This window comes from Triticum urartu, chromosome 3A (genome assembly GCF_056163025.1).
Source record: "Triticum urartu cultivar PI428250 chromosome 3A, HENAU_Tu73, whole genome shotgun sequence".
NCBI classification, from domain to species: Eukaryota; Viridiplantae; Streptophyta; class Magnoliopsida; order Poales; family Poaceae; genus Triticum; species Triticum urartu.
Window position 1 is genome coordinate 64,021,514 of NC_141875.1, and position 71,589 is coordinate 64,093,102.

The 71,589-nt window shown below is 46.5% G+C and overlaps 5 protein-coding genes and 1 pseudogene across 5 annotated transcripts; 5 read left to right on the top strand and 1 right to left on the bottom strand.

Annotated features, from left to right (window-relative positions):
- The first annotated feature begins 25,265 nt into the window (after positions 1 to 25,265).
- On the top strand, positions 25,266 to 25,796 carry LOC147978579 (uncharacterized). Its single transcript, XM_087514804.1, has one exon. It carries the CDS (start codon positions 25,266 to 25,268, stop codon positions 25,794 to 25,796), a length of 531 nt encoding a protein of 176 aa, XP_087370930.1.
- An 11,238-nt stretch (positions 25,797 to 37,034) lies between these two features.
- Positions 37,035 to 41,278, top strand: LOC125542877 (pyruvate decarboxylase 1). The gene is made up of 6 exons (XM_048706100.2): positions 37,035 to 37,672; positions 38,991 to 39,154; positions 39,246 to 39,896; positions 40,280 to 40,397; positions 40,502 to 40,690; positions 40,852 to 41,278. The coding sequence occupies exons 1-6, from the start codon at positions 37,184 to 37,186 to the stop codon at positions 41,020 to 41,022; spliced, it is 1,782 nt and encodes a 593-aa protein (XP_048562057.2). The 5' UTR covers positions 37,035 to 37,183; the 3' UTR covers positions 41,023 to 41,278.
- Positions 41,279 to 42,124: 846 nt separating this feature from the next.
- Positions 42,125 to 44,811, bottom strand: LOC125542878 (GABA transporter 1-like). Its single transcript, XM_048706101.2, has 6 exons — positions 44,419 to 44,811; positions 44,175 to 44,297; positions 43,651 to 43,938; positions 43,425 to 43,555; positions 43,125 to 43,340; positions 42,125 to 43,036 (listed from the first exon to the last, which is right to left on the bottom strand). Exons 1-6 carry the CDS (start codon positions 44,609 to 44,611, stop codon positions 42,653 to 42,655), a joined length of 1,335 nt encoding a protein of 444 aa, XP_048562058.2. The 5' UTR covers positions 44,612 to 44,811; the 3' UTR covers positions 42,125 to 42,652.
- Positions 44,812 to 60,998: 16,187 nt separating this feature from the next.
- LOC125547970 (histone H2A.1-like) lies at positions 60,999 to 61,818 on the top strand. The gene is made up of 2 exons (XM_048711692.2): positions 60,999 to 61,275; positions 61,364 to 61,818. The coding sequence occupies exons 1-2, from the start codon at positions 61,099 to 61,101 to the stop codon at positions 61,628 to 61,630; spliced, it is 444 nt and encodes a 147-aa protein (XP_048567649.1). The 5' UTR covers positions 60,999 to 61,098; the 3' UTR covers positions 61,631 to 61,818.
- Positions 61,819 to 65,086: 3,268 nt separating this feature from the next.
- On the top strand, positions 65,087 to 65,727 carry LOC125547971 (histone H2B.2-like). The gene has a single exon (XM_048711693.2). The coding sequence runs from the start codon at positions 65,158 to 65,160 to the stop codon at positions 65,590 to 65,592; it is 435 nt and encodes a 144-aa protein (XP_048567650.2). The 5' UTR covers positions 65,087 to 65,157; the 3' UTR covers positions 65,593 to 65,727.
- Positions 65,728 to 66,539: 812 nt separating this feature from the next.
- On the top strand, positions 66,540 to 68,677 carry LOC147978580 (uncharacterized; annotated as a pseudogene).
- Positions 68,678 to 71,589: the final 2,912 nt, after the last annotated feature.

A 71,589-nucleotide genomic window follows, 5' to 3' on the forward strand; every position in this document is an offset into this window, starting at 1 on the left:
GTTCTGAGACAGGAGGTATACCCAACTGTTTTGGGTGTCCTATGAAGATGCATTTATCCGCTCTGGGTTCGAGCTTATCAGCCTGAAACTTTTTTACATAAGCGTCGCAGCCCCAAACTTTTAAGAAATGACAGCTTAGGTTTCCCTAAACCATAGTTCATACGGTGTCATCTCATCAAAATTACGTGGTGCCCTTTTAAAGTGAATGTGGTTGTCTCTAATGCCTAACCCATAAACTATTGTGGTAATTCGATAAGAGACATCATGGTGTGCATCATATCCAATAGGGTGCAGTTATGATGTTCGGACACACCATCACACTATGGTGTTCCAGGCTGTATTAGTTGTGAAACAATTACCACAATGTCTTAATTCTGTGCCAAACTCGTACTTCAGATATTCATCTCTATGTGTTGGAGAACGTTGCAGAAAACAAAAAATTTCCTACTCGTTTCACCAAGATCATCTAGGAGTTCATCTAGCAACGAGTCATCGGATGCATCTACATACCTTTGTAGATGGCGCACGGAAGCGTTCAAAAGAACGGTGATGATGTAGTCGTACTCGACGTGATCCAAATCACCGATGACCAGCGCCGAACGGACGGCACCTCCGCGTTCAACACACATACGGGACGGGAGACGTCTCCTCCTTCTTGATCCAGCAAGGGAGAAGGAGAGGTTGATGAAGATCCAGCAGCATGACGGCGTGGTGGTGGATGCAGGGCGTCACAGAAGCAGGGCTTCGCCAAGACTACGAGGGAGAGACGTAACGGGGAGAGAGGGAGGCGCCAGGGGCTGGTGTGAAATCCCTCCTCTTCCCCCCACTATATATAGGGGTGCAAAGGGGGGGCGCCGGCCCTAGTAGATGAGATCTACTAGGGGGGCGGCGGCCAAGGGGAGGTTTCCCTCCCCCCCAAGGCACCTAGGGGTGCCTTCCACCACATGGACTCTTCCATGGTGGAAACCCTAGGCGCATGGGCCTATAGGGGCTGGCGCCCCAGCCCACTATGGGCTGGGTTCCTTCCTATTTCAGCCCATGGGGCCTTCCGGGATAGGTGGCCCCACCCGGTGGGCCCCCGGGACCCCTCCGGTGGTCCCGGTACAATACCGATAACCCCGAAACTTGTCCCGATGGCCGAAACAGCACTTCCTATATATAATTCTTTACCTCCGGACCATTCCGGAACTCCTCGTGACATCCGGGATCTCATCTGGGACCCCGAACAACATTCGGGTTACTGCATATACATATCTTCACAACCCTAGCGTCATCAAACCTTAAGTGTGTAGACCCTACGGGTTCGGGAGACAAGCAGACATGACCGAGACGACTCTCAGGTCAATAACCAACAGCGGGATCTGGATACCCATGTTGGCTCCCACATGCTCCACGACGATCTCATCGGATGAACCACGATGTCGAGGATTCAATCAACCCCGTATGCAATTCCCTTTGTCAATCGATATGTTACTTGCCCGATATTCGATCGTCGGTATCCCAATACCTCGTTCAATCTCGTTACCGGCAAGTCACTTTACTCGTACCGTAATGCATGATCCCGTGACCAGACACTTGGTCACTTTGAGCTCATTATGATGATGCATTACCGAGTGGGCCCAGTGATACCTCTCCGTCATACGGAGTGACAAATCCCAGTCTTGATCCATGTCAACCCAACAGACACTTTCGGAGATACCCGTAGTCTACCTTTATAGTCACCCAGTTACGTTGTGACGTTTGGTATACCCAAAGCACTCCTACGGTATCCGGGAGTTACACGATCTCATGGTCTAAGGAAAAGATACTTTGACATTGGAAAACTCTAGCAAACGAACTATACGATCTTGTGCTATGTTTAGGTTTGGGTCTTGTCCATCACATCATTCTCCTAATGATGTGATCTCGTTATCAATGACATCCAATGTCCATAGTCAGGAAATCATGACTATCTGTTGATCAACGAGCTAGTCAACTAGAGGCTTACTAGGGACATGTTGGTGTCTGTTATTCACACATGTATTACGATTTCCGGATAACACAATTATAGCATGAATAAAGACAATTATCATGAACAAGGAAATATAATAATAATGCTTTTATTATTGCCTCTAGGGCATATTTCCAACAGTCTCCCACTTGCACTAGAGTCAATAATCTAGTTACATCGTGATGAATCGAACACCCATGGAATTCTGGTGTTGATCATGTTTTGCCCTAGGGAGAGGTTTAGTCATCGGATCTGCCACATTCAGGTCCGTGTGCACTTTACAAATCTCTATGTCTCCATCTTGAACATTTTCACGAATGGAGTTGAAGCGACGCTTGATGTGCCTTGTCTTCTTGTGAAACCTGGGCTCCTTGGCAAGTGCAATAGCTCCAGTGTTGTCACAAAAGAGTTTGATTGGCCCCGATGCATTGGGTATGACTCCTAGGTCGGTGATGAACTCCTTCACCCATATTGCTTCATGTGCTGCCTCCGAGGCTGCCATGTACTCCGCTTCACATGTAGATCCCGCCATGACGCTCTGCTTGCAACTGCACCAGCTTACTGCCCCACCATTCGAAATATACACGTATCCGGTCTGTGACTTAGAGTCATCCAGATCTGTGTCGAAGCTAGCGTCGACGTAACCCTTTACGACGAGCTCTTCGTCACCTCCATAAACGAGAAACATTTCCTTAGTCCTTTTCAGGTACTTCAGGATGTTCTTAACCGCTATCCAGTGTTCCTTGCCGGGATTACTTTGGTACCTTCCTACCAAACTTACGGCAAAGTTTACATCAGGTCTGGTACACAGCATGGCATACATAATAGAACCTATGGCTGAGGCATAGGGGATGACACTCATCTCTTCTATTTCTTCTGCCGCGGTCGGACATTGAGCTGAGCTCAATTTCATACCTTGTAACACAGGCAAGAACCCCTTCTTAGATTGATCCATATTGAACTTCTTCAATATCTTATCAAGGTATGTGCTTTGTGAAAGACCTATGAGGCGTCTCGATCTATCTCTATAGATTTTGATGCCTAATATATAAGCAGCTTCTCCAAGGTCCTTCATTGAAAAACTCTTATTCAAGTAGGCCTTGATGCTGTCCAAGAGTTCTATATCATTTCCCATCAAAAGTATGTCATCCACATATAATATGAGAAATGCTACAGAGCTCCCACTCACTTTCTTGTAAACGCAGGCTTCTCCATAAGTCTGCGTGAACCCAAACGCTTTGATCATCTCATCAAAGCGAATGTTCCAACTCCGAGATGCTTGCACCAGCCCATAAATCGAGCGTTGGAGCTTGCACACCTTGTCAGCATTCTTAGGATCGACAAAACCTTCCGGCTGCATCATATACAATTCTTCCTTAAGGAAACCATTAAGGAATGCCGTTTTGACGTCCATCTGCCATATTTCATAATCATAGAATGCGGCAATCGCTAACATGATTCGGACGGACTTCAGCTTCGCTACCGGTGAGAAAGTCTCATCGTAGTCAACCCCTTGAACTTGTCGATAACCCTTAGCGACAAGTCGAGCTTTATAGATGGTCACATTACCATCCGTGTCTGTCTTTTTCTTAAAGATCCATTTATTCTCTATGGCTCGTCGTTCAACGGGCAAGTCAGTCAAAGTCCATACTTCGTTTTCATACATGGATCCTATCTCGGATTTCATGGCTTCTAGCCATTTGTCGGAATCCGGGCCCGCCATCGCTTCTTCATAGTTCGAAGGTTCACCGTTGTCTAACAACATGATTTCCAAGACAGGGTTGCCATACCACTCTGGTGCGGAACGTGTCCTTGTGGACCTTTGAATTTCAGTAGGAGCTTGATCAGAAGTATCTTGATCATTATCATTAACTTCCTCTCTAGTCGGTGCAGGCACCTCAGGAACATTTTCTTGAGTTGCGCCATTTACCGGTTCAAGAGGTAATACTTCATCAAGCTCTACTTTCCTCCCACTTACTTCTTTTGAGAGAAACTCTTTCTCTAGAAAGGACCCATTCTTGGCAACAAAGACCTTGCCTTCGGATCTGAGGTAGAAGGTATACCCAATAGTTTCTTTTGGGTATCCTATGAAGACGCATTTTTCCGACTTGGGTTCGAGCTTCTCAGGTTGAAGTTTCTTGACATAAGCATCTCATCCCCAAACTTTTAGAAACGACAGCTTAGGTTTCTTCCCAAACCATAATTCATACGGTGTCGTCTCAACGGATTTCGACGGAGCCCTATTTAAAGTGAATGCGGCAGTCTCTAAAGCATAGCCCCAAAAAGATAGCGGTAAATCGGTAAGAGACATCATAGATCGCACCATATCCAATAGAGTGCGATTACGACGTTCGGACACACCGTTATGCTGAGGTGTTCCAGGCGGCGTGAGTTGCGAAACTATTCCACATTTTCTTAAGTGTGTGCCAAACTCGTGACTCAAGTATTCTCCTCCACGATCTGATCGTAGAAACTTGATTTTCCTGTCACGTTGATTTTCAACCTCACTCTGAAATTCCTTGAACTTTTCAAAGGTTTCAAACTTGTGTTTCATTAAGTAGACATATCCATATCTACTCAAGTCATCAGTGAGGGTGAGAACATAACGATAGCCACCGCGAGCCTCAACACTCATCGGACCGCACACATCTGTATGTATGATTTCCAATAAGTTGGTTGCTCGCTCCATTGTTCCTGAGAACGGAGTCTTGGTCATTTTACCCATGAGGCATGGTTCGCACGTGTCAAATGATTCATAATCAAGAGACTCTAAAAGTCCATCTGCATGGAGCTTCTTCATGCGTTTGACACCTATGTGACCAAGGCGGCAGTGCCACAAGTATGTGGGACTATCATTATCAACCTTACATCTTTTGGTACTCACATTATGAACATGTGTAGCATCACGTTCGAGATTCATAAAGAATAAACCATTCACCATAGGAGCATGACCATAAAACATATCTCTCATAAAAATGGAACAACCATTATTCTCAGATTTAAAAGAGTAGCCATCTCGAATTAAACGAGATCCCGATACAATGTTCATGCTCAAAGCTGGCACTAAATAACAATTATTAAGGTTTAAAACTAATCCCGAAGGTAGATGCAGAGGCAGCGTGCCGACGGCGATCACATTGACCTTGGAACCATTCCCGACGCGCATCGTCACCTCGTCCTTTGCCAGTTTCCGCTTATTCCGCAGCCCCTGCTTTGAGTTACAAATGTGAGCAACTGCACCGGTATCAAATACCCAGGAGCTACTACGGGCACTAGTAAGGTACACATCAATTATATGTATATCACATATACCTTTTGTTTTGCCGGCCTTCTTATCCGCTAAGTACTTAGGGCAGTTCCGTTTCCAGTGACCGCTTCCCTTGCAATAAAAGCACTCAGTCTCGGGCTTGGGTCCATTCTTTGGCTTCTTCCCGGCAGCTTGCTTGCCGGGCGCGGCAACCTCCTTGCCGTCCTTCTTGAAGTTCTTTTTACCCTTGCCTTTCTTAAACTTAGTGGTTTTATTGACCATCAACACTTGATGTTCCTTCTTGACTTCTACCTCCGCTGATTTCAGCATTGAGAACAACTCAGGAATGGTCTTTTGCATCCCCTGCATGTTGAAGTTCATCACGAAGCTCTTGTAGCTTGGTGGAAGCGACTGGAGGATTCTGTCAATGACCGCATCATCCGGGAGATTAACTCCCAGCTGAGACAAGCGGTTATGCAACCCAGACATAGTGAGTATGTGTTCACTGACAGAACTATTTTCCTCCATCTTACAGCTGAAGAACTTATCGGAGACTTCATATCTCTCGATCCGGGAATGAGCTTGAAAAACCATTTTCAGCTCTTCGAACATCTCATATGCTCCATGTCTCTCAAAACGCTTTTGGAGCCCCGGCTCTAAGCTGTAAAGCATGCCGCACTGAACAAGGGAGTAGTCGTCAACACGTGTCTGCCAAGCGTTCATAACGTCTTGGTTCTGTGGGACGGGAGGATCACCTAGCGGTGCTTGTAGGACATAATCTTTCTTGGCAGCTATGAGGATGATCCTCAGGTTCCGGACCTAGTCCGTATAGTTGCTGCCATCGTCTTTCAGCTTGGTTTTCTCTAGGAACGCGTTGAAGTTGAGGACTACGTTGGCCATTTGATCTACAAGACATACTGCAAAGATTTTAGACTAAGTTCATGATAATTAAGTTCATCTAATCAAATTATTAATGAACTCCCACTTAGATTAGACATCCCTCTAGTCATCTAAGTATTACATGATCCGAGTTAACTAGACCGTGTCTGATCATCACGTGAGACGGACTAGTAAACGTCGGTGAACATCTTCATGTTTGGTCGTATCTTCTATACGACTCATGCTCGACCTTTCGGTCTCCTGTGTTCCGAGGCCATGTCTGTACATGCTAGGCTCGTCAAGTCAACCTAAGTGTTTGCATGTGTAAATCTGTCTTACACCCGTTGTATGTGAACGTCTGAATAAAACACCCGATCATCACGTGGTGTTTTGAAACAGCGAACTATCGCAACGGTGCACAGTTAGGGGGAACACTTCTTGAAATTATTATGAGGGATCATCTTATTTACTACCGTCGTTCTAAGTAAACAAGATGCAAAACATGATAAACATCTCATGCAATCAAATAATAAACGTGACATGATATGGCCAATATCACATAGCTCCTTTGATCTCCATCTTGGGGCTCCATGATCATCTTGTCACCGGCTTGACACCATGATCTCCATCATCATGATCTCCATCATCGTGTCTCCATGAAGTTGCTCGCCAACTATTACTTCTACTACTATGGCTAACGCGTTTAGCAATAAAGTAAAGTAATTTACATGGCGATTTTCGATGACACGCAGGTCATATAAAAGAATAAAGACAACTCCTATGGCTCCTGCCGGTTGTCATACTCATCGACATGCAAGTCGTGATTCCTATTACAATGGCATGAACATCTCATACATCACATATAGATCATTCATCACAACTTTGGCCATATCATATCACAACCCACTTGCTGCAAAAACAAGTTAGACGTTCTCTAATTGTTGTTGCAAGTTTTACGTGGCTGAATTAGGGTTCTAGCAAGAACGTCTTCTTACCTACGTTAAAGCCACAACGTGATTTGTCAACTTCTATTTACCCTTCATAAGGACCCTGTTCATCGAATCCGCTCCAACTAAAGTGGGAGAGACAGACACCCGCCAGCCACCTTTATGCAACTAGTGCATGTCAGTCGGTGGAACCGGTCTCACGTAAGCGTACGTGTAAGGTTGGTCCGGGCCGCTTCATCCCACAATACCGCTGAAGCAAGAAAAGACTAGTAACGGCAAGAAAGTTGACAAATCTACGCCCACAACTCATTGTGTTCTACTCGCACAAGAAGAACTACGCATAGACCTAGCTCATGATGCCACTGTTGGAGAACGTTGCAGAAAACAAAAAATTTCCTACTCGTTTCACCAAGATCATCTAGGAGTTCATCTAGCAACGAGTCATCGGATGCATCTACATACCTTTGTAGATGGCGCACGGAAGCGTTCAAAAGAACGGTGATGATGTAGTCGTACTCGACGTGATCCAAATCACCGATGACCAGCGCCGAACGGACGGCACCTCCGCGTTCAACACACGTACGGGACGGGAGACGTCTCCTCCTTCTTGATCCAGCAAGGGAGAAGGAGAGGTTGATGAAGATCCAGCAGCACGACGGCGTGGTGGTGGATGCAGGGCGTCACAGAAGCAGGGCTTCGCCAAGACTATGAGGGAGAGACGTAACGGGGAGAGAGGGAGGCGCCAGGGGCTGGTGTGAAATCCCTCCTCTTCCCCCCACTATATATAGGGGTGCCAAGGGGGGGCGCCGGCCCTAGTAGATGAGATCTACTAGGGGGGGGCGGCGGCCAAGGGGAGGTTTCCCTCCCCCCCAAGGCACCTAGGGGTGCCTTCCACCACATGGACTCTTCCATGGTGGAAACCCTAGGCGCATGGGCCTATAGGGGCTGGCGCCCCAGCCCACTATGGGCTGGGTTACTTCCTATTTCAGCCCATGGGGCCCTCCGGGATAGGTGGCCCCACCCGGTGGGCCCCCGGGACCCCTCCGGTGGTCCCGGTACAATACCGATAACCCCGAAACTTGTCCCGATGGCCGAAACAGCACTTCCTATATATAATTCTTTACCTCCGGACCATTTCGGAACTCCTCATGACGTCTGGGATCTCATCCGGGACCCCGAAAAACATTCGGGTTACTGCATATACATATCTTCACAACCCTAGCGTCACCGAACCTTAAGTGTGTAGACCCTACGGGTTCGGGAGACAAGTAGACATGACCGAGACGACTCTCAGGTCAATAACCAACAGCGGGATCTGGATACCCATGTTGGCTCCCACATGCTCCACGACAATCTCATCGGATGAACCACGATGTCGAGGATTCAATCAACCCCGTATGCAATTCCCTTTGTCAATCGATATGTTACTTGCCCGATATTCGATCGTCGGTATCCCAATACCTCGTTCAATCTCGTTACCGGCAAGTCACTTTACTCGTACCGTAATGCATGATCCCGTGACCAGACACTTGGTCACTTTGAGCTCATTATGATGATGCATTACCGAGTGGGCCCAGTGATACCTCTCCGTCATACGGAGTGACAAATCCCAGTCTTGATCCATGTCAACCCAACAGACACTTTCGGAGATACCCGTAGTCTACCTTTATAGTCACCCAGTTACGTTGTGACGTTTGGTATACCCAAAGCACTCCTACGGTATCCGGGAGTTACACGATCTCATGGTCTAAGGAAAAGATACTTTGACATTGGAAAACTCTAGCAAACGAACTATACGATCTTGTGCTATGTTTAGGTTTGGGTCTTGTCCATCACATCATTCTCCTAATGATGTGATCTGTTATCAATGACATCCAATGTCCATAGTCAGGAAATCATGACTATCTGTTGATCAACGAGCTAGTCAACTAGAGGCTTACTAGGGACATGTTGGTGTCTGTTATTCACACATGTATTACGATTTCCGGATAACACAATTATAGCATGAATAAAGACAATTATCATGAATAAGGAAATATAATAATAATGCTTTTATTACTGCCTCTAGGGCATATTTCCAACACTATGATCATATCATAGATATTTTATCCTCCTGTCATGACGATATTTCAACTTCACCCTGAAATTACTTGAACCTTTCAATAATTCAGACTCGTGATTCATCAAGTAAATATACTCAACATCTACTCAAATCATCTGTGAAGTAAGAACATAATGATATCCACTACATGCCTCAGCACTTATTGGACTGCACACATCAAAATGTATTACTTCCAACAAGTTGCTTTCTAGTTCCATTTCACTGAAAACGAGGCTTTCAGTCATCTTGCCCATGTGGTATGATTTGCATGTCTCAAGTGATTCAAAATCAAGTGATTCCAAACGGTCCATTTGCATGGAGTTTCTTCATGCATATACACCAATAGACATGGTTCGCATGTCTCAAACTTTTCAAAAACGAGTGAGCCCAAAGATCCATCAACATGGAGCTTCTTCATGCGTTTTATACCGATATGACTTACGTGGCAGTGCCACAAGTAGGTGGTACTATCATTACTATCTTTTGGCATGAACATGTGTATCACTATGATCGAGATTCAATAAACCATTCATTTTAGGTGTAAGACCATTGAAGGTATTATTCAAATAAACAGAGTAACCATTATTCTCCTTAAATGAATAATCGTATTGCGATAGACATAATCCAATCATGTCTATGCTCAACGCAAACACCAATCTCGATGGTAGAGGGAGCGTATGATATTTGATCAACCTTGGAAATACTTCCAACACATATCGTCATCTCACCTTTAGCTAGTCTCCGTTTATTCCGTAGCTTTTATTTCGAGTTACTAACACTTAGCAACCGAACCGGTATCTAATACCCTGGTGCTACTAGGAGTACTAGTAAAGTACACATTAACATAATGTATATCCAATATACTTCTATCGACCTTGCCAGCCTTCTTATCTACCAAGTATCTAGGGTAATTCTGCTCCAGTGGCTGTTCCCTTTATTACAGAAGCACTTAGTCTCGGGTTTGGGTTCAACCTTGGGTTTCTTCACTAGAGCAGCAGTTGATTTGCCGTTTCATGAAGCATCCCTTTTTGCCCTTGCCCTTCTTGAAACTAGTGGTTTCACCAACCATCAACAATTGATGCTCCTTCTTGATTTCTACTTTTGTGGTGTCAAACATCGCGAATATCTCAAGGATCATCATATATGTCCCCGATACATTATAGTTCATCACGAAGCTCTAGCAGCTTGGTGGTAATGACTTCGGAGAAACATCACTATCTCATCTGGAAGATCAACTCCCACTCGATTCAAATGATTGTTGTACTCAGACAATCTGAGCACAAGCTCAACAATTGAGCTTTTCTCCTTAGTTTGTAGGCTAAGAAAATCGTCGGAGGTCTTATACCTCTTGACGTGGGCACGAGCCTGAAATCTCAATTTCAGCCCTCGAAACATCTCATATGTTTCGTGACATTTCAAAACGTCTTCGGTGCCTCAACTCTAAACCGTTTTAACTGAACTATCACGTAGTTATCAAAATGTGTATGGCAGATGTTCGCAACATCCACAGACGACGTTCGAGGTTCAGCACACTGAGCGGTGCATTAAGGACATAAGCCTTTTATGAAGCAATGAGGACAATCCTCAGTTTACGGACCTAGTTCGCATAATTGCTACTATCAACTTTCAACTAAATTTTCTCTAGGAACATATCTAAACAATAGAACTGAAGCGCGAGCCATGACATAATTTGCGAAGACCTTTTGACTATGTTCAGGATAATTAAGTTCATCTTATGAACTCCCACTCAGATAGACATCCCTCTAGTCATCTAAGTGATTACATGATCCGAGTCAACTAGGCCGTGTCCGATCATCACGTGAGACGGACTAGTCAACATCGGTGAACATCTTGATGTTGATCGTATCTTCTATACGACTCATGTTCGACCTTTCGGTCTTCTGTGTTCCGAGGCCATGTCTATACATGCTAGGCTTGTCAAGTCAACCTAAGTGTTTGCATGTGTTCTGAGGCCATGTCTGTACATGCTAGGCTCGTCAACACCCGTTGTATTCGAACGCAAGAATCTATCACACCCGATCATCACGTGGTGCTTCGAAACGACGAACTTCCGCAACGGTGCACAGTTAGGGGGAACACTTTCTTGAAATTTTAATGAGGGATCATCTTATTTACTACCGTTGTTCTAAGCAAATAAGATGCAAAAACATGATAAACATCACATGCAATCAAATAGTGACATGATATGGCCAATATCATATTGCTCCTTTTGATCTCCATCTTCGGGGCTCCATGATCATCATCGTCACCGGCATGACACCATGATCTCCATCATTGTGTCTCCTTGAAGTTGTCTCGCCAACTTATTACTTCTACTACTATGGCTACCGGTTAGCAATAAAGTAAAGTAATTACATGACGTTTATGTTGACACGCAGGTCATAAATAAATAAAGACAACTCCTATGGCTCCTGCCGGTTGTCATACTCATCGACATGCAAGCCGTGATTCCTATTACAAGAACATGATCAATCTCATACATCACATATATCATTCATCACATCCTTTTGGCCATATCACATCATAAAGCATACCCTGCAAAAACAAGTTAGACATCCTCTAATTGTTGTTTGCATGTTTTACGTGGCTGCTATGGGTTTCTAGCAAGAACGTTTCTTACCTACGCAAAAACCACAACGTGATATGCCAATTGCTATTTACCCTTCATAAGGACCCTTTTCATCGAATCCGATCCGACTGAAGTGGGAGAGACAGACACCCGCTAGCCACCTTATGCAACTAGTGCATGTCAGTCGGTGGAACCAGTCTCACGTAAGAGTACGTGTAAGGTCGGTCCGGGCCGCTTCATCCCACAATGCCACCGAATCAAGATTGGACTAGTAACGGTAATCATATTGAACAGAATCAACGCCCACAACTACTTTGTGTTCTACTCGTGCATAGAATCTACGCAATAGACCTAGCTCATGAGGCCACTGTTGGGAACGTAGCAGAAATTCAAAATTTTCCTACATGTCACCAAGATCTATCTATGGAGAAACCATCAACGAGGGGAAGGAGAGTGCATCTACATACCCTTGTAGATCGCTAAGCGGAAGCGTTCAAGAGAACGGGGTTGATGGAGTCATACTCGTCGTGATCCAAATCACCGATGATCCTAGTGGCGAACGGACGGCACCTCCGTGTTCAACACACGTACAGCCCGGTGACGTCTCCCATGCCTTAATCCAGCAAGGAGAGAGGGAGAGGTTGAGGAAGACTCCGTCCAGCAGCAGCACGATGGCATGGTGGTGATGGAGGAGCGTGGCAATCCTGCAGGGCTTCGCCAAGCACCGCAATAGACGAGGAGGGAGAGGGGTAGGGCTGCGCCAAGAAGGAGAGGAACTCGTGTGTATTGGGCAGCCCAAACCTCAACTATATATAGGGGGAGGAGAGGGGCTGCGCCCCCACCTAGGGTTCCCTCCCTAGGGGTGGCGGCAGCCCCCTAGATCCCATCTAGGGGCGGCCAAGGGGAGGGGAGAGGGGGAGGCGCACCAGGGTGGGCCTTAGGGCCCATCTGCCCTAGGGTTTGCCCCCTTCCCCTCTTCCTTGCGCCTTGGGCCTTGGTGGGGGCGCACCAGCCCGCCTGGGGCTGGTCCCCTCCCACACTTGGCCCATGCAGCCCTCCGGGGCTTGTAGCCCCACTTGGTGGACCCCCGGGACCCTCCCGGTGGTCCCGGTACGTTACCGATAAAACCCGAAACTTTTCCGGTGACCAAAACAGGACTTCCCATATATAAATCTTTACCTCCGGACCATTCCGGAACTCCTCGTGATGTCCGGGATCTCATCCGGGACTCCGAACAACATTCGGTAACCACATACAAACTTCCTTTATAACCCTAGCGTCATCGAACCTTAAGTGTGTAGACCCTACGGGTTCGGGAACCATGCAGACATGACCGAGACGTTCTCCGGTCAATAACCAACAGCGGGATCTGGATACCCATGTTGGCTCCCACATGCTCCGCGATGATCTCATCGGATGAACCACGATGTCAAGGACTTAATCAATCCTGTATGCAATTCCCTTTGTCCATCGGTACGATACTTGCCCAAGATTCGATCGTCGGTATCCCGATACCTTGTTCAATCTCATTACCGGCAAGTCTCTTTACTCGTTCCGTAACACATCATCCCATGATCAACTCCTTGGTCACATTGTGCACATTATAATGATGTCCTACCGAGTGGGCCCGGAGATACCTCTCCGTTTACATAGAGTGACAAATCCCAGTCTCGGTTCGTGCCAACCCAACAGACACTTTCGGAGATACCCGTAGTGCACCTTTATAGTCACCCAGTTACGTTGTGACGTTTGGCACACCCAAAGTATTCCTATGGTATCCGGGAGTTGCACAATCTCATGGTCTAAGGAAATGATACTTGACATTAGAAAAGCTTTAGCATACGAACTACATGATCTTGTGCTAGGCTTAGGATTGGGTCTTGTCCATCGCATCATTCTCCTAATGATGTGATCCCGTTATCAACGACATCCAATGTCCATGGTCAGGAAACCGTAACCATCTATTGATCAACGAGCTAGTCAATTAGAGGCTTACTAGGGACATGGTGTTGTCTATGTATCCACACATGTATCTGAGTTTCCTATCAATACAATTCTAGCATGGATAATAAACGATTATCATGAACAAGGAAATATAATAATAACCAATTTATTATTGCCTCTAGGGCATATTTCCAACAGGCCGAACATTCGGTGCCAGTGAGCGACCAGCTGAAGCAAATGGTCAAGCTACATAAGGCGGCCGATCAGGCCATGAAGAGCTTTATAGTACGGCTGTGGCCTGGCGACGCCCTTCCAAACAGCTTCTTCGGCCTGGTGAGGCGGCTTGTGGATGCCTGCCCATGGCTGAAGGTCGTCAAGAGATCCGTCTGCATTGAAGGTGCACGCCGGGCTTTCGCCCGTGTGAAACTGCAGTAGGTCAAGCTAGACGCCATGAAGCTGATCAAGGAGGGGCCGCCGGAGGGCAAGGAGCACCGCCACCCCGAGATGTACTACGAAGGTGTTCTGCTGGGTGCCCGTCTTATCGCGGATGAGTGCTCAAAAGATGTAATATTTGAATGAGACTTGCTCGTTTTATCCTGTATGTATGAAAACATGTTTCATATGCGCTATGCAACGCTTGTTGGAATTTAAAATATTACCTTTTGTTTGGCTGTTTATCCAATCTGAGAGACGGCTAGTCCTCGGCTTCTGCCCCCATGCCACGAGTGCTGGGGTGTTCGGGATAAACCCGAGCACTCTTGTTCCCATATTTGGGTCCTTCGAGGGAGGTGCTCAGCACAACGAACAAGGCAACCGGACTAATAATGCTTTATCACTCTCACTTAGCCATAGAATTCTATAATTTTAAATTTCGGCGAAGCCCCTGGTATTCGGAAGACCGAATTCGGGGCGCGATACACGCCTGTAAGCCGGACAGGGCTGGCCCCTCGCCCTAAGCGGCATAAGTCTTTAGGGACTCGAAAAAACCTCACCGAACAGCGACCAGTCTCTCGCCTTATCATGACAGTCAGTTTTAGCTTTCTCTACTGAGGTGCTCAGCCCGGCAGAACCGGGGCACAATCGTAGTAGTTCTCCTAGCGCTACCTTAGCCGATAGAGCGGAACGTAAGGTACCAAAACATAGGAGCCGGGCAAACCCAACATTTGACCAAAGACATGATTCGGAGCTGGTGCATATAATGCTATAAGTTTGGGGTGCCGCACTTGTGAAAGTGTTCGGACTTTTCACACCGCATTGTGGGGTACGTAAGCCCCTGGTGTATTGGCCGTACCAGAGTGTACGGTTGCAAGGCGTCATTAATGAACACATATATATAACAAGAATGCAATAATAGTCGTAATGTCGTGCATTGTTTATTGAAAAATTGCGTTAAAGCAGAGTGATACAGATAGTGCGATAAGCAAAGAGTAGGACTATGTCCCTTCCAAGGGCAAGCTGAGGAATGATATGAAATCGAATATTTCGCTCGGTATTGTAATCAACCTGGGAATTCCGTCGTATAATGTAGCTGTCTGCCTCCTTGGTTGCTGCATCATGTGTTCGGCAATAGTGCTGCCGGACAGTATTTCCAGAGATTAAGGTCCTGAAAGAAAAAGAAAAATAACCAAACGGGAAGCCCCTAGTGCGGTTTAGGCCGCGTTTTGGGGCGTGCCGCAGTTGTGTCCCCCTCCCCACCTGTGCCCATGGTATTTTTAATGCGTAATTATGTACGCGCGGCACGAATATCGCTGTTGGGCTGGGATTGGGGTGGCCGCCGTATTGCTACGCGAGCTCAGATCATGCCAGGCGGTCTATTTGCTGATTGCTCCGAGCGCGCTTGAAGGTGTCCGGGCTTTGAAGCGCCGAACTGGTTGATTGCCTTGAGAGGCTGCTTTGCGCTTTTGCTGCGAGGGCCGCAGTGTGCTCCTCTGTTCGGAGAGAGCGCTCTGTGTTTCCATTGACTATAATAACTCCGCAAGGTCCTGGCATCTTGAGCTTGAGGTATGCATAATGCGGTACCGCATTAAATCTAGCGAATGCGGTTCGCCCGAGCAGCGCGTGATAACCACTGCGGAACGGGACTATATCGAAGATTAACTCTTTGCTTCGGAAGTTATTCGGGGATCCGAAGACCACTTCCAGTGTAATTGAGCCTGTGCAATGGGCCTCTATGCCTGGAATGACGCCCTTAAAGGTCGTTTTTGTGGGTTTGATCCTTGAGGGGTCTATACCCATTTTGCGCATTGTGTCCTGATAAAGCAAGTTCAGGCTGCTGTCGTCGTCCATAAGGACTCGAGTGAGGTGAAATCCGTCGATGATTGGGTCTAGGACCAGTGCGGCGAATCCGCCATGACGGATACTAGTGGGGTGGTCCCTGCGATCGAAGGTGATCGGACAGGAGGACCAAGGGTTGAACTTTGGGGCGACTGGCTCCAACGCATATACGTCCCTGAGCGCATGCTTCCGCTCCCTCTTGGGGATGTGGGTTGCGTATATCATGTTCACCGTCCGCACTTGCCGGGGAAACATCTTCTGTCCTCCAGTGTGCGGCTGTCGGGGCTCCTCCTCGTCATCGCTATGCGGCCCCTTTGTCCTTGTTTTCGGCAATTAACTTGCCGGCCTGCTTGAACACCCAACAATCCCTATTGGTGTGATTGGCTGGCTTGTCTGGGGTGCCGTGTATTTGACACGAGCGATCGAGTATACGGTCCAAGCTAGACGGACCCGGCGTACTTTGTTTGACTGGCTTTTTTCGCTGACCGGGTTTAGAGCCTTTGAATCCGGCATTGACTGCCGTATCCTCAGTATTTTCGCTGTTAATGCGGCGCTTATGCTTGTTGCGACGTGACCTGCTATTGCCGTCCTTGGTATCTGAGGTACCATGGTTCTTTGATATGTTATTACTGCGAGCCAGCCAGCTGTCTTCTCCCGCACAAAAGCGGGTCATGAGCATCATGAGGGCTGCCATAGATTTCGGCTTTTCCTGACCAAGGTGTCGGGCTAGCCACTCGTCTCGGATGTTGTGATTGAAAGCTGCTAAGGCCTCCGCATCCGGACAGACGACGATTTGATTTTTCTTTGTAAGGAACTGAGTCCAGAATTGCCTGGCCGACTCTTATGGCTGCTGAATTATGTGGCTCAAGACATCGGCGTCTGGTGGTCGCACATAAGTGCCCTGAAAGTTGTCGAGGAATGCGGCTTCCAGATCTTCCGAACAGCTAATGGAGTCTGCTGGCAAGCTGTTAAGCCAATGCCGCGCTGGTCCTTTGAGCTTTAGTGGGAGGTATTTGATGGCGTATAAGTCATCGCCGCGGGCCATGTGGATGTGGAGGAGGAAATCCTCAATCCATACTACGGGATCTGTTGTGCCGTCGTATGATTCAATATTTACAGGTTTGAAACCTTCTGGGAATTGATGTTCCATTACTTCGTCTGTGAAGCATAAGGGGTGTGCGGTGCCTCTGTATTGGGCTATATCGCGACGCAGCTCGAATGGGTCTTGCCAGCTATGTTCGGCCCGGCCGGATTTGCTTTTACTGTATCCGACGTGACGTTTGTCGTCTCGCAGAGTGGCGCACCCTCGTGATCCATAGATCGATCTTGAATGCTTTGCCTTGTCCTCCAATATGTCTCGCAGGTCTGGCGTATCTCCCCATGCCTTTTTATTTGAATGGCGTTGGGGTGGAGGCTGAGCTTTTGGCTGGAATGCCTCTCTATCGCGGCCACGAGGTGGCCGATCAGCCGTATCATACTCTTCTTCCTCCAGTCGGGGTAGTAACCTGCGCCTTGGGTAACTCTTGGAGGGACGCTCGAGTTTATATTCCTCGGCCACGAGGACTTTAGTCCATTTGTCAGCTAGCAGATCTTCATCAACTTGAAGCTGCTGTTGCTTTTTCTTCAGGCTATTTGCCGTGGCCATAAGCCAGCGCTTGAAGCGCTCTTGTTCGACGGGATCCTCTGGGACGGCAAAGTCATTGTCGCCGAGGCTTGCCTCGTCTTCGGAGGGGGGATGTAATTGTCATCCTCCTCCTCTCCGCCTGCCGCTCTCTCAGGAGAGCTGGCTCCTTCATCCTCCTGCTCTAAATCTTGCTGGAGGGGATTGTTGTTGTCTTCGGCGCTATCCGGAGTGTTATTATCTCCTGTGCCAGTATCACCACTTTTGCTTTGGCTGGACTTAGAGCGGCGCCGCTGACGTCGGCGCTTGGGTTGCTTCTTGGAGGGGTCATCCTCCGCTATCTCGTCGCCATTGCCTTCGTTGGGTGTATCCACCATGTATATGTCATATGACGAGGTGGCTTTCCAATGCCCTATAGGCGCTGGTTCATGTTTGTCTCCTACATCGTCGTCCATACCGTTGATGTCTTCGGAGTCGAAGTCGAGCATGTCGGTTAAATCATCGATAGTGGCTACGAAGTGGGTGGTGGGTGGGCCTCGAATTTCCTCGTCTTCCGCATCCCAATCCTGTTGGCCATAGTCCGGCCAGGGCTCTCCTGACAAAGAGAGAGACTTTAGTGAATTCAGAATGTCGCCGAAGGGCGAGTGCTGAAAGATATCCGCGGCGGTGAATTCCATGATCGGCGCCCAATCGGATTCGATTGGTAGGGGCACGGATGGTTCGCAGTCCGGAAAAGAGTCCGACACCTTGGAGTCACAGGCCGCGCAGAGGATTATGCTGGTGTTTGGCTCGATCGCCGTTGAGACTGCAGCCCCTGAGGCGGTGTCTAACCACCCGACCTCGACTGGCACAGTTGGCTCCGAGCTACGGGTCGGAGCTGATGCAGGCGCAGCCTCTGGGGTACTGTTCGGCGGCAGAGCTAGGTCATACACATCGTGACAGGACGGCGCGCCCGGCTGTGGCTCAAACACGTCGAAGATCAAGTCTTCGTGGATGTCAGTCGTGTAGTTCAAACTTCCAAATCTGACCTGATGGCCAGGGGCGTAGATTTCAATCTGCTCCAGATGGCCAAGTGAATTAGCCCGTAGTGCAAAGCCGCCGAATACGAAGATCTGTCCGGGGAGAAAAGTCTCGCCCTGGACCGCATCGCTATCGATGATAGTAGGAGCCATCAAGCCTAACAGCGACGACACAGAGGAACTCTCAATGAAAGCACCAATGTCGGTGTCAAAACCGGCGGATCTCGGGTAGGGGGTCCCGAACTGTGCGTCTAGATCAGATGGTAACAGGAGGCAAGGGACACGATGTTTTACCCAGGTTCGGGCCCTCTTGATGGAGGTAAAACCCTACGTCCTTCTTGATTAATATTGATGATGTGGGTAGTACAAGAGTAGATCTACCACGAGATCGGAGAGGCTAAACCCTAGAAGCTAGCCTATGGTATGATTGTATGTTGTGGTTGTTGTCCTATGGACTAAAACCCTTCGGTTTATATAGACACCGGAGAGGGTTAGGGTTACACAAGGTCGGTTACAAAGGAGGAGATATCCATATCCGTACTGCCTAGCTTGCCTTCCACGCCAAGTAGAGTCTCATCCGGACACGAGACGAAGTCTTCAATCTTGTATCTTCATAGTCTAACAGTCCGGCCAACGGAGATAGTCTGGCTGTCCGGAGACCCCCTAATCCAGGACTCCCTCAATTTGGCTTACACCTGTTGTATGCGAACATTAGAACCTATCACACCCGATCATCATGTGATGCTTCGGAACAACGGACCTTAGCAACGGTGCACAGTTAGAGGGAACACAATTCTTGATATTCTAATGAGGGATCATCTTATTTATGCTACCGTCGTTCTAAGCAAATAAGATGTAAAAACATGATAAACATCACATGCAATCAAATAGTGACATGATATGGCCAATATCATTTTGCTCCTTTTGATCTCCATCTTCGGGGCGCCATGATCATCATCGTCACCGGCATGACACCATGCTCCATCATCGTGTCTTCATGAAGTTGTCTCGCCAACTATTACTTCTACTACTATAGCTAACGGTTAGCAATAAAGTAAAGTAATTACATGGCATTTTCATTGACACGCAGGTCATACAATAAATTAAGACAACTCCTATGGCTCCTGCCGGTTGTCATACTCATCGACATGCAAGTCGTGATTCTTATTACAAGAACATGATCAATCTCATACATCACATCCTTTTGGCCATATCACATCACACGGCATATGCTGCAAGAACAAGTTAGACGTCCTCTAATTGTTGTTGCAAATTTTTACGTGACTGCTATAGGTTTCTAGCAAGAACGTTTCTTACCTACGCCAAAACCACAACGTGATATGCCAATTTCTATTTACCCTTCAAAAGGACCCTTTTCATCGAATCCGATACGACTAAAGTGGGAGAGACAGACACTCGCTAGCCACCTTATGCAACTAGTGCATGTCAGTCGGTGGAACCTGTCTCGCGTAAGTGTACGTGTAAGGTCGGTCCGGGCCGCTTCATCCCACGATGCCGCCGAATCAAGATAAGACTAGTAACGGCAAGTAAATTGACAAAATCGATGCCCACAACAACTTGTGTTCTACTCGTGCATAGAAACTACGCATACACCTAGCTCATGATGCCACTGTTGGGGATCGTAGCAGAAATTTAAAATTTTCTACACATCACCAAGATCAATCTATGGAGTCATCTAGCAACGAGAGAGAGAGGAGTGATCTACATACCCTTGTATATCGCGAGCGGAAGCGTTCAAGAGAACGGGATTGATGGAGTCATTCTCGTCGTGATCCAAATCACCGATGATCCTAGCACCGAACGGATGGCACCTCCGCGTTCAACACACGTACGGAGCGGAGACGTATCCTCCTTCTTGATCTAGCAAGGGGGGAGGAGAAGTTGATGGAGATCCAGCAGCAGGACGGCGTGGTGGTGGAAGCAGCGGGATTCCAGCAGGGCTTCGTCAAGCGCTACTGGAGGAGGAAGAGGTGTCACGGGAGGGAGAGGGAGGCGCCAGGGCTTAGGGTGCGACTGCCCTCCCTCCCCTCCACTATATATAGGGGCTAGGGGGGCGCATGCCCCCTTGGAGATCCCATCTAGAGGGGGGCGGCGGCCCCTCGGGGGGCAATGACCCCCTTAGGGTTTCCAACCAGGGGGCGCATGCCCCCTCGGGGGGGCAACGGACCCTTAGGGTTTCCAACCCTAGGCGCCTTGGGCCCTTGGGTGGGGTGCACCAGCCCACCAGGGGCTGGTTCCCACGCCACTTCAGCCCATGGGGCCCTCCGGGATAGGTGACCCCACCCGGTGGACCCCGCGGACCCTTCCGGTGGCCCCGGTACAATACCGGTGACCCCCGAAACTCTCCCGGTGACCGAAACTAGACTTCCTATATATAAATCTTTACCTCCGGACCATTCTGGAACTCCTTGTGATGCCCGGGTTCTCATTCGGGACTCCGAACAACTTTCGGTTAACCGCATACTAATATCTCTACAACTCTAGCGTCACCGAACCTTAAGTGTGTAGACCCTACGGGTTCGGGAGACACATAGACATGATCGAGACAACTCTCCGGTCAATAACCAACAGCGGGATCGGGATACCCATGTTGGCTCCCACATGCTCCACGATAATCTCATCGGATGAACCACGATGTCGAGGATTCAATCAATCCCGTATACAATTCCCTTTGTCTATCGGTACGATACTTGCCCGGGATTCGATCGTCGGTATACCGATACCTTGTTCAATCTCGTTACGGCAAGTCTCTTTACTCGTTCCCGTAACACATCATCCCGTGAACAACTGCTTGATCACATTGAGCTCATTATGATGATGTACTACCGAGTGGGCCCAGAGATACCTCTCCGTCATACGGAGTGACAAATCCCAGTATCGATTCGTGCCAACCAAACAAATACTTTCGGGGATACCCGTAGTGTACCTTTATAGCCACCCAGTTACGTTGTGACGTTTGGCACACCCAAAGTACCCTTACGGTATCCGGGAGTTGCACAATCTCATGGTCTAAGGAAAGAATACTCAACATTAGAAAAGCTTTAGCAGACGAACTACACGATCTTGTGCTATGCTTAGGATTGGATCTTGTCCATCACATCATTATCCTAAAGATGTGATCCCGTTATCAATGACATCCTATGTCCAGGGTTAGGAAACCGTAACCATCTATTGATCAACGAGCTAGTCAACTAGAGGCTCACTAGGGACATGTTGTGGTCTATGTATTCACACATGTATTACGATTTCCGGATAACACAATTATAGCATGAACAATAGACAATTATCATGAACAAGGAAATATAATAATAACCATTTTATTATTGCCTCTAGGGCATATTTCCAACATAGCTTTGGGTTCGATCTTGCGGTGTCCTTTCCCAGCAATAGTAGGGGCAGCAAGCCACGTATTGTATTGTTGCCATCGAGGATAAGAAGATGGGGTTTTCATCATATTGCATGAGTTTATCCCTCTACATCATGTCATCTTGCTTAAAGCGTTACTCTGTTCTCTTGAACTTAATACTCTAGATGCATGCTGGATAGCGGTCGATGTGTGGAGTAATAGTAGTAGATGCAGGCAGGAGTCGGTCTACTTGTCTCGGACGTGATGCCTATATACATGATCATACCTAGATATTCTCATAACTATGCTCAGTTCTGTCAATTGCTCAACAGTAATTTGTTTACCCACCGTGAATACTTATGCTCTCAAGAGAAGCCACTAGTGAAACCTATGGCCCCCGGGTCTATCTTCTATCATATTAATCTTCCAATACTTATTTATTTACTTTGCCTTTTATTTTACTTTGCATCTTTATCATAAAAATACCAAAAAAATTATCTTATCATATCTATCAGATCTCACTCTCGTATGTGGCCGTGTAGGGATTGACAACCCCTTATCGCATTGGTTGCGAGGATTTATTTGTTTGCATAGGTGCGAGGGACTCGTGCGTGACCTCCTACTAGATTGATACCTTGGTTCTCAAAAACTGAGGGAAATACTTACGGTACTTTGCTGCACCACCCTTTCCTCTTCAAGGGAAAACCAATGCAAGTGCTCAAGAGGTAGCAGTGAGTCTCCCTCAAAAGGTGTGTACAGCAAGGATGATTGTGGTAAACTAAAAAGCAAAGACTCAAATCATACAAGACACTCCAATCAATACACATATCATGTGGTGAATAAAAATATAGCTCCAAGTAAAGTTACCGATAGACGAAGACGAAAGAGGGGATGCCTTCCGGGGCATCCCCAAGCTTAGGCTTTTCGGTGTCCTTGAATTTTACCTTGGGGTGCCATGGGCATCCCCAATCTTAGGCTCTTGCCACTCCTTGTTCCATAATCCATCAAAACTTAACCCAAAACTTGAAAACTTCACAACACAAAACTCAAAATAGAAAATCTCATGAGCTCCGTTAGCGAAAGAAAACAAAGCACCACTTCAAGGTACTGTAATGAAATCATTATTTATTTATATTGGTGTTAAACCTACTGTATTCCAACTTCTCTATGGTTTATAAACTATTTTACTAGCCATAGATTCATCAAAATAAGCAAACAACACACGAAAAACAGAATCTGTCAAAAACAGAACAGTCTGTAGTAATCTGTAGCTAACGCAAAATCTGGAACCCAAAAAATTCTAAAATAAATTGCTGGACGTGAGGAATTTATCTATTAATCATCTGCAAAAATAATTAACTAAATATCACTTTAAAAATAAAAATGGCAGCAGTTCTCGTGAGCGCTAAAGTTTCTGTTTTTTACAGCAAGATTAACAAGACTTTCCCCAAGTCTTCCCAACGGTTCTACTTGGCACAAACACTAATTAAACACAAAAAACACAACCAAAACAGAGGCTAGATAAATTATTTATTACTAAACAGGATCAAAAAGCAAGGAATAAAAATAAAATTGGGTTGCCTCCCAACAAGCGCTATCGTTTAACGCCCCTAGCTAGGCATAAAAAACAAGGATAGATCTAGGTATTGCCATCTTTGGTAGGTAGTTCTTTAATGAGACATCTATCACCTTTAGGAGTTTCTTCCCTTTTATCAATAATCAATATGATGGAAAATAGACCCGGGGGCCATAGATTTCACTAGTGGCTTCTCTCGAGAGCATAAGTATTACGGTGGGTAAACAAATTACTGTTGAGCAATTGACAGAATTGAGCATAATTATGAGAATATCTAGGTATGATCATGTATATAGGCATCATGTCCGAGAAAAGTAGACCGACTCCTGCCTGCATCTACTACTATTACTCCACATATCGCCCGCTATCCAACATGCATCTAGAGTATTAAGTTCAAAAGAATAGAGTAACGCTTTAAGTAAGATGACATGATGTAGAGGGATAAACTCATGCAATATGATATAAACCCCATCTTGTTATCCTCGATGGCAACAATACAATACGTGCCTTGCTGCCCCTACTGTCACTAGGAAATGACACCGCAAGATTGAACCCAAAGCTAACCACTTCTCTCATTGCAAGAAAGATCAATCTAGTAGGCCAAACCAAACTGATAATTCGAAGAGACTTGCAAAGATAAACAATCATACATAAAAGAATTCAGAGAAGATTCAAATATTGTTCATAGATAAATTTGATCATAAACCCACAATTCATCGGTCTCAACAAACACACCACAAAAGAAGATTACATCGAATAGATCTCCACAATAGAGGGGAAGAACATTGTATTGAGACCCGAAAAGAGAGAAGAAGCCATCTAGCTAATAACTATGGACCCGAAGGTCTGAGGTAAACTACTCACACATCATCGGAGAGGCTATGGTGTTGATGTAGAAGCCCTCCGTGATCGATGCCCCCTCCGGTGGAGCTCCGGAAAAGGCCCCAAGATGCCTTCTCACGGGTACAGAAAGTTGTGGCGGTGGAATTAGGGTTTTGGCTCCGTATCTGGTAGTTTGGGGGTACGTAGGTATATATAGGAGGAAGAAGTACGTTGGTGGAGCAACATGGGCCCCACAATGGTGGAGGGCGCGCCTGTGTGGGTAGGCGCGCCCCCCTACCTCGTGCCTTCCTGATTGCTTTCTTGACGTAGGGTCCAAGTCCTCTGGATCACGTTCGTTCCAAAAATCATGTTCCCGAAGGTTTCATTCCGTTTGGACTCCGTTTGATATTCTTTTTCTGCCAAACTCTGAAATACGCAAGAACATCAATTCTGGGCTGGGCCTCCGGTTAATAGGTTAGTCCAAAAAATAATATAAAAGTGTATAATAAAGCCCAATAATGTCCAAAACAGAATATAATATAGCATGGAACAATCAAAAATTAATGTGTTGGAGACGTATCAGTCTTCCTGTGTGAAACTAGGCAAGCGACTGTGAAAATAGATAAGTTGTGATGGAGACTCGGTCTGAAAGGTTTTCATGGAGTGAGTAGTGACGGGAGGAGTGGGGGCTTAGCACTTTTCTGGGATGAGTCCCTCTCTGTCACGGTGATTGATTACTGCAATCGTTTTATTGGTGTCAGTGTGGTTGATGGAGGGTCGGGCACATCTTGGCGGTGCACCTTTGTCTATGGAGAGCCTCGGGTGGAAAATCTTCATCGCATGTGGGAGCACCTTTGCAGGCTACGAGCTCATTCGCGTGAGCCGTGGATGGTGTGTGGCGACTTCAATGAAGCTTTGTGGCAACATGAGCATTTGTCAAGGACCGAACGCTCGAAGGCTCAGATGGTGGCCTTCAAAGATTGTTTGGAGATGTGCGAGCTCGAGGACCTGGGTTTCTCGGGTTTTCCGTTCACATATAACAATGGCCAGGATTCAGACCGCAATGTTCATGTCCGTTTGGACCGTGCTTGTGCTGACGAAGCTTGGCGGGAGACGTTTCCATTTGTGAGGGTGGTACACTTGGCCACCTCATGTTCGAATCATTGCCCTATGTTGATACATTTGGAGGGGATGCAAGACCAGCAGCGTCAGCCTCCCTGCTTGCGTTATGAAATCATGTGGGAACGTGACATTGCCCTTCCCAACGTGATTGATGAAGCATGGAATAAACACAAATCCCCTGGCGGCATGGGATCGGTGGCCAGGTCCCTGCGAGAGGTCCTAAAGGATTTGAAAGAATGGAGTAAAAGGCAGTTTGGCAACATGTTGAAAGCTATTGAGAGGCTCGCTCGCAACTGACAGACCTGCAGCTGGCTGGAGCGGATCATGCTCAAGTCCGAGAGAAAATGAACCAGCTCGACGAGCTTTTATACAGGGAGGAGATGCTATGGCTCCAGCGTTCACGCATCACCTGGCTAAAGGAAGGTGAGCGCAACACCAAATATTTGCACCGGAGAGCGGTTTGGCAGGCCTGTAGGAACCTTATACAACGCCTACGGAAACAAGATGGAACGTGGTGTAGTGTTCCATCTGATATGGAGAGAATGGCTCATTCCTACTTCAAGGAAATCTTCACAAAAGATCCAACCCCCTCTTCAGACGCAGTGTTGGACTGCATTGTCGCAAAAGTTACAGAGGAGATGAATGTTTCGTTATGCAGGCCTTACTCAGATGAGGAGATCTCTAATGCTTTATTTCAAATCGGGCCACTGAAAGCAGCGGGATGTGATGGGTTACCTGCTAGGTTCTTTCAACGGAATTGGGCTTTGCTTAAAACTGAGATTCTTGTTGTGGTCCACGAGTTCTTTGCGTTTGGGGTTATGCCAGATGGAGTTAATGACACGGCTATTGTGCTCATTCCCAAGGTTCCTCATCTGAAGGACCTGAAAGATTATAGGCCAATAAGCTTGTGCAACGTTATATACAAGATCATCTCAAAATGCATGGTCAACCGACTGCGGCCCATTCTGACTGACCTCATTTTTTAAAATCAGAGCGCCTTCATCCCGGGGAGGCTGATCTCTGATAACTCTATAATTGCGTTCGAATGCATCCACCATATTCAGTCGGTAAGAAACAATGCAACTGGCCTATGTGCTTACAAGCTTGATCTCTCTAAAGCCTACGATGGGGTGGATTGGTTATTTTTGGAAAAGGCCTTAGCTAAATGGGGCTTCTCGCCCATCTGGATTGCTCGTGTTATGGCTTGTGTCTCGTCGGTGAAGTACTCGGTAAAATTTAATGGGAAGATGCTGGAGTCCTTCTCTGCTTCGAGGGGACTCCGTCAAGGTGACCCACTGTCTCCATTCCTCTTCTTATTTGTAGCTGATGCTCTTTCTGCGTTGATTGAAAAGGCTGCAAGGGAAGATGGTCTTAGTGGAGTCAAGATAAGTAGAGGTGCTCCGGAGGTTACACACCTCTTATTTGCGGATGATTCACTCCTATTTTTTCATGCAACAAATCAGCAGGCATTGCTAGTGAACGGGGTGTTGAACACATTTACGACGGCGACTGGATAACTTATAAACCCGTTGAAGTGTTCCATTCCTTTCTCAAACCAATGTCAACCTGACGTGGTTCAAGAGGTAAAAAACACGCTGGATATCACCCAGGAAGCGTTCGAGCCAAAGCACTTGGGCTTGCCGGTTCCGGAGGGGAGGATGCATAAGGGAAACTTTGAGACTCTCCAAGAGTGTTTGAGGAAAGTTCTTATGGATTGGAGTGAGCAGTACATGTCGTCGAGGAATAAGGAGATACTTATTAAATTAGTGGCACATGCCATACCAGCATATGTTATGAGTGTTTTCAAAATCCCGGCTTCGGTCTGTGATGGTCTAACAAGGATTATACGCCAGTATTGGTGGGGGTGGAGAACGGAAAGAAGAAGATGGCCTGGATGAGTTGGGATAAACTGCGATTGCCTAAAGCCATGGGAGGCATGGGTTTTAGGGACATGAGGGCGTTTAATCAGGTGCTGCTAGCTAAATAGGCCTGGAGGCTCTTGGATAGGCCGGATAGCCTATGTGCGCGTCTGCTGAAGGCAAAATACTATCCTTCTGGTCAGCTTTTGGATACGGTGTTCCCGGGCTCCGGATCCGAGGTGTGGAAAGGAATCCTGCATGGCCTTGAGTTGGTCAAGAAGGGCGTCATTTGGCGAGTCGGTAATGGCTTGAAGATTCGTACTTGGCAAGACCCTTGGCTGCCTCGGCCTTATTCCTTCTGTCCGATCACTCCGAAGGGAAACTGACGCTTCAACAGGGTCTCTGACTTTTTGGATGGTAATGGAGCATGGAATCACGACCGGTTGAGGGAGTTTTTTTGGCCGATGGATGTTGATCACATCCTGAAAATCAGAACTTCGCCTCGCCAAAGAGATGATTTCTTGGCCTGGTATCCGGAAAAAAGTGGTGGGTTCACGGTGAGAAGTGCCTACAAGTTGTCTACACATGATCATAATGTTCTCACTACTAATGGTGCGTCGAGTACTGCCCCGGAGGGGAACCAAGCAGGGTGGAACTACATTTGGAAGTCCGGGGTACCTCAAAAAATGAAGATCAATGCATGGAGATGTGTGACAGGAACTATGGCAACACAGAGTTATAAGGCCTTCAGACACTTGGCGACACGCTCAACCTGTCAGCTATGTGGGGTGGAGGAGGAGGACTCATTTCATGCTTTGATAACTTGTTCACATGCAAGAACGCTCTGGATAAATATGCGTCGCCGTTGGCCACTTCCTGGCGATGATCTCCTTATCCATGATGGGAAGGAATGGCTAACTTCTTTGCTGGCAAAGTGTTCGATCGACGTCCAAGATATGTTGATTATGTTCATTTGGCAGATTTGGCAACTCTGCAATGACTTGACCCACGGAAAGGAGGTACCTCCTGTCCTAGCCACCGTCGAATTTTTGGACAGTTACTACAAGTCCATTAAGCTCGCTGCGTGTTACACTATGGAGGAAATTATTAAAGGGAAAATGTCAACCTTGGCGGTGTCATTGCCAGCCCAAGGAGTCAAGGCCATGGCGGCTCCCTGGCCGACACCGCTACTTGGCAGGGTGGCGCTGTCAGTTGATGGTTCGTTCCTACAGGCGGATGGCTCTGCAGCCGTCGGTATGGTGCTTCGGAACGACAAAGGAGAGGTCCTAATGGCAGCCTACCGCTTCATCTTCTACTGCAATGACCCACTTGAGGCAGAATTGCATGCGATCATGCAGGGTATTGTTGGAAATATGCCCTAGAGGCAATAATAAAAGGATTATTATTATATTTCCTTGTTCATGATAATTGTCTTTTATTCATGCTATAATTGTGTTATCCGGAAATCGTAATACATGTGTGAATGCATAGACACCAACATGTCCCTAGTAAGCCTCTAGTTGACTAGCTCGTTGATCAACAGATAGTCATGGTTTCCTGACTATGGACATTGGATGTCATTGATAACGAGATCACATCATTAGGAGAATGATGTGATGGACAAGACCCAATCCTAAACATAGCACAAGATCGTATAGTTCGTTTGCTAGAGTTTTTCCAATGTCAAGTATCTTTTCCTTAGACCATGAGATCGTGTAACTCCCGGATACCGTAGGAGTGCTTTGGGTGTACCAAACGTCACAACATAACTGGGTGACTATAAAGGTATACTACGGGTATCTCCGAAAGTGTCTGTTAGGTTGACACGGATCAAGACTGGGATTTGTCACTCCATATGACGGAGAGGTATCTCTGGGCCCACTCGGTAATGCATCATCATAATGAGCTCAAAGTGACCAAGTGTTTGGTCACGGGATCATGCATTACGGTACGAGTAAAGTGACTTGCCGGTAACGAGATTGAACGAGGTATTGGGATACCGACGATCAAATCTCGGGCAAGTAACATACCGATTGACAAAGGGAATTGTATACGGGATTGCTTGAATCCTCGACATCGTGGTTCATCCGATGAGATCATCGAGGAGCATGTGGGAGCCAACATGGGTATCCATATCCCGCTGTTGGTTATTGACCGGAGAGTCGTCTTGGTCATGTCTACATGTCTCCCGAACCCGTAGGGTCTACACACTTAAGGTTCGGTGACGCTAGGGTTGTAGAGATATGAGTATGCAGTAACCCGAAAGTTGTTCGGAGCCCCGGATGAGATCCCGGACGTCACGAGGAGTTCCGGAATGGTCCGGAGGTGAAGAATTATATATAGGAAGTGCAGTTTCGGCCATCGGGAGAGTTTCAGGGGTCAACGGTATTGAACCGGGACCACCGGAAGGGTCCCGGGGGTCCACCGGGTGGGGCCACCCATCCCGGAGGGCCCCATGGGCTGAAGTGGGGAGGGAACCAGCCCATAGTGGGCTGGTGCGCCCCCCCCCCTTGCCCTCCCATGCGCCTAGGGTTGGGAACCCTAGGGGAGGGGGCGCCTCAACTTGCCTTGGGGGGCACTCCACCCCCTTGGCCGCCGCCCCCCCTAGGAGATCCCATCTCCTAGGGCCGGCGCACCCCCTAGGGGGGCCTATATAAAGGGGGGAGGGAGGGCAGCCGAACCCTGAAGTCTTGGCGCCTCCCTCTCCCCTGCTACACCTCTCCCTCTCGCAGAAGCTCGGCGAAGCCCTGCTGCGGTGACTGCTGCATCCACCACCACGCCGTCGTGCTGCTGGATCTTCATCAACCTCTCCTTCCCCCTTGCTGGATCAAGAAGGAGGAGACGTCACGCTGACCGTACGTGTGTTGAACGCGGAGGTGCCGTCCGTTCGGCGCTAGGATCTCCGGTGATTTGGATCACGATGAGTACGACTCCCTCATCCCCGTTCTTTGAACGCTTCCGCTCGCGATCTACAAAGGTATGTAGATGCATCCGATCACTCGTTGCTAGATGAACTCATAGATGGATATTGGTGAAAACGTAGGAAACATTTTTGTTTTCTGCAACGTTCCCCAACAGTGGCATCATGAGCTAGGTCTATGTGTAGTTCTCTTTGCACGAGTAGAACACAATTTGTTGTGGGCGTAGATGTTGTCAACTTTCTTGCCGCTACTAGTCTTATTTTGCCTCAGCAGTATTGTGGGATGAAGCGTCCCGGACCAACCTTACACATACGCTTACGTGAGACCGGTTCCACCGACTGACATGCACTAGTTGCATAAGGTGGCTGGCGGGTGTCTGTCTCTCCCACTTTAGTTGGAGCGGATTCGACGAAAAGGGTCCTTATGAAGGGTAAATAGAAGTTGACAAATCACGTTGTGGCTTTAACGTAGGTAAGAAAACGTTCTTGCTAGAACCCTCTTGCAGCCATGTAAAACTTGCAACAATAATTAGAGGACGTCTAACTTGTTTTTGCAGCAAGTGCTTTGTGATGTGATATGGCCAAAGTTGTGATGAATGATGAATGATATATGTGATGTATGAGATCATGTTCTTGTAATAGGAATCACGACTTGCGAGTCGATGAGTATGACAACCGGCAGGAGCCATAGGAGTTGTCTTTATTTTTTTATGACCTGCGTGCCATTGAGAAACGCCATGTAAATTACTTTACTTTATTGCTAAACGTGTTAGCCATAGTAGTAGAAGTAATAGTTGGCGAGCAACTTCATGGAGACACGATGATGGAGATCATGATGATGGAGATCATGGTGTCATGCCGGTGACAAGATGATCATGGAGCCCCAAGATGGAGATCACAGGAGCTATATGATATTGGCCATATCATGTCACTATTATTCGATTGCATGAGATGTTTATCATGTTTTTGCATCTTGTTTACTTAGAACGACGGTAGTAAATAATATGATCCCTCATAATAATTTCAAGAAAGTGTTTCCCCTAACTGTGCGCCGTTGCGACAGTTCGTTGTTTCGAAGCACCACGTGATGATCGGGTGTGATAGATTCCAACGTTCACATACAACGGGTGTAAGACAGATTTACACATGCAAACACTTAGGTTGACTTGACGAGCCTAGCATGTACAGACATGGCCTCGGAACACAGAAGACCGAAAGGTTGAGCATGAGTCGTATAGAAGATACGATCAACATGAAGATGTTCACCGATGTTGACTAGTCCGTCTCACGTGATGATCGGACACGGCCTAGTTAACTCGGATCATGTTATACTTAGATGACTGGAGGGATGTCTATCTGAGTGGGAGTTCATTGAATAATTTGATTAGATGAACTTAATTATCATGAACTTAGTCTAAAATCTTTACAACATGTCTTGTAGATCAAATGGCCAACGTTGTCCTCAACTTCAACGCGTTCCTAGAGAAAACCAAGCTGAAAGACGATGGCAGCAACTATACGGACTGGGTCCGGAACCTGAGGATCATCCTCATAGCTGCCAAGAAAGATTATGTCCTACAAGCACCGCTAGGTGAAGCATCTGCTCTCCCTGCAGAACAAGACGTTATGAACGCTTGGCAGACACATGCTGATGATTACTCCCTCATTCAGTGTGGCATGCTTTACAGATTAGAATTGGGGCTCCAAAAGCGTTTTGAGAGACACAGAGCATATGAGATGTTCGAAGAGCTGAAAATGGTTTTTCAAGCTCATGCCCGGGTCGAGAGATATGAAGTCTCCGACAAGTTCTTCAGCTGTAAGATGGAGGAAAACAGTTCTGTCAATGAGCACATACTCACTATGTCTGGGTTACATAACCGCTTGACTCAGCTGGGAGTTAATCTCCCGGATGACGCGGTCATTGACAGAATCCTTCAGTCGCTTCCACCGAGCTACAAGAGCTTTCTGATGAACTTCAATATGCAGGGGATGGAAAAGACCATTCCTGAAGTATTTGCAATGCTGAAATCAGCAGAGGTAGAAGTCAAAAAGGAACATCAAGTGTTGATGGTGAATAAAACCACTAAGTTCAAGAAAGGCAAGGGTAAGAAGAACTTCAAGAAGGATGGCAAGGGAGTTGCCGCGCCCGGTAAGCAAGCTGCCGGGAAGAAGCCAAAGAATGGACCCAAGCCCGAGACTGAGTGTTTTTATTGCAAGGGAAGTGGTCACTGGAAGCGGAACTGCCCCAAATACTTAGCAGACAAGAAGGCCGGCATCACGAAAGGTATATGTGATATACATGTAATTGATGTGTACCTTACCAGTACTCGTAGTAGCTCCTGGCTATTTGATACAGGTGCGGTTGCTCACATTTGTAACTCAAAGCAGGAGTTGCGGAATAAGCGGAGACTGGCGAAGGACGAGGTGACGATGCGCGTTGGGAATGGTTCCAAGGTCGATGTGATCGCCGTCGGCACGCTACCTCTACATTTACCTACGGGATTAGTTTTAAACCTCAATAATTTTTATTTAGTGCCAGCTTTGAGCATGAACATTGTATCAGGATCTCGTTTAATACGAGATGGCTACTCATTTAAATCCGAGAATAATGGTTGTTCTATTTATATGAGAGATATGTTTTATGGTCATGCTCCGATGGTGAATGGTTTATTCTTAATGAATCTCGAGCGTAATGCTACACATATTCATAGTGTGAATACCAAAAGATGTAGGGTTGATAATGATAGTCCCACATACTTGTGGCACTGCCGCCTTGGTCACATAGGTGTCAAACGCATGAAGAAGCTCCATGCAGATGGACGTGTATATGTTGAATGGTGGAGCAGTAAGCTGGTGCAGCTGCAAGCAGAGCGTCGTGGCGGGATCTACATGTGAAGCGGAGTACATGGCAGCCTCGGAGGCAGCGCATGAAGCAATCTGGGTGAAGGAGTTCATCACCGACCTAGGAGTCATACCCAATGCGTCGGGGCCGATCAAACTCTTCTGTGACAACACTGGAGCAATTGCACTTGCCAAGGAGCCCAGGTTTCACAAGAAGACCAGGCACATCAAGCGTCGCTTCAACTCCATTCGTGAAAATGTTCAAGATGGAGACATAGATATTTGTAAAGTACATACGGATCTGAATGTCGCAGATCCGTTGACTAAACCTCTCCCTAGGGCAAAACATGATCAACACCAGAACTCTATGGGTGTTCGATTCATCACAATGTAACTAGATTATTGACTCTAGTGCAAGTGGGAGACTGTTGGAAATATGCCCTAGAGGCAATAATAAAAGGATTATTATTATATTTCCTTGTTCATGATAATTGTCTTTTATTCATGCTATAATTGTGTTATCCGGAAATCGTAATACATGTGTGAATGCATAGACACCAACATGTCCCTAGTAAGCCTCTAGTTGACTAGCTCGTTGATCAACAGATAGTCATGGTTTCCTGACTATGGACATTGGATGTCATTGATAACGAGATCACATCATTAGGAGAATGATGTGATGGACAAGACCCAATCCTAAACATAGCACAAGATCGTATAGTTCGTTTGCTAGAGTTTTTCCAATGTCAAGTATCTTTTCCTTAGACCATGAGATCGTGTAACTCCCGGATACCGTAGGAGTGCTTTGGGTGTACCAAACGTCACAACGTAACTGGGTGACTATAAAAGTATACTACGGGTATCTCCGAAAATGTCTGTTGGGTTGACACGGATCAAGACTGGGATTTGTCACTCCATATGACGGAGAGGTATCTCTGAGCCCACTCGGTAATGCATCATCATAATGAGCTTAAAGTGACCAAGTGTCTGGTCACGGGATCATGCATTACCGTACGAGTAAAGTGACTTGCCAGTAACGAGATTGAACGAGGTATTGGGATACCGACGATCGAATCTCGGGCAAGTAACGTACCGATTAACAAAGGGAATTGTATACGAGGTTGCTTGAATCCTCGACATCGTGGTTCATCCGATGAGATCATCGAGGAGCATGTGGGAGCCAACATGGGTATCCAGATCCCGTTGTTGGTTATTGACCGGAGAGTCGTCTCGGTCATGTCTACATGTCTCCCGAACCCGTAGGGTCTACACACTTAAGGTTCGATGACGCTAGGGTTGTAGAGATATGAGTATGCAGTAACCCAAAAGTTGTTCGGAGTCCCGGATGAGATCCCGGACGTCACGAGGAGTTCCGGAATGGTTCGGAGGTGAAGAATTATATATAGGAAGTGCAGTTTCGGCCATCGGGAGAGTTTCGGGGGTCAACGGTATTGAACCGGGACCACCGGAAGGGTCCTGGGGGTCCACCGGGTGGGGCCACCCATCCCGGAGGGCCCCATGGGCTGAAGTGGGGAGGGAACCAGCCCATAGTGGGCTGGTGCGCCCCCCCCCCTTGGGCCCCCCATGCGCCTAGGGTTGGGAACCCTAGGGGAGGGGGCGCCTCAACTTGCCTTGGGGGGCACTCCACCCCCTTGGCCGCCGCCCCCCCTAGGAGATCCCATCTCCTAGGGCCGGCGCACCCCCTAGGGGGCCTATATAAAGGGGGGGAGGGAGGGCAGCCGAACCCTGAAGCCTTGGCGCCTCCCTCTCCCCTGCTACACCTCTCCCTCTCGCAGAAACTCGGCGAAGCCCTGCTGCGGTGACTGCTGCATCCACCACCACGCCGTCGTGCTGCTGGATCTTCATCAACCTCTCCTTCCCCCTTGCTGGATCAAGAAGGAGGAGACGTCACGCTGACCGTACGTGTGTTGAACGCGGAGGTGCCGTCCGTTCGGCGCTAGGATCTCCGGTGATTTGGATCACGACGAGTACGACTCCCTCATCCCCGTTCTTTGAACGCTTCCGCTCGCGATCTACAAAGGTATGTAGATGCATCCGATCACTCGTTGCTAGATGAACTCATAGATGGATCTTGGTGAAAACGTAGGAAATTTTTTTGTTTTCTGCAACGTTCCCCAACAGGTATGGCCCTAGCACTACAACATTCTGACCTACCAGTGGTGGTTCAAACGGACTCCTCTGAAGCATTATCTAGCTTGACAAATGATGCACTTACTCATTCGGCTTATGGACAGATCGTCCTGGAGATCAAAGCACTTTTAGGTACTAGGGAGTTTTTTTCTCAAAAGATTAGTAGACTTCAAAATAGAGTTGCCGATCGGTTGGCTAAGTATAGCCGCACTAAGCGTGCCACGGCTGTTTGGCTTGGCTCGGTTCCACCTTGTATCGAGGACTTGTGGCCTCTCGACTGTAACTCTATAGCTTTGCAATAAACTCCCTTTACCCCCGCAAAAAAAATAAGAGTACACACTTGTCGTCGCCCCTTCCCTCCCCTCCGTCGTCTCCCATGCCGGCGACCGAGGGGCCCCAGCCACATCCGCCAATTCTCCCCGCCTTCCCCTCCCTCCCTCCTCCACCGCTCGTGGTCGGCGTCGGCAGAGGTACTGCCCCCCTTCTCGGGTCTTTGGGTGGCGCGGGACGCCCCATCTCGAGGGTGTGATCCCGATCAGGATCATGGCAGCGCTGATCTGGACCCAGGCGCCTTGACGGACAACAACGGTGTGGCGGCCAGACGGCGTCCCAGCGATGGCCTTGGCGGCAGGGTTGGCGCAACCCTTCCCGATATGGGGCGGAGGGCCCTGGGATGGCCTCCCTGTCCGGTGGCGCGGTGGGGCGGGTGGGCTGCCAGGGATCAGATCGGATGGCCGGCGATTCACCGGCAGGTTGGTGCCACGGCTTGCTACCCCGGCGGCCAAGGACGCTGAGCTGCTTCTTTCTCCAACCCATGTTGCGTGCACTCTGTCTTATCGAACATTGCCATGCTGCTAGCCGGTTACCGGGTTGGGACAGAGCGGGAGGTGGGAATCCGAATTGGGATAATTCCCAGGTCGGTTCATGCCGGCCGCGACGGCGACAACACCCTAGGATGCCATTTTTCTTCCTGAAAACGTCGTGCGGGTCCGCCCTACCTTTTCCCACCTCATGGTCGTCAGGGATCTAATTTCGAAGATCTCAATACGAAAAATCCAAGCAGTTTGGTATTTGACAGACGATTCAAAAGATAAAAACATTTTGACAAACAAATCTAAAAAAATGAGAAACTTTCATGCTGCGAAAAGTGAACCATATGCAATGCATGGGTAGTTTGTTGTCAAATCAGAGAAGGCGGAGATGTGATTTTTGCAAGGAGTAACGCTTGACTGGTGATTTCATAAATTAGTCCATTGTTTAGCCGCCGTGACCATGATGTGAAGGTTTGGTTCTTTAATTTCTAAGAGCATCTCCAACAGAAACGTTATATAAGCGACGCACGGTATAAAAATTGCTTTTAGCACGCGCGGATCTGATTTAAAGTCTTCAGCAGCCGCATAAAAAGTGTGAGCGTGCTATAACTAATGCAGCGCGCGCATTAAAAAGACATCGCGCGAAATATATTTAGTGTGCCCGGTCGCGCGCGCTGCAAACTCTGGGCTGCTGCAGATGGGACCGCTTGATTGGGATCGCTAGACTCGCGCGCTGCATATTTTACACTGCTTGTTGAAGCAAACGTTTTCTAACGTCTTAAAAAAACTACTTACACGGTGTAAACTCATTTTTTAAGCGCCACGTATTTGGCAGCTGTTGAAGATGGTCTAAAAGTTGGGCCTTTGCCCTTTTCTCGAATGAAAGGAATAAAATGGAGCCACGCGCCACTTGTTCCCTTCGTCTAGAAGCCGCCCGCCTGCGCTGCCCGGCGACGTGTCGCCTCGCCACTAGCCTCCAACTGTCCGACGCCCACATCACGAGCGCCAAGCAGCCGACTTTTCCAAGCACGAACCTTCTCCCCTCCTCCACCGCGGCCAGGAAGGACCTCCGCGCCAACCGCCGCCCTCCCTGCCCTCGCCATGGACATCGGCTCGATTCCTTCCCCGGCGGACGCCGCGGCGCCGCCCTCAGCGGCCGCCGTGCCGCGGGAGGCCACGCTGGGGCGCCACCTCGCGCACCGCCTGGCCGAGGTCGGCGCGCGCGAGGTCTTCACCGTGCCGGGGGACTTCAACCTGACGCTCCTCGACGAGCTGGAGGCGGAGCAGCCGTCCGGCGGCGGGGTACGGCTCGTGGGGTGCTGCAACGAGCTCAACGCCGCCTACGCCGCCGACGGCTACGCCCGCGCGCGCGACGGCGGGGTCGGCGCCTGCGCGGTCACCTTCACCGTCGGCGGGCTCAGCGCCATCAACGCCGTCGCCGGAGCCTTCAGCGAGAACCTCCCCGTCATCTGCATCGTCGGGGGCCCCAACAGCAACGACTACGGCAGCAACCGGATCCTCCACCACACCATCGGCATCCCCGATTTCACGCAGGAGCTCCGCTGCTTCCAGAACGTCACCTGCTATCAGGCACGTCTCCTTGCGTAGTTGTTCAGTTTTAATTACTGTCATTTCTCAAGAGGAAATGCTCTGATTTTGTTAGGGATTTTGGCACTGCTTAGATTTTAGGGGAAAGTTTATTTTATACTGTATTCAGTTTGGTCGATAGACTGGATATGTAGTCTAATTCGCAATTCCCTTTGTGACATGTTCAGTTTGTGAGATGTTCTCCATGTCCAGTAGTCTGGGTTTTGGGTTTTAGTTGATTGTCAGGGAATGGCTCTGCTGCAGTTCTAGCACTGTCTGTCTGTCACGACGATTCTAAAATTTGTAGAGACTGATAGAATCGGTTCATGCTTTCTTGAACTTAGGGATTGATAATTTTGTTTATACTGCAACTACGAAAAATCTCTTTTTCTGAGATAAAATTGTTCTCTGAATATTGAGTTATTTACTAGGGGGTGCATGTAATCCTTGACTGGAGATCACCGGATTCATTGTTGGACATGTTGTTTGCTCCAAACTAAAAACAGGCTTTCCAGACCAATATACAGTACTGCCTCCGTTCCGAGTTATAAGATGTTTTGGATATTTCAATATTAACAACATACGGATTGAAATGAGTGAACGAACACACTAAAACGTGTCTATATACATCCGATTCAGGAAAAAGTTAGAACACCTTATAATTTGGAACAGAGGGAGTAGCTGTTAGCCTGTTACACTTATTGGCTTATTGGTTTAGAAATAGGATTCTCCACTATAGAAACAGGGACAGTACCCCATTTTCGAAGGATAAGTCCTTCTGTCTTCTGACTTGGACTATGCTTAACAACTTCATGCATAACTTTTAGTCCATTACAGTGCTTGGTGCATCAGTTGTATCTCTCGCTTGATTATCCATTACTCCCTCCGTTCCAAATTACTCGTCGCAGAAATGGATGTATCTAGAACTAAAATACATCTAGATACATCCATACCTGTGACAAGTAATTCGGAACGGAGGGAGTACTTTTGTACTTCTAAGTTAGTTTGGATGGCGTATATGAATAATATGATAATTGATAATTCTGTAAGACAATTAAACTCCAAGAATGATTTCACTGTACACGCATAAATTTGTATATTAACAGAATGAGGAAATAAAGCGTTCATATACGGGAAATTAAATGAACATGTCTGACTACACAGAAGGTTAAGAGGAGACTAAACCTTCACCTTCCGCAGATGATATGTATGCTTGGTAATGTGAATTTAATTTAAAAGTGAAAAGGCAAGATATCTATATGAGCATGGCGATTTTTATTTTATTTTTTGCTATGATATGACCTCATTTCATAAATTGCAGGCTGTGGTGAACAACTTGGAGGATGCACATGAACAGATTGACACTGCCATTTCCACTGCACTGAAGGAGAGCAAGCCTGTTTACATCAGCATCAGCTGCAACCTCCCATCGATCCCGCATCCTACCTTTAGCCGCCATCCTGTCCCTTTCTTTCTCTCCCCAAAGTAAGTTGGCATGCTCCCTGTATGCGCATAATGACGATGAGATGGCAGTTGGCTCGGTATTACTGATGTTGATGAACTGTTCATTTGTCAGACTGTCAAACCAGATGACCTTGGAAGCAGCAGTGGAGACAGCTGCGGCTTTTCTGAACAAATCAGTCAAGCCGGTCCTTGTTGGCGGACCAAAGATGAGGGTGGCCAAAGCATGCGAGGCCTTCGTAGAGCTGGCTGATGCATGCGGTTATCCGGTTGCAGCGATGCCTTCTGCAAAGGGGCTTGTGCCAGAGCACCATTCTAGATTTATCGGCACATACTGGGGTGCTGTCAGCACTCCGTTCTGTGCTGAGATTGTGGAGTCAGCTGATGCCTATTTGTTTGCCGGCCCGATATTTAACGACTACAGCTCGGTTGGGTACTCACTTCTTCTCAAGAAGGAGAAGGCCATCATTGTCCAGCCGGACCGAGTGGTGATTGGGAACGGGCCTGCATTTGGGTGTGTTCTGATGAAGGACTTCCTGCATGCACTTGGAACCCGGCTGAAGAAGAACACAGCTGCCTACGACAACTACAGTCGGATTTTTGTGCCTCAGGGCGAACCCCTTTCCTCTGAGCCTGGAGAGCCCTTGAGAGTGAATGTACTTTTCAAGCATGTTCAGAAAATGTTGTCTGGCAACTCAGCTGTTATAGCAGAGACCGGGGACTCATGGTTTAACTGCCAGAAGCTGAAACTACCAGAAGGCTGTGGGTAAGCTCCCCTGAAATGTTCCAGAGCTCAAACTTCTGTATTGGTTGTTGGTCACATCCGTTCTTTTAGTATTTTTAATTTAGGTATAGTTGGATTATATCCAGATATTTTGTTCTGATTTTCTTTTTGCAAATTGATTATTTATCCGGGAGAATTTGATAAAATGCCCCATAGTAGTTAGAACTTTGATAAAATAACCCGTGATGTGTCACCGATTAGTGAGGCCATATTATCAACTGGTTTCCTGCAAGAATCTCGAAAATGAATGATAGAAGTCTAGACTAATTTTACATTGGTAACAATTGACAAGCCTTGTTTGTGTCAGTAAGTAGGATGTATACTGTTCAGTTTATGTTTAATTAAACACCATTTTCTTTTGGTAGGTATGAATTTCAGATGCAATATGGATCAATTGGTTGGTCTGTGGGTGCAACTCTGGGATATGCCCAGGCTGCTAAGGATAAGCGAGTCATTTCCTTCATTGGAGATGGCAGCTTTCAGGTATAAAAAAAATCAGAATCACCAATCGTTCTATCCTATACTATTAAATGTAAAGCTCTATAAAAATATGCGGCTAAGAAAGATTTAATTGAGCTGGTATATAGGTGACGGCACAAGAAGTGTCGACGATGCTCCGGTGGGAACAGAACAACATCATCTTTCTCATAAACAACGGGGGTTATACCATTGAGGTGGAGATCCATGACGGCCCTTACAACATCATCAAGAACTGGAACTACACCGGCGTGGTGGAAGCATTCCATAATGGCGAGGGCAAGTGCTATACGGCCAAGGTTGGTGTTACACTTGTAATCTATATTTACTTATACGGCTAAAGAAAATTTAGAAAGGTTTTTTGAAACTGCCAGCCAGGGGAAAGACTCCCCACCTGAATATATTTCAAAATGTTTAAAAAGTACTGCATTGCAATGACATTTCACCCTTGTGTCTGTAGGTCCGAACAGAGGAGGAACTGAAGAAAGCAATCGAGGCATCCCTAGGACCCAACAAGGACAGCCTGTGCTTTATAGAGGTAATTGTGCACAAGGATGACACTAGTAAAGAGCTTCTTGAGTGGGGTTCTAGGGTTTCCGCCGCGAATAGCCGCCCACCAAATCCCCAGTGACACATCAGGTCTCCACAAGATCCTCATCCAGCTTAATGATGTCATGTGGAAGTTCTGAATAGATGTTACTGTTCTCTGAATAAATCATCCATTTGAGTCCATTGCTGTTGCAAGTGCTCATGGTTACTGTACATAGATGGTCTTAGTTCAGGAACCTGTGCTTGTATATTACTTTAATAAATCTGAAATCGATGTCGTAGCCAGCTAAAGACGCTCTTGGTTTTGGCATCTTTCTTGATTTTGACAACAGTTTCAAGCTGGTTGTGTTTCTCAAAAGCATTAGTAAGACGAAACAAGTTGCGTTTCTAGAATGCGAAGAAGATTCAGTTATGTGGTGAAGTAGCAGAGTAATTCAATGGTGCACTCTTGGGTGAAAACAATTTCTGAATGTCAAAATATTACAGAAAGAACACTGTCTGTTTTGCGTTTGTAAACTTTCATGGGAGATGGTTATTTTGCACCCTGTGCACAAAAAAAAGTTTCAGTGCTCTTTTGCTATGAAAATTTACATGGGTGTAAAGAACTTGAATTTATACCTAACAAAAGTAAAAGATGTGTTTCACATCTCTACCTAACCTAATATTAAAGTGAGGTGTCTCTCTCGACACTTTCACATCTCTAACTTAGTATCTGTCTCTACCTAATATTAAAGGGAGGTGTCTTGTCTCGACACTTGACCATGATATTTAGACCAAATTTAGCAGTAGTGACATTTGGGACCAGGAAAGTGGCAGTTTTCAAAATGTTTTCCAGCTGGTATGATTTAATTTAATTTATTTCAAACCATTTGCAGCAGCCCAATTTTATATGAGTAAGACACAAATTCACATGAAACCTTTCTCCTCATTCACCTCACAAACCTTGGCCAATTCTAAGATTGATGAATTTAGGCTGTTGTTGACCAGCATCAATTGAACAGCAGAGGAAACTCCAGAACATGCACATGGCTACATGAATGAAGTTCTCATCTACTACCTTGGCATGGTAGTAAGTACCGACCGCACAGCCGATTTTGCCAAGAGAGGCCCTCTTCAAGGTTGTTTCTGGTGCACCCAGCCATATCTCAGACTCTATAATAACAGTTCTTCTCAGTGACAGGGTGAAAAGGTTCAGTGTCAATGCTGTTGCAGGCATTGACCTGAAATTGTCAGAGGAGTTTGCAGAAGACAGATTTCACACCACTAGGTTGTCGGACCTTAGAATGCTCAGTTCAATATGAGAATCAATTCTTGACGAAATTTAATGTGTCCTAGTCCTACACTTTGTGTTTAGAAGGAAATGCACTATTGTTATGTATGATGTCATGATTTATATGACAGCATCCATCATGTATGCTTTGCTCTAGGTTCTTCTATTACAGTGGTATGCTTATTCGTTGCTTTCTTGATATCTTTTTTCATGAATTGTAAGTCGATTTCTGTGGTCATCGAAGTCTGAGATGTCTGAGATGTCTGTGTTTTGATTCTGATCCTATATATGTTTCAAAAATGTGACTCAACTTACAAAATGAGTCCCCATGTACTATTGTATATGACATTGCATATTACTACCTGGCATCTAACACTGGCACAAACAAACCTACATCTAAATGAACTGATGCACAGAGCAACCTGATATAACTTAACTATGATCACATGTCATGGAAGAACTTGTAGGTCTTGACATCGAGCGCAATTGCTCTGATGGCGCCAGTGCACGCAAGAACTCCGATGACAGAGAACAAGACGGCGCCGGAGCAGCAAAGGGCCTTGACAGTACGCCGCAGGCCCAGGTTTTTGGGCAGCTTCCCGGCCTTGAGAAATGCCAATGCAGGCAGCACAAAGTCCAGTGGGGTGAACCCAACCGCTCCACAAACTGATACAAAGTCCCCAAAGAATGGCATTGCGGCGGCAACAAGGGTGATCGTCGCCATGTATGCAGAGGTGTACATCAGTCGCCACAGCCATGCTCTGTACGCCGTGTTCTTCGCCTGAATACGCTCTTCAAAGTGCGCGTATGTCGGCCTGCAGTATATCTTTGTGAAGAAGAGGCACAGTTAGTTACTGGATGGTTGCCAAGAAACTTCTGATGGAAGTAGCACGTTTGCCATAAGTTACAGTTACCTGAAAGCAACCTGTGATCTGAATGACTGCAAATATGTTTGCCATTACAATTGCCCATCTTGGGACAGTCAGGGAGGACAAGATGTATGGCTGGACTTCAGAGCCAAATGCCCAATAGCCACTGAATGCCAGTGTCCAGTAGGACACGACGATCAATGTGTACGCCGTCGAGACACCCTTGTACATGTTTGTCGTCGCCGGTTCTCGCACGGTGCTCTGCATTTCAGCCAGTTTTACACAAGGAATGATTGATTGTACACTTAATTCATCGATACATCAACTGAATTTTCAGGTGGGCACCTGGATTTCTGGCAGCATTGCATCACCAAATGAGAAGGCTATTGTGCCCAGTGCATTGAAACCTCTGAAGACCTTAGTTCCGGTGCTTCCTTGCAGGCTGTAGCCAACATCATTTCGGTCAACCCGATATCCTGCGGTAGTGCGGTAGCCAGCAGAGGATGCTGTCAGATTGTTTCATATCTTCAGCAATTTCAGTACTTTATGATGAAAATTTACTGAATTTTACCATCGTATATCGTGACACCGATGGCTGTCCCGGCAAACCCAATGGTGGACGCAGTGCAGGTAGCATTCACCCACCGGAGCGAATGGATGTCGGGAAGCTGCGAGAGAAACAGCTCGAACGCGCCGAAGAGGAGGATGAAGTGCTGCAGCGTCATCGCACCATGGTCGGCGGCGTAGTAGTGCTTGTAGACGGCCTTGAGGCTGCTGCCGGCCGCAATCTGGATCGCAATGTTGTTGCCAACCGACGCCACTTGCTGGAAGAACGACACATACCAGTAGCCCCATGGACCTGATCAACAAAGTACAGAGTCACTCTCAAGGTAAATTTTCACCAACTATTGTGCTGTTAGCACTTAACAGTCGATGTTGAATCATAAGTGCACCATTGACGAGAATTGCAGTTAAATGATCAAAAGAGCATTTCTCTCAGCAACTTTCTTTTGCAACAATAAAAAAGGTTTCTGCAGTTACAGTATTCGTCAGATGGTAAGAACTACTATTTGTTGGAAGGAAAATTGCACTGACCAAATATGCTTTGTGCGAGCAGCCGGTAGCTGGTGTGCTTCTCCCCGTTCCACTGCCACAGCGAGGCAACGGCCAGGCTAGAACACCAGGTGACCAGCGTCCCTATCACCAAGCTGCAAACACCTGTGGGAAAAACAGAGCCGCTAATCACCCGATCAAAAAATAACCAACCAGAGAATTTACACCATACGGTAAATAAACAGTATGGCGATTGTTAATAGCACATCGGTTTGTGAAAATTTACCCAGAGGCCAGCCCAAGGATGCGAGGGCAAAGGGCAAGGGAGCGTAGGCTGCCGGCGTGGCGATCGTCGTCGCCACGTGGACCGCCGCGTGCCTCCACGTGCCCTTCCCTCCCTCGGCGGCGCCGTCCTTGTCCACGCCGGCTTCGCCGGCCTGGTCCTCCTGGGCACCGCCTCTCGCCGTCGCCGGTGACATGCCCACTGCTGCTGCTCCTCTTCACTGGACTTCAGTAAGAACTAAGAAGAGCTTGAGGGCGAGTGATCCGCTGGCTTATGTCACGCCTCTTATCTGGTGTTGACCCAGGCGGTTTCTGCACTGAAGAACGGAAGCGGAGAAAGATGGACTCATCTCATATTGGAGTAGCGTGGAAATGGAATACATGCTTTGGCATGGAACAACGAAAACCAACCGCTTCTTTCCAAGTACACCCTCTGTCCCCAAATAAATGTCTCAATCTTAGTATAATTTTATATCAAAGCTAATACAAAGTTAAGACACTTATTTTAAGACGAAGAAAATAGTATATGCTACTGTTTTGTGAGGAAAGTTAGATCCATATATTATTACCAAGGACTAAGCAAAGATACAGTAAAAACATCTCCAACAAGGCGCGCAACGCTTGGCACGCTAAAAAAGCGTTTACAACGTCTCTGTAGCCAGTTTTTACGCGCCGCTGTGCGCTGGCTCCAACGTCCGCTATAAAAAATTGCGCGCGCGCCGCTCTAGCAGACGCGTTATATCTCTTCTTCTTCTACTCCGACCCGATACACATTCAGCATCGTGTGATACTATAGGCATAGATAAATAAACGAGAGATAAAAACGATACATAGATAGTTTATATCCTCCTCCTACGATAGATAAAAAACTACTCCTCGTCGACCTCGTTCTCTGACTTCGACTCCGCCTCGGTGATGTCCTCCTCTGATGTCTCAATGAAGGCGTCAAGGTATCGATTGTCGTTGGAGTCCTAGGACGACCAGGACGAGGCTGCACCTAGGTCGATGTTGAATTGAGCAGCCGCCTTCCGTGTACGCTTGTCATTGCTATAGGCTCGCTTCACCCTCCTCTCCTCCTTCTTTGTCCTCCTTTGCGCGAGAACCAGCGCTCGTTGATGACATCCTGTGGGAAGCGTTGGCACCACAACTCCATGGCTTCCTTGTCCATCTCGGCGAGGCTGAGACAGCGCTCCCGCCTCCTGTTGTCACAACGATCCTCGTCGGTGATAAACCGCGGGGGAAGGCGCCCGCTCCTACACCAGCCCGCGTCGGCATCTCCGGAAAGTTCATGTCCCTACGAGGCCACCATGTCAACTTATTAACATCCCCATGGAAAAAATAAACATGGCAAAAAAGCCATGGCAACTACGAAAGCAGTCCTTTTATTTATGTAAGAAAATCACAAGTTCATCGCCAAGTTATGGGAAAAAAATTCTATTTTTACCATGACCTGAAGGGATACGGTTATTAAGTTACACTATTAGGGAAAAGACTATACACAAAATCTTACCGGCATCACTCTTTAAAATAAAGCGTTGCTGCTACGTAGCAGTAGCGCGCGCATACAAAACTCGCTGCTGAAATAAATGTAGCAGTATCACGCCTGCTCTGAGACGCGTTACTGCTATAATTGCCACGACACCGCCACGAGGCTAGTTCTAGCAGCAGCGCGTTAATACGAAGAGCACTACTGCTACGGATCATAGCAGTAGCGCATTTCCACAATAACCGCTACTGCTAAGTTTACTACAAAAATGTAGTCCCACCTTGCTCCGTGAAGAGAGTTTCTACCACCTTAAATATGTTACTTCTCAAACTTTCACAAGCACTTGGTCTTCATGGAACTCTATGTGTAGCATAAACCGGTGAGGACTCATATTAACAAATCAGATTGTACACAAAAAGATCATTGATGATCAATGTATTTTTATGTCTATTTTTACATGTTGATGATGTCTACTACACAACCTTCTTCTTGTAGACGTTGTTGGGCCTCCAAGTGCAGAGGTTTGTAGGATAGTAGCAAATTTCCCTCGAGTGGATGACCTAAGGTTTATCAATCCGTAGGAGGCGTAGGATGAAGATGGTCTCTCTCAAGCAACCCTGCAACCAAATAACAAAGAGTCTCTTGTGTCCCCAACACACCCAATACAATGGTAAATTGTATAGGTGCACTAGTTCGGCGAAAAGATGGTGATACAAGTGCAATATGGATAGTAAATAATAGTTTTTGTAATCTGAAAATATAAAAACAGCAAGGTAACTAATGATAAAAGTGAGCGTAAACGGTATTGCAATGCGTTGAAATAAGGCCTAGGGTTCATACTTTCGCTAGTGTAAGTTTCCTCAACAATACTAACATAATTGGATCACATAACTATCCATCAACATGCAACAAAGAGTCACTCCAAAGTCACTAATAGCGGAGAACGAACGAAGAGATTATGGTAGGGTACGAAACCACCTCAAAGTTATTCTTTCCAACCAATCCATTGGGCTATTCCTATAAGTGTCACAAACAGCCCTAGAGTTCGTACTAGAATAACACCTTAAGACACAAATCAACCAAAACCCTAATGTCACCTAGATACTCCAATGTCACCTCAAGTATCTGTGGGTATGATTATACGATATGCATCACACAATCTCAGATTCATCTATTCAACCAACACAAAGGACCTCAAAGAGTGCCCCAAAGTTCTACCGGAGAATCACGACGAAAACGTGTGCCAACCCCTATGCATAGGTTCCCAATGTCACGAAACCCGCAAGTTGATCACCAAGACATACATCAAGTGGCACATGATATCCCATTGTCACCACAGATATTCACGGCAAGACATACATCAAGTGTTCTCAAGTCTTTAAAGACTCAATCCGATAAGATTACTTCAAAGGGGAAACTCAATTCATTACAAGAGAGAAGAGGGGGGAAGAAACATCATAGGATCCAAATATAATAGCAAAGCTCGCGATACATCAAGATCGTATCATCTCAAGAACACGAGAGAGAGAGAGATGGATGAAACACATAGCTACTGGTACGTACCCTCAGCCCCGAGGGAGAACTACTCCCTCCTCGTCATGGAGAGCATCGGGATGATGAAGATGGCCATCGGAGAGGGATTGCCCCCTCCGGCAGGGTGCCGGAACGGCTCTAGATTGGCTTTCGGTGGCTACGGAGGCTTCTGGCGGCGGAACTCCCGATCTATTGTGCGTTCTGGAAGTTTTAGGTCACGTGGAGTTATATAGGCAGAAGAAGCACGTCAGGGGAGCCAAGGGGGCCCCACGAGGCAGGGGGCGCGCCCTAGGGGGGTGGGCGCGCCCCCCACCCTCGTGGGCAGCTCCCGTATCTTCTGGCGTGGGGTCCAAGTCCATCAGGTGTGTTTCCTTCCAAAAATAACTTCTCCAGTTGATTTCGTTCCGTTTCGACTCCATCTGATATTCCTTTTCTTCAAAACACTGAAATAGGCATAAAACAGCAAATCTGGGTTGGGCCTCCGGTTAATAGGTTAGTCCCAAAAATAATATAAAAGTGGAAAATAAAGCCCATTATTGCCTAAAACAGTAGATAATATAGCATGGAGCAATCAAAAATTATAGATACGTTGGAGACGTATCAGCTGACACATGGCAGTAGCGCGTTCTCTGTGAAAGGCGCTACTGCTAGGTCGTTTAGTAGTAGCGCCTTTCTCTATAGCACGCTACTGCTAAGCCATTACATCTCCCACCCCCACTCTCCTCTATCTGATCCACTCACACTCACACTCACTCGATCTCCCCCTCATCCCCCCCTCCCGCGCCGGTCCTCCCCTGTCGCCCCTCCTCCCTCTGCGTCGCCGCCACCTCCTCCTCCTCGCTAGACTCGGTACCGGCCTCCTCCTCCGTCCTCCCTCCACTCGCCGCTCGCCGGCCCCTCCTCGGTCCGCCTTCCTCCTCCGTCCTCCCTCCACTCGCCGCCGGCCGGCCCTTCCTCGCTCCTCCTTCCTCCTCCGTCCTACTCTCTTCTCCCTTATCGAGTCACCCCTCCTTCTCCCTCCTCCCTCCTCCATCCACAACCCCTCCTCCCTGCTACATTTTGATTTAGTAGGCTAGTTCATATGCAACATTTTGATTTAGTTGATTTAGTAGGCTAGTTGATTTAAAACATTTTGATTTAGTTGATTTAGTAGGCTAGTTGATTCAGTTGATTTAGTATGCACCATTTTAGTGTTATTTTTTCTGTAGATGGATAGCTAGATGCTTTTGTTTTTCTGTAATAAGTTATTTTTTGGCAAAATGTAGGTGTCAATTTAGTTAAATTTGCCACTTGCTTTTTTAAACAATTATCTTAGGCAATAGGGGCCAAATTAGATGAAATGTCTTGGTAGGTGGTACCCTGATTTGGTAGATATTTGTGAAAAGATTTTTCGGCAATAGGTGCCACCGAAATGTTTTGGTAGGTGGTACCTTGTCATCTAATATGTTACTAGATCTTAGGATTATAATTGTTCATCAAATTGCTTCTCGTGGAAGAACCAAAAATAGCACGTGATACTGTTTTTCTTTCCTGTGAAGTGGATCGTTAATCCTTTGCTCATATTGCTTTAGGAAATGGCGCCACCACCACCACCACCATGTCTACTGTGCAAAGTCAAGGTGCGCCAGCAGCGTTGCAACTGGCAAGCTGTTCGGCATCTACTTCCAATCGAGTTTTCGTCATGCGGCGGTAGGAAATTAGATGAAATATAACAACTATTTTTATTTTTAGTGTTGGCATTACTGCATTGTGTCATTTTTAGTGTCAGCCCCGAGGGAGAACTACTCCCTCCTCGTCATGGAGAGCATCGGGATGATGAAGATGGCCATCGGAGAGGGATTGCCCCCTCCGGCAGGGTGCCGGAACGGCTCTAGATTGGCTTTCGGTGGCTACGGAGGCTTCTGGCGGCGGAACTCCTGATCTATTGTGCGTTCTGGAAGTTTTAGGGTATATGGAGTTATATAGGCAGAAGAAGCACGTCAGGGGAGCCACAGGGGCCCCACGAGGCAGGGGGCGCGCCCCCCACCCTCGTGGGCAGCTCCCGTATCTTTTGACGTGGGGTCCAAGTCCATCAGGTGTGTTTCCTTCCAAAAATAACTTCTCTAGTTGATTTTGTTCCGTTTCGACTCCGTCTGATATTCCTTTTCTTCAAAACACTGAAATAGGCATAAAACGGTAAATCTGGGCTGGGCCTCCGGTCAATAGGTTAGTCCCAAAAATAATATAAAAGTGGAAAATAAAGCCCAATATTGCCTAAAACAGTAGATAGTATAGCATGGAGCAATTAAAAATTATAGATACGTTGGAGACGTATCAAGCATCCCCAAGCTTAATTCCTGCTCGTCCTCGAGTAGGTAATGATAAAAAAGAATTTTTGATGCGGAGTGCTACTTGGCATAATTTCAATGTAATTCTTCTTAATTGTGGCATGAATATTCAGATCCATAAGATTCAAGACAAAAGTTTAATATTGACATAAAAATAATAATACTTCAAGCATACTAACAAAGCAATTATGTCTTCTCAAAATAACATGGCTAAAGAAAGCTATCCCTACAAAATCATATAGTCTGGCTATGCTCCATCTTCACCACACAATATATTTAAATCATGCACAACCCCGATGACAAGCCAAGCAATTGTTTCATACTTTTGATGTTCTCAAATTTTTTCAATCTTCACGCAATACATGAGCGTGAACCATGGATATAGCACTATAGGTGGAATAGAATGGTGGTTGTGGAGAGGACAAAAAGGGAGAAGATAGTCTCACATCGACTAGGCGTATCAACGGGCTATGAAGATGTCCATCAATAGATATCAATGTGAGTGAGTAGGGATTGCCATGCAACGGATGCACTAGAGCTATAAGTGTATGAAAGCTCAACAAAGGAAACTAGTGGGTGTGCATCCAACTTGCTTGCTCACGAAGACCTAGGGCACTTTAGGAGGCCCATTGTTGGAATATACAAGCCAAGTTATATAATGAAAAATTCCCACTAGTATATGAAAGTGACAGAACAAGAGACTCTCTATCATAAAGATCATGGTGCTACTTTGAAGCACAAGTGTGGAAAAAGAATAGTAGCATTGTCCCTTTTATTTTTTATTTGGCCTTTCCTTTTTTTCTTTTGGCCTTTATTTTTTTTATTTGGCCCCCTTTTTTATGGTCTTTCTCTTTTTTTTGAGACAATGCTCTATTGAATGATGATCATCACACTTATATTTGTTTACAACTCAATGATTACAACTTGATACTAGAACAAGATATGACTCTATATGAATGCCTCTGGCGGTGTACCGGGATGTGCAATGACTCATGAGTGGCATGTATGAAAGAATTATGAATGGTGGCTTTGCCACAAATACGATGTCAACTACACGATCATGCTAAGCAATATGACAATGATGAATGTGTCATGATGAACTAGATGGTGGAAAGTTGCATGGCAATATATCTCGGAATGGCTATGGAAATGCCATAATAGGTAGGTATGGTGGCTGGTTTGAGGAAGGTATATGGTAGGTGTATAATACCGGCGAAAGGTGCACGGTATTAGAGAGGCTAGCAAAGATGGAAGGGTGAGAGTGTGTATAATCCATGGACTCAACATTAGTCATAAAAAACTCATATACTTATTGCAAAAATCTAGAAGTTATCAAAGTAAAGTATTACACGCATGCTCCTAGGGGGATAGATTGGTAGGAAAAGACCATCGCTCGTCCCCGACCGCCACTCATAAGGAAGACAATCAATAAATAAATCATGCTCCGACTTCGTCACATAACGGTTCACCATACGTGCATGCTACGGAAATCACAAACTTCAACACAAGTATTTCTCCAATTCACAACTACTCAACTAGCATGACTCTAATATTACCATCCTCATATCTCAAAACAATCATCAAGTATCAAAACTTCTCTTAGTATTCAACACACTCATAAGAGAATTTTATTATTCTTTAATACCTAGCATATTAGGATTTTAAGCAAATTACCATGCTATTTAAGACTCTCAAAATAATATAAGTGAAGCATGATAGCTCATCTATTTCTTCAAAATAAAACTACCACCATGCTCTAAAAGATATAAGTGAAGCACTAGAGCAAATGACAAACTACTCCGAAAGATATAAGTGAAGATCAATGAGTAGTCGAATAATTATGCAACTATGTGAAGACTCTCTAACATTTAATAATTTCAGATATTGGTATTTTATTCAAACAGCAAGCGAAGCAAAATAAAATGACATCTAAGAATAGCAAACATCATGTGAAGAAGCAAAAACTTAGGATCAACCGATACTAACCGATAATTGTTGAAGAAGAAAGGTGGGATGCCAACCGGGGTATCCCCAAGCTTAGATGCTTGAGACTTCTTGAAATATTATCTTGGGGTGCCTTGGGCATCCCCAAGCTTGAGTTTTTGTGTCTCCTTAATTCCTCTCATATCAAGGTCTCCCTAAATCTTCAAAGCTTCATCCACACAAAACTCAACAAGGACTCGTGAGGTAAGTTAGTATAAATCATTGCCAAAACCTTATTATACTCTATTGTAGCAAATCACTAAAATTATTATTCAACATTGCATACTAAATGCCTCTGCATATTTAATAGTTCTATCATCAAATAGAATCATTAAAGAAGCAAACATATGCAAACAATGCAAACATAACAACAATCTGCCTAAACAGGATAGTATGTAAAGAATGCAGCAGCATCCATACTTCCCTAGCTCCAAAAATTAGGAAAGAAAATTCCCACTGTAGTAAATTTATCAGAGCTTAATATGCAAAAGGTTTCAACATTTTATCACATTCTAACTTTTTTAGGGAATTATTGCAACAGCGGTAAACTTTCTGTTTTCAAACAGCAACATGTATACTTGTAACATAGGCATAGTGAAGGCTATCAATGCCACTTTTATTGAAATAAAAGATGCAAACCATTGTTCTAAATAACAGAAAGCAAATCCTAACAAAATAAATTGATGCTTCAAACAAAACACATATCATGTGGTAAATAAAAATATAGCTCCAAGTAAAGTTACCGATGAACGAAAACGAAAGAGGGGATGCCTTCCGGGGCATCCCCAAGCTTGGCTCTTGGCTATCCTTGAATATTACCTTGGGGTGCCTTGGGCATCCCCAATATTAGGCTCTTGCCACTCCTTATTCCATAGTCCATTGAATCCTTACCCAAAACTTGAAAACTTCACAACACAAAACTTAACAGAAAACTCGTAAGCTCCGTTAATATAAGAAAATAAATCACCACTTCAAGTTACTGTAATGAACTCATTCTTTATTTATATTAGTGTTAAACCTACTGTATTACAACTTCTCTATGGTTTATAAACTATTTTACTAGCCATAGATTCATCAAAATAAGTAAACAACACATGAAAAACAGAATCTGTCAAAAACAGAACAGTCTGTAGTAATCTGGATTAAACGTATACTTCTGGAACTCATAAAATTCTCAAATAAATTGCTAGACCTGAGGAATTTATCTATTGATCATATGAAAAAATAATTAACTAAATAGCACTCTCCAAATAAAAATGGCAGCAATTCTCGTGAGCGCTAAAGTTTCTGTTTTTGACAGCATGATCAACAAGACTTTCCCAAAGTCTTCCCAAAGGTTCTACTTAGCACAAACACTAATCAAACACATAAAACCACATCTAAACAGAGGCTAGATGAATTATTTATTACTAAACAGGAACAAAAAGCAAGGAACAAAAATAAAATTGGGTTGCCTCCCAACAAGCGCTATCGTTTAATGCCCCTAGCTAGGCATGATGATTTCAATGATGCTCACATAAAGGATAAGAATTGTAACATAAAGAGAGTATCATGAAGAATATGACTAGCACATTTAAGTCTAACATGCTTCCTATGCATAGGGATTTTGTGAGCAAACAACTTGTGGGAATAAGAATCAACTTGCATAGGAAGGTAAAACAAGCATAACTTCAAAACTTTAAGCACATAGAGAGGAAACTTGATATTATTGCAATTCCTACAAGCATATATTCCTCCCTCATAATAATTTTCAGTAGCATCATGAATGAATTCAACAATATAACCAGCACCTAAAGCATTCTTTCCATGATCTACAAGCATAGAAATTTTACTACTCTCCATACAAGCAAAATTCTTCTCATGAATAATAGTGGGAGCAAACTCAACAAAGTAACTATCATGGGATTGAAAATTGAAATCAAGATGACAAGTTTCATTGTTATCATTATTCTTTAAAGCATACATGTCATCACAATAATCATCATAGATAGGAGGCATGCTTTCAACATAATAAATTTGCTCATCAAAACTTGGGGGACAAAAAATATCATCTTCATCAAACATAGCTTCCCCAAGCTTGTGGCTTTGCAAATCATTAGCATCATGGATATTCAAAGAATTTATACTAACAACATTGCAATCATGCTCATCATTCAAATATTTAGTGCCAAACATTTTATAGATTTCTTCTTCTAGCACTTGAGCACAATTATCCTTTCCATCATACTCACGAAAGATATTAAAAAAATGAAGCGTATGAGACAAACTCAATTTCATTTTTTATAGTTTTCTTTTATAAACTAAACTAGTGATAAAATAAGAAACTAAAAGACTCGATTGCAAGATCTAAAGATATACCTTCAAGCGCTAACCTCCCCGGCAACGGCGCCAGAAAAGAGCTTGATGTCTACTACACAACCTTCTTCTTGTAGACGTTGTTGGGCCTCCAAGTGCAGAGGTTTGTAGGACAGTAGCAAATTTCCCTCGAGTGGATGACCTAAGGTTTATCAATCCGTAGGAGGCGTAGGATGAAGATGGTCTCTCTCAAGCAACCCTGCAACCAAATAACAAAGAGTCTCTTGTGTCCCCAACACACCCAATACAATGGTAAATTGTATAGGTGCACTAGTTCGGCGAAAAGATGGTGATACAAGTGCAATATGGATAGTAAATAATAGTTTTTGTAATCTGAAAATATAAAAACAGCAAGGTAACTAATGATAAAAGTGAGCGTAAACGGTATTGCAATGCGTTGAAATAAGGCCTAGGGTTCATACTTTCGCTAGTGTAAGTTTCCTCAACAATACTAACATAATTGGATCACATAACTATCCATCAACATGCAACAAAGAGTCACTCCAAAGTCACTAATAGCGGAGAACGAACGAAGAGATTATGGTAGGGTACGAAACCACCTCAAAGTTATTCTTTCCAACCAATCCATTGGGCTATTCCTATAAGTGTCACAAACAGCCCTAGAGTTCGTACTAGAATAACACCTTAAGACACAAATCAACCAAAACCCTAATGTCACCTAGATACTCCAATGTCACCTCAAGTATCTGTGGGTATGATTATACGATATGCATCACACAATCTCAGATTCATCTATTCAACCAACACAAAGGACCTCAAAGAGTGCCCCAAAGTTCTACCGGAGAATCACGACGAAAACGTGTGCCAACCCCTATGCATAGGTTCCCAATGTCACGAAACCCGCAAGTTGATCACCAAGACATACATCAAGTGGCACATGATATCCCATTGTCACCACAGATATTCACGGCAAGACATACATCAAGTGTTCTCAAGTCTTTAAAGACTCAATCCGATAAGATTACTTCAAAGGGGAAACTCAATTCATTACAAGAGAGAAGAGGGGGGAAGAAACATCATAGGATCCAAATATAATAGCAAAGCTCGCGATACATCAAGATCGTATCATCTCAAGAACACGAGAGAGAGAGAGATGGATGAAACACATAGCTACTGGTACGTACCCTCAGCCCCGAGGGAGAACTACTCCCTCCTCGTCATGGAGAGCATCGGGATGATGAAGATGGCCATCGGAGAGGGATTGCCCCCTCCGGCAGGGTGCCGGAACGGCTCTAGATTGGCTTTCGGTGGCTACGGAGGCTTCTGGCGGCGGAACTCCCGATCTATTGTGCGTTCTGGAAGTTTTAGGTCACGTGGAGTTATATAGGCAGAAGAAGCACGTCAGGGGAGCCAAGGGGGCCCCACGAGGCAGGGGGCGCGCCCTAGGGGGGTGGGCGCGCCCCCCACCCTCGTGGGCAGCTCCCGTATCTTCTGGCGTGGGGTCCAAGTCCATCAGGTGTGTTTCCTTCCAAAAATAACTTCTCCAGTTGATTTCGTTCCGTTTCGACTCCATCTGATATTCCTTTTCTTCAAAACACTGAAATAGGCATAAAACAGCAAATCTGGGTTGGGCCTCCGGTTAATAGGTTAGTCCCAAAAATAATATAAAAGTGGAAAATAAAGCCCATTATTGCCTAAAACAGTAGATAATATAGCATGGAGCAATCAAAAATTATAGATACGTTGGAGACGTATCAGCTGACACATGGCAGTAGCGCGTTCTCTGTGAAAGGCGCTACTGCTAGGTCGTTTAGTAGTAGCGCCTTTCTCTATAGCACGCTACTGCTAAGCCATTACATCTCCCACCCCCACTCTCCTCTATCTGATCCACTCACACTCACACTCACTCGATCTCCCCCTCATCCCCCCCTCCCGCGCCGGTCCTCCCCCGTCGCCCCTCCTCCCTCTGCGTCGCCGCCACCTCCTCCTCCTCGCTAGACTCGGTACCGGCCTCCTCCTCCGTCCTCCCTCCACTCGCCGCTCGCCGGCCCCTCCTCGGTCCGCCTTCCTCCTCCGTCCTCCCTCCACTCGCCGCCGGCCGGCCCTTCCTCGCTCCTCCTTCCTCCTCCGTCCTACTCTCTTCTCCCTTATCGAGTCACCCCTCCTTCTCCCTCCTCCCTCCTCCATCCACAACCCCTCCTCCCTGCTACATTTTGATTTAGTAGGCTAGTTCATATGCAACATTTTGATTTAGTTGATTTAGTAGGCTAGTTGATTTAAAACATTTTGATTTAGTTGATTTAGTAGGCTAGTTGATTCAGTTGATTTAGTATGCACCATTTTAGTGTTATTTTTTCTGTAGATGGATAGCTAGATGCTTTTGTTTTTCTGTAATAAGTTATTTTTTGGCAAAATGTAGGTGTCAATTTAGTTAAATTTGCCACTTGCTTTTTTAAACAATTATCTTAGGCAATAGGGGCCAAATTAGATGAAATGTCTTGGTAGGTGGTACCCTGATTTGGTAGATATTTGTGAAAAGATTTTTCGGCAATAGGTGCCACCGAAATGTTTTGGTAGGTGGTACCTTGTCATCTAATATGTTACTAGATCTTAGGATTATAATTGTTCATCAAATTGCTTCTCGTGGAAGAACCAAAAATAGCACGTGATACTGTTTTTCTTTCCTGTGAAGTGGATCGTTAATCCTTTGCTCATATTGCTTTAGGAAATGGCGCCACCACCACCACCACCACCATGTCTACTGTGCAAAGTCAAGGTGCGCCAGCAGCCTTGCAACTGGCAAGCTGTTCGGCATCTACTTCCAATCGAGTTTTCGTCATGCGGCGGTAGGAAATTAGATGAAATATAACAACTATTTTTATTTTTAGTGTTGGCATTACTGCATTGTGTCATTTTGCTTTTTTACACAAATTATCCCATGCATGGGAGGTTGAAATTCAACAAGCTGGTAGGAGACACTGTGACATTTGAGGCTCCTGGGGAGCGTACACTATGAAGGTCGAGAAAGGACGGAATATGTCGCAGAATGGAGGAGATGGATGGGCCCGTTTCCTCGCCCGCATGCGTCATACTGGTGGTGAGTTGATCGGCTTCTCCTTCAGAGCAGAAAGACCAAAGCTGGCTGTCATTTATATCAACCTGGTGGAAGATGATGAAGATGACGAAGATGATGAAGATAATGAAGACCCACTCGATGAAGATGATGAGAACCCACTTCATGAAGCCATCGTAGCTCAAAGAATGAGGTTGGGCGAGGAGGAGGTGTGCAACCTATGGGACATAATTCCGCCACGTGATGACTTTGTCGGGGTGTCATTCGTGACCCGCCTGACAAGTACCATGGTCGATCGGCATGAAATGGTATGTTATATTGACTGTAGTAATTTGATGATATATATATGCTTTATTGTTATATTTACAAATGCAGATTATCCGATGATATGCTTAGTGTAGAGTCCAATGATATACTTTGTGGAATCTAGTCGATGATATGCTTTAGTGTAGAGTCTGATCGCATGCTTATTAGTGTAGAATTCAAGGAACTATTAATAGTGTAGATAATCCATATATACTTATTAGTAGAATCCATGCTTAATTAGTACAAATGCGTAGTACTGTGTCTTTTGATAGTGTAGAAATCTATACTTGATAGAAATATATTTGCAAGAGTATGTGCGAGGCTATTTATTAATTGATATAGTTTTCTTATTCAGAAATTGCCAAAGAACCTATCTGTGAGTTATGGTATCGAGCCTGATGAAGAAGGCTCAGTTGGACTACGCCTTACCGCAAGGGGCTCCGTCACCATCTATACTTACCGCATGGACACAGACGGTCGCACACACTTAAACTCGGTTGGGTGGAAGAGATTCCTCGTTGGCAAGAATCTTTGTGTTTGACAGGCCATCCTAATTACTATCAGGAACACCCACCGCCCATACTTCAGGATGATGATCGTCATCGATATCATCTAGAACTACATATGTGTGTGTGGCTATATCATCTAGAACTACATATGATGATCATCGTCGATGTCATCGATTTCATGTAGAACTACATATGGTGATTGTCGTCGATATCACCTAGTACTGCTTGAGGATGCATGTTGACTATATATGAAACTGTTATCTAGTAGTACTACCTAGTACCTATAATGCTTTATGAAATTGATATGTAGTAGTACCTACTATCTGGAAATTGCAGTTTATTGAAACTGAAACGGGGTAGGAATTGGGAAAAATTATGAAAGATATAGCAATAGCGCGGGGCTAGGAAACCGCTACAACTAACTAATACTAGGGTGTTTCGGAAAAGCGCTGCTGATATAGTCTATAGTAATAGCGCGTGTACGGCACGCACTACTACTAAACGTTAGTTGTAGCGTCGTACTAATAGCGCGGCCAGCCGCGCTGCTGATAGCATCAAAACCCGCGCTACTACCAGGGTTTTTCCTAGTAGTGTTACCATATGTATCAAATGAAAAATGCCATGTTGACTGCTTGAAATTTGAAAATCCACTAGGTGTACCTCATATAATTCCTGTTGTGCTAAAATCAACTGATAAAAAAATGAAACAGAAAAAGCTTCACAAGATAGCTCAGAAGAGAGCATATTGAAGAAATCCTGCTGTGCTAAAAATGGCGACGTTGATCCCAAGCCTCCTCCCAGTGCCCCTCGGCAAGAAAAACCTCCTCCTTGCCCCCTCGTCAGGCCCCGCCTCCTCCCGCGGCGGCCACCCGCACGCTCCTCGCAAGCAGCTGATTGATATGACAGCAGCGGGCCCTGCAGAGGTCGATGGAGACGAAGATGGGCGCCGTCGAGGGCCGCTTCCATGTCGCCGGGCCGCGGCAGCCGCGGAGGCGCACCCGTCGGCCAGCAGCACCTCCACGCACGTCGGCGTCTCTTCATCGGAGCAACGCGTGCTATTCCGATGACCACCCGCGTCAGGAATGGACGGTGGCAAGCAGGAGAGTGCGCGACACATCGTCGCGAGCTCGTGCAACTCCCGCACCACCTCGACGTCCCTCCGTGCAGTCTGTCGGCGAGAGGAGCGGACATGGCTGCTCGAAATCTTTCGTTCGCCCCACACCGCCGCCCCCTACACGAACTCGCCGCCGAGCACCCACCTCCAACGACGCATGAAGGAAGACAGCTACCCCGCGAAGAGAACCTCGGTCGGTCGCCTCTCTCGAGTGGAAATGGCAGAAGACAAAACAGGGGAAAGGAATAGGGAATGGCTAGAAATCAGTCAGGTGAATTTTTTGTTTGAGGTCACTCAATTCTTGAACCGTTGGATGGGGCCCAAGAGTCTTTTTTGTTGGACATGTCTCCTTCCTTGAGCCGCCAGTAACCACTGGCCTAACCGCCGGGCCCCGCCGCCCGCGGCCGGTGGCGCTCCCGCATCGCCTCGTCGCCCCGTCCTCCTCGGAACCACTTCCCACCGTCGGTCCTCTGTCGCCATGGCCATCCCTCTAGAGCCCCTCGCACTGAGCTTTTTCTTTGGCGAACCCCCACACCACCGCCCCCCACCATCATCGTCCACCACCACCCTCACCCTAAACCCCAAGGTAGACATTGGGGTGATGACGGCGGCCCCTTCCTTCTCCTCGACGAGTCTCCCCCCCTTCTCGTTCCTGCTTCTTCCTGGAATGAGAAGGGGGCGGCAACAGGTATAGATTGAGGTGGTTACAAGACAAGCTCACAGCCGTTCCATGCTTGAGTCGGGGTCGGCAAGATGGGATAGGGGAAGAAGAATATGTACGCGAGGAAAATATCTGGAGTTTTGCTTTTGTTTTGGCTGTAAAAGGAATGGACGGAGAGGGAAAATGTTGTAGCCGTTGGATTAATAAGGGCATGTACAATGGTTGATAAGATAGTTTTATCTTAAATCTTGCATGTAATTTAGAGATGATAATTTTTTTTGTCTACAATGGACCATCACCTAACCTTATTTTCAATAATTAGACATTCCTAAATACACTAGGAGTCATAAAACTTGCACGTGACGGTCAATTTGATGCATAAACTTGCAAAATACATGATTGTGGTCAGCTAACTTGTCCTCCCGTTCATATACGATGCTTCCGTATGTATTCCGTGCCTCCGTGGCGTGGCGGAGGCCCATTGTCAGTGACTATCAGTGGCGGAGGTGCTTGGTCTAGTGCCTGTGGCTATTTTTTTGCAAAAGCGTCCCCTAATTTTTTTCGTAATTATGTCTGTGTAAACGCATGTAGCAATTACTTCTTTTTACATCTGTGCGATCCACTTGTCGGTCGACCTACTCACAACCTGTGCAGGACCTATCTGCCATGGGCACACGAAGGAATTTAAGATTTAAAAAATATTGCCTATGAGGATTCGAACCTATAGGTAATGCATGCGCTAACCACGAGAGTCGACGCTAATTGCTGCCCCATACAGAGATGCATATCATATTCTATGGGCCAGCCCGACAAATAAATTCAAGGGTAGGTGATTTTTTTTCATTTCGCTCAAAAAATTAAGTTACATTCATTCTGAACTATATTTTATTGTATTTATACTTTCAAATCTAAAATTATTCGAATTAAAAATCGTTTATTTGACCGAAAGATTTTTCATACATTCTTTCTGAACTATATTTTCCTTGATCTAGATTTTTAAATTTAAAATTATTTGAATTCAACTAATTTTTTTGTTGATTTGTCCAACAGAATTTACATACATTCATCCTGAACTATATTTTAGCATTATCTAGATTTTTAAAGTGAATCAAGTGCTAAAACAAAATCTCTGCGCTCTGATTGGTCGGCAGGGCCATCCCACGGATCACGCCCCCTACTAATCTCCACCGTCCACTATGCCAAGATCCAACGGTGAGCGCAGCATGTCACGCGGATCGCTCCCTCCTCCTGCTTCCCAATAAAACCCGCGCCCTCGCCGCCGTCCAATTCCACGAATTCAGAGCGCTCCGATCCACCGCCGCCGCCGCGTACACCACACCTCGAGAGTCCTCGTCGCCGGAGAAGTAGCAAGCAAGATGGCCGGAAGGAAGGGCGGTGACAGGAAGAAGGCGGTGACCCGCTCCGTCAAGGCCGGGCTCCAGTTCCCCGTAGGCCGCATCGGGCGTTACCTCAAGAAGGGCCGCTACGCCCAGCGCGTCGGCTCCGGCGCCCCCGTCTACCTCGCCGCCGTCCTCGAGTACCTGGCCGCCGAGGTATGCGCCGATCTCTCCCCTCCTCGAGCCTCTGTTCTTCCCTCCTCTTGTCCCGATTGACTGATTTCGTTGGCTTTTGAACGCGCAGGTCCTGGAGCTTGCCGGCAACGCGGCCAAGGACAACAAGAAGACCCGCATCATCCCGCGCCACCTGCTTCTCGCCGTCCGCAACGACCAGGAGCTCGGCAAGCTGCTCGCCGGCGTGACCATCGCCCACGGCGGCGTCATCCCCAACATCAACTCTGTGCTGCTCCCCAAGAAGTCCCCGGCCGCCGCCGAGAAGGAGGCCAAGTCGCCCAAGAAGAAGACGGCCACCAAGTCCCCCAAGAAGAAGGTCGCTGCCACCAAGGAATAGCCGCCCCCATAACCTAGTTGGTGTTGCTTAGATCCATTTCTCATGGACTAAGATGAGATCCTGCATGTAATGCCTGCTAGTCTTTAGTGTCTGTCAGATTCGTCGAGCAAGGATGACATTGTACCTGTGATTTCTGTGAGGATGGCTAAAGATGCAATCATTTCAGTCTATGGCTGCAATCACTTCAATCTCTTGTGTTCTACCTATCGCTGCCATTGATCTTGCGAAATTTTCCGTCTATACGTCTCAAGGTCACTGCTAAATACAGTACGCTTTACTTGTAAATTCTCTCTTGTGTCATCTGAAATTTTCCGTTGGTCTGTAATTTCCAGCGATTTATCTTTACCTCCTTGTGAAGTTCACTTCGGTCTTATTCCTATCAAGCTGTGGGTAACTGAATCTACGAAGAGCTGGCACCTTGGATTCCCAATCATCCTCCACCTCGCCCTGCGTGCGTGGCAGCTTACAAATCGAGCTTCAGAAGTCCTGCAGTCAAACATTTCAATTTAGAGCTTGACCACGCTGAAACATTTTGCAGAAATGTGACCTTGATCATCCTCTCTGTAGTTGAGCTGGTTACATGTTGCTTTATTCATGAGCCAAAAGAATTCTTAAACTTGGAGTTGAGCCGACAACATGCCAACTGAAGTTTGGATAGTTGTTTGATGCAGGTAACTAGCCAGATGAGGTGCTGATTTTGTAATCAGATAAAGCTGAAACAGATATTGAGGAATTTAGATAGGATTAGTCAGGCCCTTGAAAGACTCCAGTACAAAAATGTTCTTCACCGGAGTGCACAGGATGTCCTGGGTAAATAAGCAAGTTAATGTTGCACGGTGGGAACAATAATAAGCAAGAATTTCAGTAAAACTGATGAATAGGAAAAATATAGGTTGAATGCAGAGTGGGTATTCCGTATATTCATCAGTTATTTTTTTTAATCCAAAATAGGCCCAGTGGTGGGTTAACTTTTCTCCATTCTGCTTCCCCGTTGAAATTTTAAATTTGTTGGGAAAACAGGCATGTGGTATTTTTGAAGTCCGGCGGATGATTGTTTAGATATTTTCTACTTTAGAAAAACAAGCTAGATAAAACAATTTAGATGTTTCATTCTAGCTAAAAGTTTTCTAAAGGAGCTAAAGACTTTTCAATATTTCCGCATATACTGACAGGTATGTTTGATGCATGATGTGGACATGTTCAAATGAAACACTTTGTGAACCGGCATGAGCTGTGATTCTGGTTCGAGTTGTGGTATGACCGAACGCGCTCATACCACTGCTCGTCTTCTGTTTTGTTAAATCTATGGCTTGTGTCCGACTTCTTCTTCTGTTTTGTGGTATGCGTGGATAAGTTTGCAGACGCACTTGTACGAGTAAGAGTGCTCGTCAATCCTTCTGACAACTTGGTCATGCGTGGTCTCTGGTGATACGAGCTACACTACGACCGGGGACTGTTGTATCACTAGTCAACTGATGGTGCCACGGCCCAAGGGTGCCTCACCTTGTCGGTTATCGGTCCAAGTAGGACGGCCCGAGGCCCCCTAGGCCGGTTCCGCTTGGGCCATCTTGTCAGCCCATTGGCCCTCTAGGAGAAAGAATTTGAAGCCTTTCTGTTCAAGAGAAAGAAGTCGAATCCGTGGAGGACTCCTTTCCGCCGATGTTGCCAACTAGGACTCTTATAACCCTAGGGCCCTCGATATCTTATATAAACCAGGTTTGGGCTAGTCGACAAAACATACTAGACATTACAATCCTTCGGTATTATATGTACTTCACCCCGGTCGAAATATACACAAAGTAGGAGTAGGGTTTTACCTCCATCATGAGGGCCCGAACCTTGGTAACTCACTTCTTCTTTCTCCTCTAACCTAATCGCCACGCCGGGATACCCTATCGAGGGATCTACCAGAATCATCTCCGACACCATAAAAGAACCACATCAGGCGTAGAACAACACCACATCAACACTGATACTACAGTACCATTAGAGGGACAAACTTACTGTTAAGAAGTACATATCCCATAAGAAGTAGGATTGCCAGAACCCAAAGAACAAGCTACCTAAGCGATAAGGTAGGAGATAAGGATACTGTCAGGTAGCATAGAGGTGGATGGCTGCTCCAGATCCAGGCAAGGGCATGGCGGGGCACGGTCCGATTCCGGGCGTGGCAAGCGGGCGCATGCACGCGATGAGAAGGTGCGCATGGTCCAGATCCGCATGGTGCACGACGAGCTGGAGCAGGCCGGTGTAGTAGGGCCTGACCAGAAGGTATTTATGATCCAGATCCATGTGGTGCGTGCTCCTAGTGGCGTGTTGCTCGCGAGTGTGCACTTTGTGGCGTGATGGAGGAGCTTGATGCAGGATGCTAGTGCGATGCGCAGATGGCTTTTTAGGGGGCTGCCTGAGTCCCGAGGTTTGGAGGGTGATGCCGACGAAAGCTGTACTCTGACGATGGCGCCTTCGGGCCCCCTTTCCTTGTTGGAGGTGTCAAGGTGGTAATCCTCACTTTTCCTTCCGACAATTACGATGGAAAACCTAGATCTGGTTTACCCAATCGGGTGATGGCAGCGTTGTTAGCTTTGCTTGGTGTTGCACGCATTCCCTCTTGATGGCATCGTTTCGGAGGTGCCGGTCGGAGGGACTTGTGGCTTGTGGAGTTGGCCGATGACGACTAGTGCGTTTTCGCCCGTGTGGCGTGGTTACTGAATTGGGTGGTGGGTAGTAGGAGAATCCTTCACATGTGACGTGCGTCTGGTGGGACATACCGGCCAACCTTTTTTTTGCGATAGAAAGAGAGTTTTATTTCATAAACATAGGGTTACGATCAAGAGGCACCAAATCCTCAATACAAGGAAGGCATCTCCCTAGCCAACCTGATAGGATGAAAACTGCATATGTTCGATTTAACGGACATATCATGCCTCTTTGGCGTTGTCGTGGTTCGTGGACAATCTAGTGACAAGCCCAAACTAATGCAATGGTTTTCGGCGTGCAGTCTGGTAGCAGCGAAGGCGCTGGAGCCGGTTTTCCTCCATAAACCGAGCGCCCCCTTTTTCCATTCTTCTTCTCTAGCACATGCTTATGCAGTGCACTGCTTCTTTGAGGTGTTCTTGTAATACCCGTTTCTAATCAACGCGTTTTTTTGCGGGGTTCTAATCAGTGGTTTTTATTTTTTTTCACTCTTTTTTTTGCATGCTGCAACGTGCAATATGTACATGGGCTGGAGCGTACGTCGTCCCACAGTCGACACGCTATGGATCCGCGCCGATCCAGCGTACGTCCTCGCCACGTCATCGATCCGCGCCGAAGCGCATCGGGTCCGTCCGTTCCAAGCATCATCGAGCGGCTGGAACCACTCCACGCCATCGATCCGAGGCAGCATCCTCTCCGCCAACCGCAGCCCACCTCCTTCCTCCTCCCCGCTCCCTACATAACCTCGCCGCCCCCTCCGTATCAGCACTCAGCAGCCCCCCTCACATCCCCCCCAAGCTCAACCTCCTCACACGCTCCAACCACCAGCACCCATGGCACCCAAGGCGGCGGAGAAGAAGCCGGTGGCCACGGCCGAGAAGGCGACCGCGGGGAAGAAGCCCAAGGCGGAGAAGCGGGCGCCGGCGTCCAAGGAGGCCGGCGGCGAGGGGAAGACGAGGGGCAAGAAGAAGGGCAGCAAGGCCAAGAAGGGCGTGGAGACGTACAAGATCTACATCTTCAAGGTGCTGAAGCAGGTGCACCCGGACGTCGGCATCTCCTCCAAGGCCATGTCCATCATGAACTCCTTCATCAACGACATCTTCGAGAAGCTCGCCGGCGAGTCCGCCAAGCTGGCCCGCTACAACAAGAAGCCCACCATCACGTCCCGGGAGATCCAGACCTCCGTCCGCCTCGTCCTCCCCGGGGAGCTCGCCAAGCACGCCGTCTCCGAGGGCACCAAGGCCGTCACCAAGTTCACCTCATCCTAGACAGCTTAGGCTTGATCCTCGTCGCTTCATGCCTTCTGTGTGTACCTAGTCGGCAGTATGATGTTACAATCTTTGTAAGGATTCTGCTGCTTGCTTGCGGCCTTGAAAGAAATAGTGATGCTGTTGTCTGAATCAGTGTTCATGTGTGCTTGCGTGTCGCCTCAGTTCAGACTCTTCTTCATGCCATTTGTTTATGTCAAAAAATTTCTGTTTCACTCATTTTAATTTGCTGCCATTTTATCTACTGTGGTAGTTTCTAAGTCTACAGACAGAAACCTCTAATGGCAAGAGGCCAAGAACAGCTTGCCAACTCGCTCATAAATTTAGAATGCATTGGATTCAGATTAGCTTCTTGAGATAAATCAGAGGCTTTTCACAAAAAAGAAGATATAAATTAGAGGCGGCGCACCAATGTTTTTTTAGAGTCAAGGAACATGCCAGATGCAACCATCATCTTGAGTATTGAGACATGTGAGTTTTTCCTCTACTATGTTTATACTACACTAGGTATTTTTTTCTTTCTAGTACTGCTACACTAGGTAATTTGTGATCACGAAGCGACCAATTTTGTGAAGGCGCAAAGTTTTTCTAATGATCCATTTCTCTATGTTTATGTATATTTGTATGGATATATGAATTCTAAGTTATGTGCATTGGCAAGAACCATTCACCATTTGCCATCTTTGGGTACGGGAGCGGTTCCTCATTTGTGTTAGATGATGTTACTGTCTTGTAAGAGTTGTGTCGCGTGAATATGAAGAAATAGCATTGCTGCTGCTTAAATTAATGTTCAAGGTAGGCTTGCATGTCACATCAGATTCTTTGCATAGAAGTTTTTAGTTTGAATTTCTATGAGTTAAATACACTAGGGGTTCAACATGTTTTAGAATATGTTCATCAAGTATTAAAAAATTGGTGTGTAAAATTCTCCTTACAATTCTACAAACATGGTTGACATGTTTTGGTACATTTCTGTAATTTAATATTATTACACAATCATTTTTATATATGTTGAATAATTTCAAAAAATACAATGTTGTCAATTTTTTTAATAACTTTGTATTTTAGAAATACAATGAAGACGCACAATAATTGTGTATGCTTCTGATCCGGAATGAAGATATATAAAGTTACACAATAATATTAAATATTCATTGAAAATTTTAAATCCACAAACAAAATTAATTTTACCTCTTCAAAGTACACAATAATGAAAAAATTAAAAATATTTAAAAATACACAGTAACTGCATATCAATAGCTATTGTATTTTTATATGGAAGAATTTACGTGTCATAAAACTAAACCGGAACTTGGGAAAAAAATAAAAAATAAAACCCACGGATTACGCATCAGGAAAATAGCGACGCGACACGTGGAATTGGTCTACATAATTTTCTAGCTATTACTGTACGTACCGGATAGTTTGCCCGCGTGGGCAGATCGTGACGTTTGGTAACCTGGAAATGTAGATTGGAAACACCGCCATGGAGATTTTTTTCATGTTATTTCTCTCTAGCATACTCTGTATTTGAGGGCTTTCCTACATGATTAAATAAAATATAAGGGATGCTTTTGCAAAATAATTCCTCCCTGCACGTACCCACTTACATGTGGGTCACTGCCATACTGGCACTGTGCTGGCACTTCATGCGGGCAAGGCGTATGTCTGAATACAGAAGGATGCACCGTATTTGCACAACTAGTTCGAACACTAGTTTTATGTATTTTATAACTTTAGGCACCAAACTGACCGCACAGAACAAGTTTAGGCACCTCTGGTGTATTTAACTCAACATGTTATGCTAAGAGATCACCTCTTGTCTTCTCTTAAATAAGAGAAGACAAACATTTTCTTATGAGTTCTCTCTCCTTCATCTCATCATTTATCCTACGTGGCACTTCTAAGATAGCATGGATGGGAGCACCGAACGGGAGCAGGCAAGCCCCATCCGTTCTTTCGCAGGATTTCAAAGCGCAAACGCGCCACCTTGGCCCGCGACCGCCAGAGCCGCCGGCCAGAACGGGCGACCGGCGGCTGGGCGTCTCTGCCCACGGATATACTCGGCCTCGTCGCCGACCTGATCCTGGATGCCGCGGACTACGCCGCCTTCCGCGCCGTCTGCACCGGCTGGTGCGCCAACACGCCCTCTGGCCCCGGGACTGGGTGGCGCTCTGCGACGGCGACACAATCCACTCGGAGGACGCGCGGGAGATCGCCCTGCTCCACGCGCGCACGGCCAGGCGCGTCCGCATCCGCCTGCCGGGGCTACCAGATCATCGGCTTCAGCGAAGGCCTCCTCGTCCTCCTGCGCAAGAGCACCGTCGTCGTCCGCATGCTGCTCCACCCCGATCGTCGCCGTCGACTTCCCGTCCCTCTCAACCGTGTACCATGAGGAGGTCGATGACATGGGCTCTCTTTGGGAGATGGAGGTTGTCGTATGCAGCAGCACGGAGCCGTCAACGAGCTCGATCGCGGCCGTGGTCCGGTTCCCGGATGCCAACGGAAATGTGGTGGTCGCCGTTGAGGCCGGCAAGGGCCATTGGGAGGTCCTCCAGCGCCGCCACTGGAAGCTCACTATCCGGAACGCCTTGCCCTTCCAAGGGAGGCTCTACGACACCACTTCACACCCGGCGTCACCGGAGATCATGCAGCTGTACCCTCCCGGGCCAACACTCGACAACATGGTTGCCACGGCGTCGGGCGCCATGCGCTTTTCCCGCTACCGTGACACCTCCACCTCGTCCAGTCCGCCGGATGGATGCTGCTCATCGTCCGGTATGTCATCGTCCGGGCAAGCACAACTCAGCGGCAACTGCTGACCTTCGCGATCTACTCGGTGGACTTCGACGACGACGACGACAGCAAGCGCATGCTATCGCCCGTGACAAGCCTCGGCGACCGCACGCTCTTTCTCGGCGACGACGGGTGCCTGTCCGTCTCGGCAAGGGACCTCCCTTCGTCGAGTAGCAACTTCGTTTACTTCTCCACGCCCTTCTACCCTCTTCAAGTGCGCTCGGTGGCGGTCGCCGATCCCGGCTGTTGGAGTTGGCTGATACGTCTCCAACGTATCTATAATTTATGAAGTATTCATGCTATTATATTATCAACCTTGGATGTTTTATATGCATTTATATGCTATTTTATATAGTTTTTGGGACTAACCTATTAACCTAGAGCCCAGTGCCAGTTTCTGTTTTTTCCTTGCTTTTGAGTTTTACAGAAAAGAAATATCAAACGAATTCCAATTGATGTGCCAATTTTTGACGATTTTTTATGGACCAAAAGAAGACCCCGGAGTAAAAGAGTTGGGCCAGGAGAGTCCCGGGGCGTCCATGAGGGTGGGGAGCGCGCCCACCCCCCCAGGCGCGTGGGCCTGCCTCGTGGACGCCTCGGGCACCTCCTTGACGTGAGACCGACGCCAAAAATTCCTATAAATACAGAAATATCGGAAAATTAACCTAGATCGGGAGTTCCGTCGCCAGAAGCCTCCGTAGCCACTGAAAACCAATCTAGGCCCTCTCTGGCACCTTGCCGGAGGGGGCCATCATCACCGGAGGGCATGGAGGAGGATCCCGAAGGGGGCATCATCACCATGAAGGCCAAGGACCAGAGGGGGAACCTCTCCCCATCTAAGGGGGAGGCCATGGAGGAGGAAGCACAAGGGGGAGAACCTCTCATCCTCTCTCTTGGTGGCACCGGAGTGCCATCGAGAGGGGAATCATCGCCACGGTGATCGTCTTCATCAACATCACCATCATCATCACTATCTGTTGACACATGAACACGTCACGTGTACCCTCGACGCCGGGGGTGATGCACCGCAGCTCACGTCGAAGGAGACCCGACCGACAGCGCGATACGCAAGACAGTCGACGGACGCTTTTGTAGACCCGAAAACCCCACACCCCCGGGAGGGACCCCGTCAGGGAGTGCCGCGGCTATGGGCTGCCCTAGGTTGATTCGCTCGCCCCTAGAGTCTCGGGATTTGCAGCTCTCAAACACGAAGAACAGCGAAGAACGAGATAGAAAAACGGTGAAAAGATAAAACGTAGATGAAAAAGTAGTATATTGATTTGTTCGGTATATTCGTCGCTTCATGCCTTCTCTATGTACCTAGTCGGCAGTATGATGTTACAATCTTTGTAAGGATTGTGCTGCTTGCTTGCGGCCTTGAAAGAAATAGTGATGCTGTTGTCTGAATCAGTGTTCATGTGTGCTTGCGTGTCGCCTCAGTTCAGACTCTTCTTCATGCCATTTGTTTGTGTCAGCAAATTTCTGTCTCGCTCATTTTAATTTGCTGCCATTTTATCTACTGTGGTAGTTTCTAAGTCTACAGACAGAAACCTCTAATGGCAAGAGGCCAAGAACAGCTTGCCAACTCGCTCATAAATTTAGAATGCATTAGATTCAGATTAGTTTCTTGAGATAAATTAGAGGCTTTTCACAAAAAGAAGAAGAGATAAATTAGAGGCGGCGCACCCATGTTTTTTTTAGAGTCAAGGAACATGACAGCCAGATGCAACCATCATCTTGAGTATTGAGACATGTGAGTTTTTCTTCTACTATGTTTATACTACACCAGGTATTTTTTCTTTCTAGTACTGCTACGCTAGGTAATTTGTGATCATGAAGCGACCAATTTTGTGAAGGCGCAAAGTTTTTCTAATGATTCATTTCTCTATGTTTATGTACATTTGTATGGATATATGAATTCTAAGTTATGTGCATTGGCAAGAACCATTCACCATTTGCCATCTTTGGGTACGGGAGCGGTTCCTCATTTGTGTTAGATGATGTTACTGTCTTGTAAGAGTTGTCTCACGTGAATATGAAGAAATAGTATCGCTGCTGCTTAAATTAATGTTCAAGGTGTCACATCAGATTCTTTGCATAGAAGTTTTTAGTTTGAATTTCTGTGAGTTAAATATACTAGGGGTGCCTCAACTTGTTCGGTACAGACAATTTGGTGCCTAAAATTGTAAAATACATGAAATTGGTGCTCGAACTTTGTTTCGCCGTGCAAATACGGTGCCTCCTTCTGTATGTGGGCATACGCTATGCCCGCATGCCGTGACAGCGTGGTAGTGGCCCACGTGTAAGTGGCTGAGAGCAAGAGAGGAGCTGGGTAGCCCGTGTGTGAGGAATCGCCTCATATTTTATTTAGAGGTAATATCACTGGTAGTCACTAAACTTGCGTTGGATGTGCAGTTTAGTGCTACAACTTTAAAAATACGGATTTTTGGTCAGTTAACTTGCGTTTAGGTTCATATACGGTCACTCTCGTTGACTGCCTGCGTATTCGCCGATGACATGGCATGCCACGCAAGCAGAGGCCCACTGTCAGTGACACAGGCCGTTTCAAGGAGTCGCGTGCGTGGTGTTTTTGTACAGACCCCCTGCACTTATTTTCTTTTGCGCAAAAATGTCCCTGCAAGGGCGGGAGCAAGCCAACCGTGCATATTTGCGGAGCGGTACCCCAATATCTCTGGCCATTCATTCTAACTCCCCACCGCTTCGTTTCCCGATCAAACAGAGGCGGAGGCGGAGGAGGCGGTGCTTGACGGCGGCCGTCGTCAGAGGCGATGAATGAACCGCGTCGTCGACGTCCGGGCGAAGTTGCGCCGTCGTATGGTACGTCTGCCCCCCCCCCACCCCCCCCACCCCTCCCTGCTCTCCTCCGTCTTGTTTCTCTCATCTGCTCCTGGTCGTCTTCTTCCTGCCCCGTTTCGCGTATCTAGGGTTCATGTGTTATGGCCATTATCTTTGATAGTTTCTCGTATGGACGCGTTGTTCTTAACCGATCTTGAAAGGACGGATTGGATTTTGAAGGTCCAGGCCCGCTGTTTGCAAATCGAACTAGGGTTCGGGAAGGTCTAGGTCCCCTGTTTGGTTAGATTATATAGTTGAAAAATGTCTGATGTTTGTACTGGGAAGGGTAAGAAGTTAACTGAACTTCTGAATTTCAGAAAGTGCATGCAGTTACTGAAATTTTTG

Excerpts from the sequence above, each read along its gene's own strand:
- LOC147978579 (XM_087514804.1), top strand. The coding sequence starts at position 25,266 with ATGGTGTGTGGCGACTTCAATGAAGCTTTGTGGCAACATGAGCATTTG.
- LOC125542877 (XM_048706100.2), top strand. The coding sequence starts at position 37,184 with ATGGACATCGGCTCGATTCCTTCCCCGGCGGACGCCGCGGCGCCGCCC. Across the intron at positions 37,673-38,990 it reads AGAACGTCACCTGCTATCAG|GCTGTGGTGAACAACTTGGA; the intron begins GCACGTCTCCTT and ends CATAAATTGCAG. Across the intron at positions 39,155-39,245 it reads CCTTTCTTTCTCTCCCCAAA|ACTGTCAAACCAGATGACCT; the intron begins GTAAGTTGGCAT and ends TTCATTTGTCAG.
- LOC125542878 (XM_048706101.2), bottom strand. The coding sequence starts at position 44,611 with ATGTCACCGGCGACGGCGAGAGGCGGTGCCCAGGAGGACCAGGCCGGC. Across the intron at positions 44,298-44,418 it reads ATCCTTGGGCTGGCCTCTGG|GTGTTTGCAGCTTGGTGATA; the intron begins GTAAATTTTCAC and ends TTTTTCCCACAG. Across the intron at positions 43,556-43,650 it reads CGGTGTCACGATATACGATG|GATATCGGGTTGACCGAAAT; the intron begins GTAAAATTCAGT and ends GCACTACCGCAG.
- LOC125547970 (XM_048711692.2), top strand. The coding sequence starts at position 61,099 with ATGGCCGGAAGGAAGGGCGGTGACAGGAAGAAGGCGGTGACCCGCTCC. Across the intron at positions 61,276-61,363 it reads TCGAGTACCTGGCCGCCGAG|GTCCTGGAGCTTGCCGGCAA; the intron begins GTATGCGCCGAT and ends TTGAACGCGCAG.
- LOC125547971 (XM_048711693.2), top strand. The coding sequence starts at position 65,158 with ATGGCACCCAAGGCGGCGGAGAAGAAGCCGGTGGCCACGGCCGAGAAG.